The sequence below is a fragment of the Scomber japonicus genome, chromosome 18, assembly GCF_027409825.1.
Source record: "Scomber japonicus isolate fScoJap1 chromosome 18, fScoJap1.pri, whole genome shotgun sequence".
NCBI classification, from domain to species: Eukaryota; Metazoa; Chordata; class Actinopteri; order Scombriformes; family Scombridae; genus Scomber; species Scomber japonicus.
In genome coordinates, this window is record NC_070595.1 from 26,039,131 (window position 1) to 26,108,488 (window position 69,358).

At 40.1% G+C, this 69,358-nt stretch overlaps 7 protein-coding genes and 3 non-coding genes across 11 annotated transcripts in view; 6 read left to right on the top strand and 4 right to left on the bottom strand.

The window, feature by feature from the left end:
- Positions 1 to 176, bottom strand: part of LOC128379328 (myosin phosphatase Rho-interacting protein-like) — a 34,381-nt gene extending 34,205 nt beyond the window's left edge. Inside the window, exon 1 of the mRNA XM_053338944.1 lies at positions 40 to 176. Coding sequence (XP_053194919.1) covers positions 40 to 168 — 129 coding nt within the window. The 5' untranslated portion in view covers positions 169 to 176. The remainder of the gene's footprint in view (positions 1 to 39) is intronic.
- A 5,735-nt stretch (positions 177 to 5,911) lies between these two features.
- On the bottom strand, positions 5,912 to 34,000 carry LOC128378695 (splicing factor U2AF 65 kDa subunit-like). Of its 2 annotated transcripts, XM_053338272.1 has the most exons (12): positions 33,952 to 34,000; positions 29,531 to 29,569; positions 29,386 to 29,479; positions 26,940 to 27,043; positions 22,346 to 22,497; positions 22,138 to 22,254; positions 16,870 to 17,008; positions 16,709 to 16,788; positions 13,154 to 13,276; positions 12,978 to 13,064; positions 11,416 to 11,658; positions 5,912 to 6,239 (listed from the first exon to the last, which is right to left on the bottom strand). In XM_053338272.1, exons 1-12 carry the CDS (start codon positions 33,998 to 34,000, stop codon positions 6,108 to 6,110), a joined length of 1,359 nt encoding a protein of 452 aa, XP_053194247.1. In that variant the 3' UTR covers positions 5,912 to 6,107. The 2 variants fall into 2 exon arrangements, with proteins under 2 accessions (XP_053194247.1, XP_053194246.1); XM_053338271.1 differs by having other exon boundaries at positions 29,386 to 29,569.
- On the top strand, positions 9,145 to 9,217 carry trnat-ugu (transfer RNA threonine (anticodon UGU)). The gene has a single exon. It is a non-coding gene; the product is annotated as a tRNA-Thr (tRNA).
- trnat-ugu (transfer RNA threonine (anticodon UGU)) lies at positions 10,160 to 10,232 on the top strand. Its single transcript has one exon. It is a non-coding gene; the product is annotated as a tRNA-Thr (tRNA).
- Positions 11,046 to 11,118, top strand: trnat-ugu (transfer RNA threonine (anticodon UGU)). The gene has a single exon. It is a non-coding gene; the product is annotated as a tRNA-Thr (tRNA).
- Positions 34,001 to 39,474: 5,474 nt separating the features above from the next.
- Positions 39,475 to 41,917, top strand: LOC128378700 (dehydrogenase/reductase SDR family member 7C-B-like). Its single transcript, XM_053338277.1, has 6 exons — positions 39,475 to 39,637; positions 39,758 to 39,870; positions 39,954 to 40,164; positions 40,296 to 40,388; positions 41,216 to 41,362; positions 41,511 to 41,917. Exons 1-6 carry the CDS (start codon positions 39,475 to 39,477, stop codon positions 41,714 to 41,716), a joined length of 933 nt encoding a protein of 310 aa, XP_053194252.1. The 3' UTR covers positions 41,717 to 41,917.
- A 1,093-nt stretch (positions 41,918 to 43,010) lies between these two features.
- On the top strand, positions 43,011 to 45,113 carry LOC128378712 (protein NATD1-like). Its single transcript, XM_053338292.1, has 3 exons — positions 43,011 to 43,209; positions 44,190 to 44,309; positions 44,394 to 45,113. Exons 1-3 carry the CDS (start codon positions 43,056 to 43,058, stop codon positions 44,507 to 44,509), a joined length of 390 nt encoding a protein of 129 aa, XP_053194267.1. The 5' UTR covers positions 43,011 to 43,055; the 3' UTR covers positions 44,510 to 45,113.
- Positions 45,114 to 48,656: 3,543 nt separating this feature from the next.
- On the bottom strand, positions 48,657 to 55,655 carry LOC128379329 (germ cell-specific gene 1-like protein). The gene is made up of 5 exons (XM_053338945.1): positions 55,352 to 55,655; positions 53,545 to 53,592; positions 52,846 to 52,998; positions 49,779 to 49,890; positions 48,657 to 48,963 (listed from the first exon to the last, which is right to left on the bottom strand). Exons 1-5 carry the CDS (start codon positions 55,653 to 55,655, stop codon positions 48,657 to 48,659), a joined length of 924 nt encoding a protein of 307 aa, XP_053194920.1.
- A 5,690-nt stretch (positions 55,656 to 61,345) lies between these two features.
- rcvrna (recoverin a) lies at positions 61,346 to 62,900 on the top strand. Its single transcript, XM_053338288.1, has 3 exons — positions 61,346 to 61,726; positions 62,543 to 62,654; positions 62,782 to 62,900. The coding sequence occupies exons 1-3, from the start codon at positions 61,346 to 61,348 to the stop codon at positions 62,898 to 62,900; spliced, it is 612 nt and encodes a 203-aa protein (XP_053194263.1).
- Positions 62,901 to 66,808: 3,908 nt separating this feature from the next.
- Positions 66,809 to 69,358, bottom strand: part of gas7a (growth arrest-specific 7a) — a 34,908-nt gene continuing 32,358 nt past the window's right edge. Inside the window, exons 8-10 of the mRNA XM_053338274.1 lie at positions 69,121 to 69,200; positions 68,937 to 69,035; positions 66,809 to 66,922 (exon numbers count right to left, since the gene is read on the bottom strand). Of these exons, the coding sequence (XP_053194249.1) occupies positions 66,809 to 66,922; positions 68,937 to 69,035; positions 69,121 to 69,200 (293 nt within the window). The remainder of the gene's footprint in view (positions 66,923 to 68,936; positions 69,036 to 69,120; positions 69,201 to 69,358) is intronic.

Below are 69,358 nucleotides of genomic sequence, written 5' to 3' on the forward strand. Positions count from 1 at the left end.
TAACAGCTAAAAATGAAGAAATAAATGTTCAAACTTTACCTGCTCCATGTCATGGTCGTTCAACAGATGCAGCTCCCTCGACTTGAAGCAGTTTTGACATTTACTTTTATTAAAAATGTTGGCTTGAAATTTGTTACAGGGGCTCGTCGTCGTCTTTTCCGCTGACATGTTTTTTTTTTTTTTTTTTTATTCCTCCACACAGTCGCGGTGAGTAATCCCGACACTGACCGCTTCTCCTCCTCCTTTCCTCGGCTTTGAATGGAGCGGTGTATCCGGAGCGAACATCTGTCAAACACACATCTGCAGCTGTGTGTGTTGACTGACTGACTGACTGACTGGCTGCTGTCGTCACGGACATGGACATATAAGGTCATGCTGACGTCATGGCGCAGGATCACGATACAAAACATCCGGTCCGGAGCCTACAAAATTAAAGCACCTTTGACATTTTTTTTTTTTTTTTTTTTTGTCGTTTCAAATTAAAGGAACTGTTCTCTCTTTGTTTCTTCTTCTTCTTTTTTTTTTTTTTTAAAGAAGTAATAATTAGATTTACTTAAAAAACATTTTTAACCCTTAGATGCACCTGTGACTGGACCATACACTCTTCCATAAGTGGGTCAAAAATTACCCGTGAAAGAATAAATGTGTTTTTATGCCACTTTAGTCATTTGTATCATATTTTGGTCCACACAAAAATGATTTCATGTTTGAAATATTTTTATTTTTCACTTTTTTAACATGTATATATAATCTGTGTGGTCCATAAAATACATATTTCTGACAGTCACAGCTGATAAGAACCAAAGTTTGGGGTAGTAATTCAAAAACTAGAGTTTAGTAAAATGTATAAAAGGTAAGTTAAACATTTTAATGTCATGATATCAATTACATGTTTTTTGAGGAATAGCTGAAAAGAAGAAATAAGTACATAAAACATTGAAGAAGAATAAAATAATGTTATCAATACATATAAATTAAAGACGAAATAATGAAATATAAAAGTCTAAATAAATAAAACAAAAAGGTTCAGTAGTTCAGATATTTATCTTATAAAGTTTACATTCATTAATAATCTTTAAGGTTTCGTGTTGGTAGAGTGCTGAATGGTTTAAATCAACTGTTGTATTTAATTTCTGGAGATTTCAAATAAAGGTTTTCTGTTATAAAACGTATTGTTGCGAATGTGAAATATTAACATACCACTGTTTTTGTTCTTAACTGTAGAACCAAAGAACCAAACTGCAAATCTTTATATGTACGTATGATTGCTTCAATAAGCCTGCTATGCTAGGACCAAGATAGAAAATGTGGTTCACAGCATTTAAACTGTTCGCAGATGCAGAGCTGCCAGCACTCATGCATTGCCCATGAGACTGAGGCAATTGATATTTTTCGCAGGCTCTCACACCACACATCCATTTTCTCATGCAGTGAAAAAACAAATTCATAATTGATAACATTGCAGTGTGATGGAGGATGAACCCTGTTGTAGTTGCCCCAAAAGCAGCAAAGGGTGACATCAATATATGTCTCAATATTGTTGTTGATGTATTACTGCTGGCGGTAAATCAAACTGCCCCCCGGGGGATAATAAATATATCTTGAACCTTGAACACTGAACCTTGAAGAGAGCAAATGCAGCCGTCATGAAAGGGAGATATCCAATTCCCACAGTGGATGAGCTCTTACAAGAGATGAATGGATCAGACACAGCAGGAGTAGCACCAACCAACTAGAGCTCACACCAGAATCAAAAGTGGAACACATTGATATCTTCTGGTATAAGAGACTCTTATATATGGAGTTTCATTGGCTAGTGAACAATATCAACATGAGACTATGACGGCATTGGCTGGCATCGAGGAGGTAAAGAATATTTCCAGTGACAAAATCGTTCATGCTTCCAACCATGAGCTCACACAACCAACAACTCCATGCACTTCTTAAAGAGATTGGGCTGACCCTAAATGCAGAGAAGTATCAATTCAATATGGATAAGTAAACACTCATAGGAAAGCTACTCTCACCACTGAAGGAGTGAGAGCTGTAGCTGAGGTGTGAGAGCCTGAGAATGCATCAAAGTTTAGCTGGCAGTGGCTACAGTAGCTGATTCATAGCCCAGTTTGCCAGTATAACAGAGCCTCTGCGGAGGCTGACTATGAAAGACACACCATTCGACTTCTGGCCAGAGCAGAAACAAGTGTTTCAAGTGCTTAAGGAAAAACTAGCTGAGGCTGGCGCTCAACCAAGGTCATGGCAGATGCAGGATCGGTTGGCATAGGAGCCATCCAAGTAGAAGAACAACAGTGAGAAATGGCACTAATATGCTATGTAAACAAAACCATAACAGACTGGGAATGCAGATTATAACAAACTGAACATGAGGCCCTTGAGATAGTTTGGGCCTACAAGAGGGCAGAACCCATATTTATATATTTAGACACAAGGCCCCGAAGGCCATCGTCAAAACCATGCACCCATGTTGAACGATGGGTGTAAAAGCTGTAACCATAACTTTAAGGTGGTTCATATCCTAAGAAGAGACAGTTTTGCAGATCATGAGTGGTGGGAAAGAGGACGACAGAGGAGACTTGTGAGCATGGAGCGGAGGAACACGTGAGGCTCATTTCTACAAATGCAACTCCAAGACCACAATGTGAGTAGTGAGGGCAAATGTGTGGAGAGAGATGAGCATTTAATAAAGTTGGTCGTTGAAGTTTCCATTATAGACTGGAGGATTTAACTGATATCAAACAAGTTATGCTAAGAGTAAATTGTTAATATTAAGATTAATGATGATTTTACTGGCATGAACTGTTTTAACAAATTTAATTAATTGTTGCAGTTCCTCAGTATGACCACCGGAGGGTAGTGAAGACGCAATACTTTAAATCATAGGCTGTATAGTCTGTTCGGTTTTGGTTTTGTTTCAGCTTTTTTTGTTAGCTTATTTTTTTCCTGAAGTTAAGGAGACATTTGTTGTATAAATCTGTAGTTTCATGACATCTCCTGTTACATCTTTTTCAGTTTACTTCATATAAATTCAATAAACAGAAGAAGCCAAAATTAAATTAATATTTTTTGTAAGCAGCAGTTCTCCTCGGTACACTTGAACAGTTTTTCATGTGCTTGGCAAGGAAGTCATTAGTTCCTGCATCTTTAGAGAAGTCGCCACACTTCCTTTAATGTGGATTTCAAGGCTCAGCTGCTTCTGTCTCTTCATGTAATCCCAGACTTATTCCATGATGTTGAGGTCAGGGCTCAGCGTGGGGTCATATCATCTGTTGCAGGACTCCTTGTTCCTCTTGTTGCTGAATATAGTCCTTACTGACACTGGCTGGATATTTGGGGTCATCGCCATCGGCTGCAGGATAGATTTAGGTGCCATCAGACGCCCACCTGATAGGATTGCACTATTGAGAAGAATCTAAAGCGCCTAAATCGTTGGCACAGTGTTGAATATATAAAATATATGCAGCAGTATTTATTACAGGAGTTCATATTGTTTTAATACAGATACTACTGAAGTTACTTCTACATTGACAGTTAAATATTATTAACAATAAATATCTGTATTATTAGATATGGAAGCGTACTGCATTCACTTTAATAAAAAACAAAAATCAGGTTTTTCTGAGTAATTTTTTTCTTTTCTGTTTTTGGGGCTAATTTTTTTTCTGAGTTTAGAGGGCATTCAAAAACATTGGACACATTCACTCATGACCTGCTTGTTTAGTTTAATCAAGTTTTACTTTGGTCTGGGTTTAAGACACTGAGAGATTGTCCTGTCTTTAAGTCATATAGATGGTATTACTATTATTATATATCTTTCTCTCTCTTTGCCTTTTCTCTCTCTAATTGCATACTGTATATTGGTCAAAAGACAAAGTCCCACCAAAAAGCTCAGAAACATACGGGCAAATGTGCAAGGCAGGAGTCACCATAGATGGGAGTCACATGCAGGTTGGCTGTTCTCGTGAGATTTCGAAGTATCTCGATAATTCAGAGAAAAAAAATTACTCAGAAAAACAGGGAAAAAAATTACTCAGAAAAACAGACCAAAAAATAAATTACTCAGAAAAGTGAATGCAACACGCTTCCGTAATTAGATATAAATGATCTAAAGTCTTTATTTCACACATAATGCAGAAATAAGGAATCTCACACACACACACTGACAGTGGATGAAAGCATTTATTCAAGGCGATGGCAGTGGCAGGGATTGTACAAACAAAAAATGTCCAAAATTTTTAGCAATCCAAAAAACTAAACAAACAAAACAAAACAAAAAGTATAAAATACAGTAGATGTTAATTATCATTTGATATGTTCCATTTTCTTACTTTAAAATACAATTTGCTTACTGGTTTGTCCTATAAGCAAACTAGATCAAGTCCAAATGCTTTTGGATTTTCTTGCATCCTAATTTCTGACTGTGTTTCTGTTGGATACTGTATTTGTGCTGCGCTTCTCAAGCAGTTCAAACATATTACATAATAAATAAAATGCTTTAATTTAACATATTTTTCTTTAACAGATGCAAAACAGCACATTAAAGAATGAAACTTCAACTACAAAAACGTAAAAGGTGCTTTTTTTTTCTTCTTCTTAAAATGTGCATATCTGCTTTATCTTTTAAAAATCAGACCATGAAGACAGATTTGATTTTTATATTATTCTGATTTTTACAACAAAGTGCAGAATATTGTTGGTTAGACACAACTTCTAGTGTCAGATTAAAAGTTTTTCAACCAAGACAATAATTATTATATTATTATTTTTAAATGTAAATATCTTCAAGTGTGCATTTCTGTCTTTAGACATTAATATATTTTTTAATTTATTTACAAAATGACAGACGCCATGAAGGACCTTTGAGGCCGTAATAAGAAATGTTTGACTTTTTGACAAAACAAGTTGATTTGGTCGATGTAAGCAGTACAAGGTGATCTCATCGTATACGGTTTAAGGAACATTAATATGTGACGTATGGAGAGAGAAAAATATTACTTTGGAAAAATAAATAAATAAAAACTAATATTTCTTTCATCATAGCCACACGATTAACATCATGACGTTTTTCTCAAATCTAAATCTAAATGTTTTTGTGCTCAGGAGGGAAATCTAAACATTTGACTGTTGTAGTTTTTTTTTTTCTCATATAGTGCATACTCGATAGACAGCTACTCTGGCGTTGTCAGGCAGTATTAGTTTAGGTTTAGGTAAGGATACATGTCACATTCATTCTACGGCAAATGTAATGTATACTGTACTACAATATTCTTTTAACCCTCCTGTTGTCCTCAAGTCAAGGAAGGAAGGGAGGAAGAAGGAAGGAAGGAAAGAAGGGAGGTAGAAGGAAGGGAAGAAGGAAGGATGAGAGGGAAGAAGGAAGGGAGGAAGGAAGGAAGGAACGGAGGTAGAAGGAAGGATGAGAGGGAAGAAGAAAGGATGAGAGGGAAGAAGGAAGGGAGGAAGGAAGGATGAGAGGAAGGAAGAAAGGATGAGAGGGAAGAAGGAAGGGAAGAAGGAAGGAAGGAACGGAGGTAGAAGGAAGGGAAGAAGGAAGGATGAGGGGGAAGAAGAAAGGATGAGAGGGAAGAAGGAAGGGAGGAAGGAAGGATGGAACGGAGGTAGAAGGAAGGGAGGGAAGAAGGAAGGGAGGAAGGAAGAATGGAATGGAGGAAGAAGGAAGGAAAGGAGGGCGGGAGGAAGGGAGGGAGGAAAGGAAAGAAGGAAGGAAGGAAAGGAGGAAAGGAAGAAAGGACAGATGGAAGGAAGGAAGGAAGGAAGGAAGGAACAGTCAAAACAGACGGGGTCAACTTGACCCGGGAGGACGACAGGAAGGTTAAAGTCAGAATGAGATCAGTTCACTGTGTGAGTAACAGGCTAAAGCTTGGAGTTAGATATTCAGAAATAGAAACACGTTGCAGTCCAGTTTGTTAAGTAGAAGAAGAAGTGGAGTGTGTAATAAAACAAAGTCTTTTTTTGTTCCTGGTCTAGTCTCTAAAGACACGTTCACAACATTCAGAGGAGGAAAAGAAAAAACCCAAGCTTACAAACAGAAAAGGAAGAAGGAAACGTCCCGTCAGACTCGTCTTGTGCTTTCAAAACTCGTGTCTGTGATACATGTCGGGATCGTAGTATTTGGTGACGACCACTCTGTTGGCGAACTTGCGGCCGGTGAGGGCTTGCATGGCTTTCTGACAGTCTGCAGCAGAAACGTACTCCACAAAGATCTGCAGAGAGAAACAGGAAGTGAGTCCTCAAAGGTATAATTATCAGACTACAAATACATGCAGAGAGAACTTTAAGACCTGTTTGGACTGTTTTTATTTCTCTAGAGGAGATTATCTGAATATAACCTCGAGTTAAGGAAGGAAGGGAGGAAGAAGGAAGGAAAGGAGGAAGGATGAAGGACAGGAAAGGAGGAAGAAGGAAGGAAAGGAGGAAGAATGAAGGACAGGAGTGAGGGAGGAAGGGAGGAAAGAAGGAAGGAAGGAAGGAAGAAGAAGGGAAGGAAGAAGGGAAGGAAGGAGGAAGGACAGGAGGGAGGGAGGAAGGAAGGAAGAAGGGAAGGAAGGAGGGAATGGAGGAAAGGAAAGAAGGGAGGGAGGGAGGGAGGGAGGGAGGAAGGAAGGAAGGAAGGAAGGAAGGAAGGAAGGAAAGGAGGAAGAAGGAAGAAAAGGAGGGAGGGAGGAAAGAATGAAGAAAGGAAAGGAGGAAGAAGGGAAGGAAGGAGAGAAGGGAGGGAGGAAAGGAAGGGAGGAAGGAAAGGAAGGAAGGACGGAGGAAATAAGGAAGGAAGGTAGGAGGGAGGGAGAAAGGAAGGAAGAAGGAAGGAAGGAAGGAAGGAAGGAAGGAAAGGAGGAAGAAGGAAGAAAAGGAGGGAGGGAGGAAGGAAGGATGGAAGGAAAGGAGGAAGAAGGGAAGGAAGGAGAGAAGGGAGGGAGGAAAGGAAGGGAGGAAGGAAAGGAAGGAAGGACGAAGGAAATAAGGAAGGAAGGTAGGCAGTAGGGAGGGAGGGAGGGAGGGAGGGAGAAAGGAAGGAAGAAGGAAGGAAGGGAAGGAAGGGAAGGAAGGAGGGAAGGGAGGAAGAAGGAAGAAAGGGAGGGAGGGAGGAAGAAGGAAGGAAAGGAGGAAGAAGGGAAGGAAGAAAGGAGGGAAGGGAGGAAGAAGGAAGGAAGAAGGGAAGGGAGAAAAGGAAGGATGGACGGAGGAAATAAGGAAGGAAGGTAGGACGGAGGGAGGAAAGAAGGAAGGAGGGAGGGAGGGAGAAAGGAAAAAAGGAAGGGAGGAAGGAAGGAAAGAAGGACAGAGGAAAGAAGGAGGGAGGGAGTAAGGAAGTAATGATTCCTCCTGTTCATACTGACCAGATCTCTTAGTAAAGATTATAATGTAGAATCCACAGTCCTCCTTCAAAGTCTATGTGAAGCTAATACGAAGCTTCAGCCGTCCAAATGAATCAAATCAAGTAGAAATCGTTCATCATTGTAATCTTTTTACAGATATCTTCTTGACTTGACAAATGTGGACAGCTGAAGCTTCATATTAGCTTCACATAGACTTTCCACAGAAGGAGGACTGTGGATACTTACATCATAAGAGCATTATGAAAGGATCGTCTCACGGTCGGTATGAACAGGAGGAATCATTACAGCAAGAGAAACGTGCCAATATTCATTTGGGTATTTCACTGTTGATTAAAGGGAGGCTTGAAAGGAAGGAAGGAAGGAAGAAGAAGGGAAGGAAGACGGGAAGGAAGGAAGGATGGAGGGAGGAAAGGAAAGAAGGAAGGGAGGAAGGAAAGGAGGAAGAAGGAAGAAAGGGAGGGAGGGAGGACGGAGGAAGGAAAGGAAGAAGGGAAGGAAGGAAGGAAGAAGGAAGGACGAAGGGAAGGAAGGAGGGAAGAAGAAGGGAAGGAAGAAGGGAAGGAAGGAAAGAGGGAAGGGAGGAAAGGAAAGAAGGAAGGGGGGAAGAAAAAGAGGAAGAAGGAAGAAAAGGAGGGAGGAAGAAGGAAGGAAAGGAGGAAGAAGGAAAGGAAGGAGGAAAGGGAGGGAGGAAAGGAAAGGAAGGGAGGAAGGAAAGGAAGGAAGGACAGAGGAAAGAAGGAAGGAGGGGGGGGAGAAAGGAAAAGAGCAAGGGAGGAAGGAAGGAAAGAAGGACGGAGGAAAGAAGGAAGTAATGAAGGGAAGGAAGGAGGGAAGGGAGGAAAGGAAAGAAGGAAGAAGGAAGGAAAGGAGGAAGAAGGGAGGAAAGGAAAGAAGAAAGTAATGAAGGGAAGGAAGGGAGGAAGGAAAGAAGGAAGAAGGAAGGATAGGAGGTAGGGAGGAAGGAAGGAAGGAAGAAGGAAGGATAGGAGGTAGGGAGGAAGGAAGGAAGGAAGGAAGGAAGGACAGAGGAAAGAAGGAAGGAAGGAGGGAGGGAGGGAGAAAGGAAAAGAGGAAGGGAGGAAGGGAGGAAGGAAAGAAGAACAGAGGAAAGAAGGAAGTAATGAAGGGATGGAAGGAGGGAAGGGAGGAATGGAAAGACGGAAGAAGGAAGGAAAGGAGGAAGAAGGGAAGGAAGAAAGGAGGGAAGAAGGGGGTGAACTCATCCTTTAAGCCTTATTTGAACTGGATTTGAACATAACCTGCATTCATCAGGAGTTTGTATGTTGGGGTCAAAAGTTGCCTACTTGTTTTTTTTTACTTTTGCTTTTATCAGCTCGGTGTTAAAATTAGAGTTTCATGTTAAAAAATGAAGTCAGAACAGCTTTTTCTAATCTAACCTTTACAAAAAGAAACCACCACCACCATCAGGAGAGCAAGACCCCTTAAAAAGCTCATTAAATGGGCTCTTGTGATGTCAGCTGAGGGGTAAGTGGCGTGCTGGTATTTCCTTTTTGAGCCCATGTTTGTTTACACTATACATTAAAAGTATGTTGATTTAGCGATTAGTACTTCCTGTTTGGATGTAAAGACACTTCACTGGGTTACTTTGACCATGAAGAAAACTTTAAAATGTGACGATTCTCAGGCTTTTAAATGTCTTGTTTCTCTGATGTCTAAGTGGATTTATGGAGGTTTATTAGTAAGGAACATTAAACATAATTATAATTGTAATTCCACCAAACAACTGTCTGCTGGAATTACACACAAGAAAGGCTCCATAGCTCAGTGGTTAGAGCACTGGTCTTGTAAACCAGGGGTCGCGAGTTCAATTCTCGCTGGGGCCTAACTATTGCTGTTTTTTAATTCCAAAAGTTCACATTTTAGTTGTTTTTAAAAAGTATTTTAAAAGGAACTACTTTTTACTGATTAAAGACACTCAGAGTTATTTCAGAAGAGGTAGTTAATATGATTGATACCATTTTGTGAGTTTGATTGATCATAATTAGGGCTGTTAACGTGTTAATCATGATTAGATTAATGCAATCCATAACGCATTTTTTTTTTAAATCGCATTTTAATTTTGCAAGCCTTTTTGTCCCTTCTACTCCCCCGTAGACGGCTCCTCTAGCTGTAGCGCTATGCTTTGAAGTGGCCTCCTGCAGTAAACCTACCGCGCTGATGGAAAGTAAGAGAGCTACTGGACTTTTGAACGGCTTGTTTAACTTTAAAACACTTCCAGACGCTTCAGTTGACAAGTCAAAAGTAAAATGCAACCTGTGTCAAACAGAGTTTAACTACCACCGGAGTACGTCAAGTTTGAGTTAGCACCTCCACGCTAAACACCCAGGTGCAGCCAAGCGAGCCTCAGCTCCACCAAGGTACCATTTTGGAGTGTGGGAGTCGCAGCAGAGCCGTGTTCGATTCCCAGTTAAGACACCCTGGTAAGAAATGCTTTACATTATGGGCTTAAAACTGCCTTGAAATGTACAATAACAGGATTTTAAACATGCAATTCAAAATGTGATTAATCACGATTAACTATGGAAATTCTGCGATTAATCGCGATTTAAAAAATTAATCGTTTGACAGCCCTAATCTATATTTCACAAACAGTTCATGAGAACATTTAAAGAGTGTCATAAGTCGAACCGGTTAGTGCTACATTACAAAGCTCAGGACACTCCTGTACAACTGATATAGTCAACACCCCTGATTGTCGAAGGTGTAGTCATTAAACAACTGTCTGCTGTCATTAAACAACTGTCTGCTGAAATTACTCACATCAAGGCTCCATAGCTCAGTGGTTAGAGCACTGGTCTTGTAAACCAGGGGTCGCGAGTTCAATTCTCGCTGGGGCCTAGCTATTGCTGTTTGATTGATCATAATTAGGGCTGTCAGCGTTAATCGCGATTATATTAATACAATCCATAAAGCGTTTTTTTTTTTTTTAAATCGCATTTTAATTTTGCAAGCCTTTTTGTCCCTTCTACCCCCCCGTAGACGGCTCCTCTAGCTGTAGCGCTATGCTTTGAAGTGGCCTCCTGCAGTAAACCTACCGCGCTGATGGAAAGTAAGAGAGCTACTGGACTTTTGAACGGCTTGTTTAACTTCAAAAAACTTCCAGACGGTTCAGTTGACAAGTCAAAAGTAAAATGCAACCTGTGTCAAACGGAGTTTAACTACCACCGGAGTATGTGGAGTTTGAGTTAGCACCTCCACGCTAAACACCCAGGTGCAGCCAAGCGAGCCTCAGCTCCACCAAAGGACCATTTTGGAGTGTGGGAGTCGCAGCAGAGCCGTGTTCGATTCCCAGTTAAGACACTCTGGTAAGAAATGCTTTACATTATGGGCTTAAAATTGCCTTGAAATGTAAAATAACAGGATTTTAAACATGCAATTCAAAACGCGATTAATCACGATTAACTATGGAAATTCTGCGATTAATCGCGATTAAAAAAATCAATCGTTTGACAGCCCTAATCTATATTTCACAAACAGTTCACGAGAACATTTAAAGAGTGTCTTAAGTCGAACCGGTTAGTGCTACATTACAAAGCTCAGGACACTCCTGTAGAACTGATATAGTCAACACCAGTGATTGTCTAAGGTGTAGTCGTTAAACAACTGTCTGCTGGAATTAAACAATTGTCTGCTGCGATCACACACAACGAAGGCTCCATAGCTCAGTGGTTAGAGCACTGGTCTTGTAAACCAGGGGTCGCGAGTTCAATTCTCGCTGGGGCCTAGCTATTGCTGTTTTTTAATTCTAAAAGTTCACATTTCAGTTGTTTTTAAAAGGTATTTTTAAGGAACTACTTTTTACTGATTAAAGACACTCAGAGTTATTTCACAAGAGGTAGTTAATATGATTGATACCATTTTGTTTCAAGAGTTTAAACATGCAATTCAACACGATTAATCGCGATTAACTGTTGAAATTCTGCGATTAATCGCGATTTAAAAAATTAATCGTTTGACAGCCCTACTTAAAATCCATACACAGTTTCCTCATGTTTATGTCACGTTCCTGTTAAACGTTCACCTTTCCGCAGCCGGGGACCTCCACTCCGTCGACGGGCCTGGGGATCTCGATGGAGCGGACGCTGCCGTACTTGCAGCACTCCTCTCGGATGTCCTCCAGGATCTCCTCGTAGTCCTCGTCATCCACCAGCTCCTCGGGCATCACCATGTTGAGAAGGCACAGCACCTCTGTGGGCATGCCCGAGTTCTGCAGCCTCTGGAGCCCCGGGACCTGCAGCATTACCGGGGTCTCTATGATGGAGGTCTGCAGGTAGAAGGGAAGGTATGCAGAGGTAATTACTGTGACTCATCTTCTACCTGAGCTGATGAGTAATGCCCCCCCCCCCTCCCCCCTCCCCCCTCCCCCTCCTTCCTCCCTCCTTCTGCCCTGTACGGTATCTTTGGCATTACTGGACTGGATAAACGTGTTGGAAGTCATTTTTCCGTCTGACCTTTCACTCCCACCATCTGCTATTGTGAGAAAACTGAGCTCCTTTTGTGCCGGAGGAACAGAGATGTCACATCGTAAGACACACAGTATTTTAGGAAGATATTTCAATATGTCACAGGAGGAAAAACACAAGATATAAAGCATAAAATGAATGCATGAGAGCTGTAATCCATTTATCTGCTTTAGTTTCAGGGTCATGCTGTTGTGAATTAATGTATTTGAGTATTTTTCCTCGATTTTACAATGATTGTTTCATCCTTTTTTATCAGGAAATGCATCATTTCTCAACATGAATGAAATCTAATTTGAACATATGGGGGAGTTTTTCCTTGCTGCTTATGGGGAAATGTTGGGTCTCAACTATGTGAAAAGTGCTTTTAGATTAGATAACTTTTGTTGTAATTTGGTGTTATATAGTATAAAAAAACCTGAATTGAATTGAATATGTTCTGGTCCTCTGAAATGAAGCCAACGCGGAAGTAACTTAGAACTGCATTCTATCAAAAGGCCACCAGGGGGCGACCGTTTTGGTGTCAAAAGGACTTCCGTCTCCATACAAGTCAATGAAGAGTTCACCAACTTCTCACTTGATTTCTAACCTCAGTAAACGTTTTCAAAATGTGTTTATGGTCTCAATCGCTAGTTTAAAGCCTTCTTCAATGCAGTATGATGTTCATTTGTGAAATTTTGGCCTCCCTGATTTTATATTTGACGATAAAGCAGGGTATGCATTAGGGCGTGGCTACGTCCTGATTGACAGGTTGATTGACCAATGTCCTTGAGATCCAGCCCTCGCAACCATAGCAACCTCCCCATTCTGCCCATGGCTCCGCCTCATGCCCATATAAGTAGAATCTGTGTTTTTATTTTTCCCAGCATGCACCTGAAATTTTCAAGTTGGCGCTGCCTAGATCCGAAACTGTGTCTATTTTGTCTGATTAACAGTCAAAACCTTGAGGAAGCTGAAATTTCTTTCTTAAATATTACTTAAAAAGCTTAATAAATTATCAAGAAAGTTGCTAATTAATTTTCTAGCAATGAACTTCTCCATTATTCAGCTAATCGTTGCAGCTCTAAATGACTCGCTATTGATCAGATTTAAGGCTGCTACAGGTTTTAGGCCTCGTACTCACAGGGTTGGTGTTTTTCGCTCCCACGCTGGCCCTCTGGACGATGAGCTTCTTGTCGCCCAGCTGCATGCCATTGAGCCCCGCCACCGCCTGATGAAGAACACACACACACAAAAAAAACCTCATCAGAGAACCCAACTAATAATCTGATTACACTCAAAACTTTAAATGGCTGTTACCTGATCGGTGGCGCTGATGTCTACGTATTCGCAAAAGGCGTAACCTTTAGACAGTGACGTGGCACTGTCCTTCACCAGATTGAAAGCTTTGAGCGGCCCGAATGAAGTCAAGAGCTCCTTAACCTGCAAAAAACAAGTCAGACAACAAGATATGAGACTGATCACTCACAGTCAACTTCAGTCATATCTACTAGTTTCATCCTAAATGTCCTAAATTTGATACTCAACATCAGATGACAAAAAAAGTCTATTTAACAACAAAATATATGCAATTAAAAAGAGTTTGCATGTAGATTTGTTTCATTTTATTCATTTCACAATCTCATAATGAGTTTCTACAGTTTGCAGTTGCAATGCTGATAATTTAAAAAAAAGAAAAGAGGAGAGACAGCAGAGCGTGAAAACTGTTGAGTAGAGTCGTGAAGTGTTAAAGCTGATGGTGTGTGAACTGGAAGAATATGTCTGGGTAACAACATCAGAGAAAACCACAGAGATCATCTGAAGTGTTGAGACACAGAAGGGGTAATAATAATGATAATAATGATAATAATAATAATAATAATTATAATAATAATAATCTTAAATTTAAACTTTTATTTTGACAAAAAGTGGTAAAAATGGTGCAAGATAATAAAAATTAAAGACGTTTAAAAGATTAGTTTAAATTGAATATTGCCATCTACAGGCAAACTGCACCAGAATACTTAAACATATATTCTTACCTTTACTTTTACACCTGAACAACCCCCCACCCACCCACCCACCTCCAACAATAACCCCAAGTACTAAAAAACCCACCCCCCCCCCCAAAATCCCCGGGTCCTAAACGCGCTCCAAAAGCATGATGGGAGAAAGAAAGCAGCCAGAAAGGGAGCCTGCTGGCTTAAGGAGTGTATCCGTGTGAGGACCAGAATGTCTTACTTGCCTTGTGTTACATGTTGGCATGGCAGCAGTAGATCAGTACTACTGAACAAATTATGAGCGCAGACTTAACGATCTTACAGGCCCCTAGCTGGGGACAAAGTGGGGGAACAAAAATGAAAGAGCTGTGAGTATCAACGCAGTGGCAAGTGACTGCAAGTATTAAAAGAAATATAAGTCAGTGAATAATATACATCAGGCTACATGTGCTCTGTTAGTCGTAACGAGACAGAATGGACAGAATCTAATTCACTGTGGAGCAGGTGTCTGCCCGCCTCAGAGAAAAGATGGAGCTCTACAGCTGTTCACACAGGTATGAAGGACTATTTATCAGCAAATATTCACCCTGACTTTTCATATTGTCAAAGATAAAGTCCACCTTCAGATCTTCTCATTCTTTTAATACTGATTTTAATGATTAATGCATTTAATTAAGATGTTAAGTGACTTTTTTTTGCTTTACCTCAATCAGAATAACCCACATCCACAAATGAGGCCTGAACTTAAAGCTCTCAGTTATATATTAGTGCAAAAAAAGGTTTAACCCTCCTGTTGTCCTCGAGTCAAGGAAGGAAGGGAGGAAGAAGGAAGGGAGTGAGGAAGGAAGGATGGAAAGGAGGAAGAAGGAAGTAAGGAAGGAAAGGAGGGAGGGAGGAAGGAAAGGAGGAAGGAAGGGAGGAAGGAAGGGAGGAAGAAGGAGGGAAAGGAGGGAGGTAAGGAGGAAGGGAGGAAGAATGAAGGTAAGGAGGAAGGAAGGGAGGAAGGAAGGAAGAAGGAAGGAAGGAAAGGAGGGAGGGAGGAAGGAAAGGAGAAAGGAAGAAAGGAAGGAAGGGAGGAAGGAAGGGTTAGGGTTATAAAATATTATAATTTTCTTGATAAATCACCTATACAGAATATTAACTCTATTGATTAATTACTCCATATATCAACAAATTATTGAATCAGTTGATCGTATCGCTGTCTAAAGAGATTCATCCATGCAAGAATCTGCTCTCTGTTATTATTGCCTGTTCTTATTGTTGTGGCTAGTGTTTTATGTGTGTGGCTTAAGTTATAACCTTGTCCTCTGTATACCATGTCGTCACATTGTACCTCCCTTGTATTCCTAGTGTGTCGCCACTTTTTGTTGTATGTGTCTGTACAGCTGTACTTGGGTATTGTTTTCCCATCTAATCAACCTTTCCTTTCACAGCCCCCCCATCCCCCTCCCCCTCAAGAAGCTGGTGCTTCCTGTCAGGCCATCATTGAAAATAAGAACCTGTTCTTAGCCTGGTTAAATAAAGGTTTAAAAAATAGTCCAATTTCAGACACTGATGTGATTAGTTTAAATGTATATTTGGGCAAATGCATTTAAAATACATTAATGTGACTCAGTGCATTTGCATGATTGTATAGCTGCTTAAAGGTGAGCTGTGGAGTTTGTGATCGCTGGTATCTTCATGGAGAAAAGTTTCTAAAATTGAATCCTGGTTCTGTAAATATTCTCAAGTATGCAGGTGACACCTAGAGAAGTAGTCGGGTGCCAACAAAGGCGATAAAGAAGAAGGATTCAGGCTACGGTTGAGAATAAAGTAGGACTTAAAATATTAAATTAAAGAATAAAAAAAACAATATTTACAAATGTTGTTTGGGGAAGGAAATGCATTATTCAAGCTGCATGGTTGTTTAGCGGTTAGCACGGCCATGTATGTTAGGGCGTGTGTGTGTGTGTGTGTGTGTGTGTGTGTGTGTGTGTGTGTGTGTGTGTGTGTGTGTGGAAAGATAAAGTTCTTTTTCTTCTTCTTCAATATTTTAATTAGAGTGTTTGTTTACTAGAAACCTCCACAGGGCATCTTTAATAAGTAAACAGCTGGTTACTAGTGTGTTTGGAAATGGGGTCATTGCAGCTGCACCATTATTATAACAAAAAAGCATTAGTGTCTATTTTACCCTTTTTTTTTTTTTTACATTTTTTGGGGGGAAAACTGTGAGAATAAGAAAATAATGAGAAATGCTTTTGCTCTGATATCCTGAGGCTCTGACAGCTGAATTATATCCTGCATAAGAAAAAGACATATTTAGAAATACAGAGAGAAGGTTTCTGAAGGCGGACTTTTCTCTTTGACAATACTGACTCAAATGAAAAAAGGGAGCAACATGTCAAGTTTAACGGGCCTCTTATGTAAATACTGGACTGTGCTTACCTTTCTTAAAATCAGTTTGCTTAACATGAGAAAGGTATAAGCAGTTTACTTAGAAAGCCGAGTCACAAAAAAGCCTTGCATCTTTTTCTTTTTCTTCATATGATTAATAACAGAGACCATGCTGTATGTTTAATATAAAAATACAATGTGAATACTTTAAATTTCACCTAATTAAATATCAATATTACCTTTATATCTCTTATCTTTTTTTTGCAGCTCTGTTCTCATATCTTTATCTCCTTATCTACCATCAGAAAATGTGTTGTTTCTTGTCTTCTTGGGGTCACGTTCTACTTCTGGCTAAGATAAACATTAGCTAACATTTTTTTAACAGGAAGATATTTTACTTACTGTTTTTTTTTTTTTTTAATCCTATTTTAAAGCATGTTTAATTGTGCTAACAACGTCAGCAAAGTGAGTGCTGCTGTTCAGTCTGCTGTCAGTTAAATACCTGGTCATCGTTCAGGTAGTTAGGCAGGCCTCCTATGAACAGTTTATGAGGGGAATCGGGAACGACTGTGGAGACGACACCTGTGAAGAAAAAAAAAAAAGGTCAAATCCAAATCTTAAGTTTCTGTATGGCTTTGTTATTAATCTGTCAGTAAAACGAACCTGGGACGTGGAAAGCAGGCTGCTCTGAGATACCCGGTAACGGCCGATAGTCGTGAGGTCTTCTAATCTTCAAAGACTGACCCTGGAAAATGATTCCATCGAAGGCCATGGCCTGTGTCGTCTCATCGACGGACCGAAACTAGAAAAGGAGAATGGTGGTGAGGTGTCAAACTCATTTTCATTCAAGGGCCACATACAGACCAATTAGATCTCATGTGGGCCGGACTATTAAAAATAAGGAAGGAAGGAAGGAAGGAAGGAAGGAAGGAAGGAAGGAAGGAAGGAAGGAAGGAAGGAAGGAAAGACAGACAAAAGGAAGGAGGGAAGAAAGGTAGGAAGGACGGAAAGAAGGAAGAAAAGAAGGAAGAAAGGGAGGAAGGACAAGTGGAAGGAAGAAAGGAAGGAAGGAAGGAAGGAAGGACGGAAAGAAGGAAGGAAAGAAGGAAGGACAGAAGGAAGAAAGGGAGGAAGGACAAGTGGAAGGAAGGAAGGAAGGAAGGGAGGGAGGAAGGAACAAAGAAAGGAAAAAAGGAAGGTAGGAAGGACATATATGAAATTAGGCTTCAAAGTTGTGTAAAAGTCAGCCTCTTTCTCTGCTACCAAACGCTGTGGGTGTGGCCGCCGAGTTTGCTGAAGCCCCGCCCCCTACCAAGTGTCACCTGTCAATCAAAGTCACCACCTCTACCAGAAACATGGACACTACGTCTGAGAGCTTTCTGCTGCTAACTTGGCGGCTAGCTCGGCGGCTAACTCGGTGGCTAACTTGGCGGCTAGCTCGGCGGCTAACTCGGCTAACTGTAGACTGTAGTAGTAGTGTGTGCTGAATGTATTAATACCTCTACAGCAGCAGGGGCGGGTTTATGCTAATCACTAAATCCTGAACACAGAAATCTTAACAATTCAAATCTAAATGGTTGAAATGCTTTTTACACCTTTATTAGAAATACATTTATGACCTATTTAATGTGTTTAGAAGAAAATGTCTGAATTCACTTTACACGGTCTTTAAGTGCTTTTACACTACTGTACATGTCACATCCACTCACACTTTCAGACGCTGATGGCAGGCGTTACCACACAGGCTGCCAACCTGCTCATCAGGAGGAAGCTCACACTCACTCAGACATTCACACACCGTTGGCACAGCCATCAGGGGGCAATTTAGGGTTAAGTATCTTGCCCAAGGACACATCCGACACGTGGACCGGAGGAGACGGACCGCCAATCACCCGATTAGTGGACGACCCGCTCCGCTTCCTGAGCCACAGCTGCACAAATGTGGAGTTAAATTCACAATTTCTCGCTTTTAGTGGTTTCTCTTATAGAAATTTGTGATAAAATGGTAATAAATAATCTGAAGGAGTCATTTCAGAAGCCACAACTTAATCTGAGCAGTAGAGAGAAAATGATGGTGAGAGTTTCTGTGTCTTAGCTGTAGGCCTGCAACTAACAATTATTTTCATCATTGATTATTTGATTAGTCTATGAAATGTCATGAAATATTTAAAAATGTTTGTCTTGCTTTCACTCGAGTCTAAGATGACGTCCTTAAATATCTCATTTTGTTCATCCAACAGTCCAAAACCTACAAATATTCAGTTTACAACAATATAAACCAAACTAGAAAAGCAGGAAGTTCTCACAGTGGACGAGCTGGAGCCATAAAAGGATCGGCATTTACTTGAAACATAATAGATGACTTACTCACTAATTAACTAAACAATTGCAACAACAACAACAACCACCAATGGCTGCAGCTCTACTAAGCAGAAATATGTTCAGCTTGTTACGGTTTCTAACAAGTATGCAAACATCTCTGCTCGTATAAACCATTAGAAAATGTGATGCTAGAAAAAAGAAAAAAGTCCCAGAGTGTGATTAGGCTCTTATCCAGAGGTGTCAAACTCATTTTCATTCAAGGGCCACATACAGACCAGTTAGATCTCATGTGGGCCGGATTATTAGAAAGAAGGAAGGAAGAGAAGGAAGGAAGGAAGGAAGGAAGGAAGGAAGGAAGGAAGGAAGGAAGGAAGGAAGGAAGGAAGGAAGGAATGACAGACAAAAAGAAGGAGGGAAGAAAGGTAGGAAGGACAGGTGGAAGGAAGGAAGGAAGGAAGGAAGGAAGGGAGGAAGGACGGAAAGAAGGAAGGACAGAAGGAAGAAAGGGAGGAAGGTCAGGTGGAAGGAAGGAAGGAAGGAAGGAAGGAAGGGAGGAAGGACGGAAAGAAGGAAGGACAGAAGGAAGAAAGGGAGGAAGGACAGGTGGAAGGAAGGAAGGAAGGAAGGGAGGAAGGACGGAAAGAAGGAAGGACAGAAGGAAGAAAGGGAGGAAGGGAGGAAGGGAGGAAGGACAGGTGGAGGGAAGGAAGGAAGGAAGGAAGGAAGGAAGGAAGGACAGAAGGAAGAAAGGGAGGAAGGGAGGAAGGACAGGTGGAAGGAAGGGAGGAAGGAAGGAAGGAAGGAAGGAAGGACAGAAGGAAGAAAGGGAGGAAGGACAGACAGACGGAAGGAAGGAAAAGAACACAGGAAGGAAACTGGGCCGGATTTCACCCCTCAGCGGGCCAGTTCTGGCCCACGGGCCGCATGTTTGCCACCCCTGCTCTAATCGTTAGTTATATCCAACATAAATTAAAAAATGTTGGACCTGGCAGAGCTCTGCTGCTTCCTTTAACACTCTCAAAAAAAAAAAAGTCAAAAACTCAGAGCCTGATTTATTGTGCCAATAAAAGTCTCAGCATGTGCTTTAAGCTGCTGTCTTATAACCTCACAGCTCATAACAGCTCCAGGCAGACAGAGATCATCCTCATATCACTGCTCTTATAATTACTATCTTTTTTATTTATTTAACTAAACTTCATTTTAATTGGCTTTGCTGCCACCTGGGTCATCTGTGTGTGTGTGTGTGTGTGTGTGTGTGTGTGTGTGTGTGTGTGTGTGTGTGTGTGTGTGTTTGGCTGTGTAAAGAAATCTAGACTGATGGAGGGAAAAGATGGCTTGACTTCAGGTATATTTGGGTTTATATTGTACATGTTCTACTTTATTTTTCTCTACATCTATTTTTATGTATTTCCATGTATAGTCTATAGTCCATATGAGCAACTGTTATACAATGTTCAAATGCGATTGATTTTATGAGTCTTGGTTCTGCAGGAAGTTGTGTGAAAATTACAGCTCAGTTTCTAGCAGGACTATTGATTTTGCTCCCGTCTGTTTTGACTGTTCCTTCCTCCCTCCCTCCCTCCCTCCTTCTTTCCTTCCTTCCTTCCTTCCCTCCTTCCTTCATTCCTCCCTCCTTCTCTCTTTCTTTCCTCCCCCCTACCTTCCTCCCTTCCTTCTTTCCTTTCCTCCCTTCCTTCCTTCCTGTCTTCCCTCCCTCCTTTCCTTCCTTCTTCCTCCCTCCTTTCCTCCCTTCTTCCTCCCTTCCATCTCAGTTTCTAGCAGGACTATTGATTTTGCTCCCGTCTGTTTTGACTGTTCCTTCCTCCCCCCTACCATCCTTCCTTCCTTCTTTCATCTGTCCTTCTTTCCTTCCTTCCTCCTTTCCTCTTTTCCTTTCTCCCTCCCTCCCTTCTTCCTTGTTTCCTCCCTCCCTACCTTCCTTCCTTATTTCCTCCGTCCTTCCTTTCCTTCCTTCTTTCCTTTCCTCCCTTCCTTCCTCCCTTCCTTCCTCCCTCCTTTCCTTCCTTCTTCCTCCCTTCCATCCTTCCTTCTTCCTCCCTTCCCTCCCTTCCTTCCTTGACTCGAGGATAACAGGAGGGTCAAAGACTTCAAAGCATAATACATAAAACCAACAAACACTTTTTTTTACAGCTCTTAGAAAGGAATGGCGGGAACTGTTTTACCTTTCGTCGTGTGATTGCGAGGTAAACAGATAAATACAGTGTTCATGCTACGAAGGAATCTACCAGGAATGTGTGCTCGCATGTCTGTGATCGGCCAACGCAGCAATGCAGCAACTTTTTTATCAAACAACCCTGAGCCCTCTGTGGTGGCGTCCCTGCTGAGTCAACGTTTTTTTTTTTCACACAGGGCCAATATCACTCTAATGAACAAGGTCTCCTTTGTTTAATTTATACAGAAACCAAAGTGTAAAAAGATAGTTTGCTGTTTTAAAGTAGGTTACAAGCTGAACTACTTCTTGACTTAACCCTCCTGTTGTCCTCGAGTCAAGGAAGGAAGGAAGGAAGGGAGGAAAGAAAAGAAGGAAGGGAGAGAGGGAAGGAAGGAAAGGAGGAAGAAGGAAGGAAAGGAGGGAGGGAGGAAGGAAGGACAGAAGGAAGGAAGAAAGGGGGATGGAGGAAGGAAAGAAGGAAGGAGGGAGGAAGGGAGGACAGACGGAAGGAAGGAAGGACTTAACCATCCTGTTGTCCTCGAGTCAAGGAAGGAAGGGAGGAAAGAAAAGAAGGAAGGGAGGGAGGGAAGAAAGGAAAGGAGGAAGGAAGGAAGGAAGGAAGGGAGGAAGAAGGAAGGAAAGGAGGGAGGGAGGGAGGGAGGGAAGGAGTGAGGGAGGAAAGAAAAGAAGGAAGGGAGGAAGGAAAGGAAGGAAAGGAGGGAGCAATGAAGGAAGGAAGGGAGGAAGAAAGAAGAAGGAAGCTGGATCTTTTTACCCAAGCTACCAATTCTTAGCTACCTAGCGTAGCTTAGCATAATGACTGGAAACAATCCAGTCATTATGCTAAGCTACGCTAACAGGCTGCCAGCTAAAGTTTCAGATGTGAGCTTCAGAGTCAAGACTCAGATGTGAGAGTGGTATCAAACCAACTAAACTAACTTTCATACCTCTAGGAAAGCAAAGTTTGTATCCTGATTGAGTGGGGAGGTTGCTATGGTTGCGAGGGCTGGTTCTCGAGGATATTGGTCAATCAACCTGTCAATCAGGACGTAGCCACGCCCTAATGCATACCCTGCTTTATCATCAAATATAAAATCAGGGAGGCCAAAATGTCCCAAATGAACATCATACTGCATTGAAGAAGGCTTTAAACTAGCGATTGAGACCATAAACACATTTTGAAAACGTTTACTGAGGTTAGAAATCAAGTGAGAAGTTGGTGAATTCTCCATTGACTTGTATAGAGACGGTCGCCCCCTGGTGGCCTTTTGATAGAATGCAGTTCTAAGTTACTTCCGCGTTGGCCTCATTTCAGAGGACCAGAACTCCCCGCCTGGTCATTACGCTAACCTACGCTAACAGACTGCCAGCTAAAGCTTCAGATTAAAGACTCAGATGTGAGATCGGTATCAAACTAACCAAACTAACTTTCATACCTCTAGGAAAGCAAAGTTTTTATCCTGATTGATCTGCACGGCGAGTACAGGGTTGCTCGGGGCTTGTGAGAGGCCTGCGAGACGCATCTGGGCGTTGAAGAACTCTGCCATGGACTCCTGAAGAGAGACAAAAACACTTCCACATATGAGTATTTGGTAATAATATCAGAGGGAATAACAATAAAGATGAAGAAAAGAGCAACTTTACCTCAGTTACTCCAAAGGGAATATTTCCAACATAGAGGCGTCTGGCTTGTCTCGTCATCTGGCTGCCAACGACGGGCACTTGTGTCGGTGCAGCAGCCACTCCGGTTGTGGTGGACGTTGCCAGCAGAGCTATTGTTGGTATCTGGCCGGCCGCTGAAGGGGAATAACAGAAAGAGCATGCGAGGAACGTCACCTTCGGCTACAGAAGCAGCTACCATCTGAAACCTCTGCTGCTTTATCTGTAATTGCAAATGACTCATTTTTGCAGGGAGCATTAATGCGTCAGCTATTTAAATCTGTCTGTTTTTCCGCCTCGAGTCCATCTCCAAGAAATGTTTTAAGACTTTGTTGTGTGTCTTTATTTTTCTGCTTCTGTATTAAATGCAATAAATGTGTATTTTTACTCTATGATGGATTATTGGTTTAAGTCAGAGGTGTCAAACTAATTTTCATTCAAGAGCAATTAGATCTCATGTGGGCCGGATTATTAAAAAGATGGAAGGATGGAAGGAAGGACGGAAGGAAGGAAAGACAGACAAAAGGAAGGAGGAAAGAAAGGTAGGAAGGACAGACAAAAGGAAGGAAAGAAGGAAGGACAGAAAGAGGAAAGGGAGGAGGGACAAGTGGAAGGAAGGAACGAAGTAAGGAAAAAAGGAAGGCAGGAAGGATAGAAGGAAGAAAGGGAGGAAGGACAGGTGGAAGGAAGGAAGGGAGGGAGGAAGAAGGAAGGAAAGGAGGGAGGAAGGAAGGGAGGAAAGAAAAGAAGGAAGGAATGGAGGGAGGAAGGGAGGAAGGAAGGATGGAAGGAAGGAAGGAAGGAAGGAAGAAAGGGAGGAAGGACGAGAAGAAGGAAGGACAGAAGGAAGAAAAGGAGGAAGGGATGGAAAGAAGGAAGGCTAGAAGGAAGAAAGGGAGGAAGGACAGACAGACAGAAAGAAGGAACAAAGAAAGGAAAAAAGGAAGGTAGGAAGGACAGATGGAAGGAAGGAAAAGAACACAGGAAGGAAACTGCACCCCTCAGCGGGCCGGTTCTGGCCCACGGACCGTATGTTTGACACCCCTGTTTTAAATAAACAAACTATTTAAAGGGACCAACAGAAACCTAATCATCCATAACTAATTAAATTAAGTGGAGAGCAGTATTAATTAAATCCTTTGGTATATTTATTATTATTTAAATTTTACTGTTAAATTAACCTAAATAAATAAATGCTCGAAGATAAAGCAAAAAAAAAAAAAAAGGAGTCCAGCTGACAAATCACAGTCCTTTCAGAAATCATACGCTGCAGTATTACAGCAGACCCGAGATCAGTGATGTACAACGCTCTCCATTACCGCCTTGTCTCCGGTCTGCTGCAGAGCTTTCCAACCTGTGAGTCACACAGGAGAGCTGAAGGGCAGGCGTGAAGGAAGGAAGAGAAGAGACCAGAGCCAGAAAGATACTGACAGAGGTTGAAAGAGATGCGGAGAGGTGCATGCCCATATTCTAAAAACAACATTACTTATTGTAGTTGTTTGGCTGCTTGTCAATAAGCGTCTCACACAGTTCATGGAGGAAGTATAAGGTACTTTAAAACGCTTAGTGCATGAATAGAGAAAGGAAGGGAGGAAGAAGGAAGGAAAGGAGGGAGGAAGGGAGAAAGGAGGATGGAAAGGAGGAAGGAACCGTCTCACACAGTTCATGGAGGCAGTTTAAGTTACTTTAAAACACTTAGTGCCTGAATAGAGAAAGGAAGGGAGGAAGAAGGAAGGAAAGGAGGAAGGAAGGGAGGAAGAAGGATGGAAAGGAGGAAGGAAGGGAAAAAGGAGGAAAGGAAGGAAGGAAGAAAAGCAGGACATAAGGAAGGAAGGAAGGAGGGAAGGAAAGAAGGAGGGAGAAAAAGTAGGAAAGAAGGACATAAGGAATGAAGGAAGGAAAGGAGGACAGAAGGAAGGAAGGAAGGATGGAAGGAAGGAAGGGAGGGAGGAAGGAAGGAAAGAAGGAAGGAGGGAGGAAGGGATTGCGGAAGGAAGGAAGGGATTGAGGAAGGAAGGAAAGAAGGAAGGAAGGAGGGAAGGAAAGAAGGACAGAAGGAAGGATGGAAGGAAGGGAGGGAGGAAGGAAGGAAAGAAGGAAGGAGGGAGGAAGGGATTGCGGGAGGAAGGAAGGGATGGAGGAAGGAAGGAAGGAAGGAACGAAGGAAGGAAGGAAGGAAGGAAGGAAGGAAGGAAGGAAGGAAGAGTCAGAGGGGTTCAATGTTTTTACTGTATTGTAGTTTGGCTGCTTGTCAATAAGCGTCTCACACAGTTCATGGAGACAGTTTAGGGTACTTTAAAACACTTAGGGCCTGAATAGCTGCAATTTGCATAAAATTCATACTCTTTTTTTTTTTTTTTTAGGTTCATAACTTCATCAAATCTGAACACACAGACATGATGCACATATTTTTAGATTCACAGTGACTTACACTCTGCTTTGTGTCGTTTTGACTGTTCCTTCTTTCCTCCCTTCCTTCCTCCCTTTCCTTCCTCCCTTCCTTCTTTACTTCCTCCCTCCTTCTTTCTTTCGTTCATTCCTCTCTCTTTCCTCCATCCTTCCTTCCTTCCTTCTCCCCTTCCTTTCTCCCTCTCGCCTTCCTTGTTTCCTTTCTTCCTTCTTTCCTCCGTCCTTTCTTCCATCCCTCCCTGCCTCCCTCCCTTCCTTCCTTCCTCCTTTCCTCCCTTCCTCCCTCCCTCATTACTCCTTTCCTTCCTCTTCCTTCCTTCTCTCCTTACTTCCTTCCTCTTTTCCTCCTTACTCCTTTCCTTCCTTCATTTCTCCCTCTCGCCTTCCTTGTTTCCTCCCTCCTTCCTACCTTCCTTTCTTCCCCTCCCTCCCTCCCTCCCTCCCTCCCTCTCTCCTTCCTTCCTTCTTCCTCCCTCCCTTTGTTCCTTCCTCCTTCTCTTCCTTCTTCCTCCCTTCCCTCCTTCACTCGAGGACACCAGGAGGGTTAAAGGTGCCATTGTAAACAAATAAAAAAGAGACATTAAAAGTATAGATATAATTTACAGTACTGCAATACAAAAACTCCACAATTGTTATCTTTGTATCTGGTTTTAATGTTATTGTTGTATATGTATATTAGGGCTGGGCGATATGGCCTTTTACTAATATCCCGATATTTGTAAGCCATGTCACGATACACGATATATATCTCGATATTTTGCCTTAGCCTTGAATTAACACTTTGATGCATACAATTATGCCAGTGTGATGATTCTACATTAAAACATTGTTCATACTGCATTAATATATGCTGATTTTAAACGTCCATGCCAAAAGTGTGAAATCACAACTAAACAAATTCATCAAAACTGTATTTATTAACAGTTATTAAGCAGTGGCACAAACATGTCATTTCAAAACAAATAAATTGTCTTTTATGCATGATGTAACTAATATGACACATCAAAATAACACTAAATTAAAGTGCACATTTTGTGCATAATGCCACTAGGATATAAAGGTAGAGCTGTCTCTGCTAGGTAGATTACATCTTGGATCAAGTGTGTCGATGATCTTTCTGAATCCGGGCTTTTAACCACACTCACTGGGGCCATGTCTTTCTCTGTGTGGTGTGTTACTGCGGACGTTATCTCCTTCTGTTTTTGACTGTTTTAGTCGTATTGCTGTTCTGGAAAAAGAAGACGCCAGACTCAGTTGCGTCAGTGCTGGTTGCTTCGGCACTTTCTTCAATATGTCACTGGCCGGAGATGTGTTCTTGCAGAGTTTCAAGCACAAATGGTGATATAACTTTGTTGTAGCTTTTGTGGTGACGCTTTTATGGCGTACTTTACATATTACGGTTTGTTGTTCAACGTCCTCCCTCTTGTACCCAAACCACCGCCAGATGATGGATCCTGAATTGTTTTTTTGGGAATTAAATCTCCCTCCTCCACTTGTCCATATCACCTGCTGCTCCCGCGACCTGAGATCGCTGCTACTGCTGCTACATGCTGCCGGGCATATGACGTTGCACGCACAACAGAATATGATGTACGTACCTAGGTGCGCTTGTTTTATCTCTCTGTGCGGAGAGATGAGAGAGTGAGAAAAACCTGTAGTTCAATGGGCCGCGACTAAAAACAAACTGCGTGTAAATTGAATGTATACTCGAATATTCACGATATAGTAATTTTCTACATCCCACAGAGAACAAGCCGCGATACATCGAGTATACTCGATATATCGCCCAGCCCTAATGTATATGTATATATATATATATATATATACATATGTTATAATTGCATTTCAGGGTTTAGTTTTTTAATTGTATTGTTGTATACACTTGGTTTTTTTTCTATATCATTATTTTTTGAGCTGCTGTAGCAATTGAATTTTCCCCACTGTGGGATCAATAAATGTATCTTTATCTTTAGTTAATTGCAATTATTTCCTTTAACCGTGGAATAAAGCTTAACCTGGTCTTAGTCTCAACCTGGTTTGAACCCTCCTCTGCTAAATCAGGCTTGGCTGCAGCTTCGCTCAGGTCTGGATACCAGCTCAGAGGAATTAATGCATGCAGACTTCTCCAAGAACTCGTAGGTGTAGTCTGACTCAGACACTGAAGACATACCTTGCATAGCTTTATATTGCATTGGTGTGATGTGTTCAAAGCCAGGAGGAGGCACATCCCAGTACTTGCAGGTCCTTTTCTTCCTCGTTCGCCTCGGAGAATGGCTGCCAACGGAAAATAAAGAGAAGAGGAAGAAAATATATAAACTCAAGTAGAGGAGAAAAACCTGTGCTCACAAACAGTCTACATCAGGGGTGTCAAACATGAGGCCTGTGGGCCAGAACCGGTCCGTTGAGGGGTGCAATCTGGCCCAGTTTCCTTCCTGTGTTCTTTTCCTTCCTTCCATTTGTCCTTCCTACTTTCCTTTTTTCCTTTCTTTGTTCCTTCCTTCCGTCTGTCTGTCCTTCCTCCCTTTCTTCCTTCTATCCTTCCTTCTTTCCATCCTTCCTCCCTTTCTTCCTTCTGTCCTTCCTTCTTTCTTTCTTTCCTTCCTTCCTTCCTTCCTTCTCTCCTTACTTCTTTCCTCTTTTCCTATTTTCCTCCCTCCTCATTCCTTTCCTTCCTTCCTCATTCCGTCCTTCCCCCCTTTCTTCCTTCTATCCTTCCTACCTTTCTTCCTTCCTTCCTTCCTTCCTTCCTTCCTCCTCTCCTTACTTCTTTCCTCTTTTCCTCCCTCCTTACTCCTTTCCTTCCTTCCTCCTGTCCTTTCTTCCTTCCTCCCTCCTTACTCCTTTCCTCCCTCCTTACTCCTGTCCTTCCTTCCTTCCTTCCCTCTCTCCTTACTCTTTTCCTCCCTCCTTACTCCTGTCCTTCCTTCCTTCCTTCCTTCCTTCCTCCCTTTCCTTCCTTCTCTCCTTACTTCTTTCCTCTTTTCCTCCCTCCTTACTCCTTTCCTTCCTTCCTCATTCCTTCCTTCCTTCCTTGACCTGAGGACAACAGGAGGGTTAATGTTGCTACATGGCTCATCTCCTCACAAACAATCTACATGAACATATAAACTCATTACATTATTTAAATTGGACCGGTTTCCATTGAGTATACGACATTAAAAACAGCTAATCTGCACATGAATTAAGTTACAGTTGTTAACAATGACTGTAAGATGTTGGCGTTGGAAACAAAACCTGAACATTGGCATTGAAACACTTCGCCCAAATTAATGCCCTCCCTTTTGTAAATCTGTAATCTCGCAGCAGCAGCAGCTCGAGTCCCGCGTCGAGGAGAACATGATCCGATAAACCGATCCATGCAGATCTTTACTGCTGGCTCTTACGTCCCTGCAGCATTTTGATATGTGATATAATTCCCTTTTTGGAAGATAAATATCGGCTCTCACAGATGAAATCAAACAATTGTTGCTGCCACGTTTGTTTGTCTGCATGTAAATGAAAATATGTGAAATGAAACTTTTTTTAGAGGGGCGTCATATGTACAGATGTTTTAAAGATTTAAATAAATATGAATGCATAATATGAACAGATCAGTCTATATAACATTTCACAACTTCTATACATATTAAATAATGTAAGATGTGATTGGTGTGATGTGAGGCTTCAGTGCAAGGCTTATATGAATCAAAGAAAAAAGAGAAAAGTAAGATTAGGAAGAAAGAAAAGGAAGATCAAAAGAAAGATTAAGATTTCACAAGATAACGCGAGATATTCTGTGACCCTTTATTTGTCTTTACCCTCCTGTTGTCCTCGAGTCAAGAAGGAAGGGAGGAAGAAGGAAGGAAAGGAAGGAAGGAAGGAAGGAGGAAGGGAGGAAGAAGGGAGGAAGAAGGAAGGAAAGGTGGAAGGAAGGGAGAAAGGAGGAACGATGGAAGGAAGAAAGGAAGGGAGGAAGGGAGGAGAAAAGGAAGGAGGGAAGGAAAGAAGGAGGGATGGAAGAAAGGAAGAAAGGAAGGAAGGAAGGAAGGAAAGGAGGAAGGAGGGGAGAAAGAAGGAAGGAAAGGAGAAAGGAAGGGAGGAAGAAGGAAGGAAGGAAGGAGGAAGGGAGGAAGAAGGAAGGAAAGGAGGAAGGATGGAAGAAAGGAAGAAAGGAAGGGAGGAAGGAAGGGAGAAAGAAGGAAGGAAAGGAGAAAGGAGGAAGGACAGACGGAAGGAAGGAAGGAAGGAAGGAAGGAAGGAAGGAAAGGAGGAAGGAAGGGAGAAAGGAGGAAGGAAAGGAGGAACAATGGAAGGAAGGAAGGGGGGAGGAAGGAAGGAGGGAGGAAAGGAAGGCGGGAAGGAAAGCAGGACATAAGGAAGGAAGGAAGGAGGGAGGAAAGGAAGGAGGGAAGGAAAGAATGACATAAGGACAGAAGGAAGGAAGGAAGGAAGGAGTGAGGAAAGGAAGTAGGGAAGGAAGGAAGGGATTGAGGAAGGGAGGAAGGAAGGAAGGAAGGAAGGAAGGAAGCAGTCATTTTTTTCTTTTCTTCAGCTGTGTGCAGTGACTTCATGAATCCACATTAATGCTGTGATCTCAGGCTCGTCAGACCGGGTCCCTCTCTCTCTCTCTCACTGACCTGTGCTTCTTATGATCCCGAGAGGAACTCCTACGATCCCGGCTCTTCCTGTCTCTGCTGCGGCTTCTCTTCTCGCGGCTGCGGCTCCCTCGGTCTTTGCTCCAGCTGCGGTGCTTGTCGCCTCGGCCTCCGCCCCCCGCTGAGCCGCTGCGACTCCTCTTTTTGTGCCTTTCTCTTTCTCTCTCTGTGTGGAAATAATTAACATCGTCATACAGTAAATACACACGAGTGAGTCACCTGGTTTTTAATCCTTCTCCTCGAGTCAAGGAAGGAAGTTAGGAAGGGAGGAAGAAGGAAGGGAGGAAGAAGGAAGGAAAGGAGAAAGGAAGGGAGAAAAGAAGGAAGGAAGGAAAGAGGGAGGAGAGGAAGGAGGGAGGGAGGGAGGAAGGAAGGAAGGAAGGAGGAAGGAAGGAAGGAAGGATGGAAGGAAGGAAGGGAGGAAGGAAGGAAGGAGGGAGGAAAGGAAGGAGGGAAGAAAAGCAGGACATAAGGAAGGAGGGAAGGAAGGAAGGAAGGAGGGAAGGAAAGAAGAACAGAAGGAAGGAAGGAGGGAGGGAGGGAGGAAAGGAAGGAGGGAAGGAAAGAAGGACAGGAAGGAAAGAAGGAAGGAAGGAAGGAAGGAAGGAAGGAAAGAAGGAATTGATTAATCTCTTCACTGTGTTCTTTCTAATTTAACGTGACTCCTTCTATAATTACTGTAGGAAGGAAGGAAAGAAGGACATAAGGAAGGAAGGAAGGAGGGAAGCAGTGTGCAGTGTGTTCTTTCTAATGTAACGTGCCTCCTTCTATAATTACTGTACCTGACATAATAACTGACATTAACTGATACTAACTGACATTAACTGATATTAACTGACATTAACTGATATTAACTGACATTAACTGATATTAACTGATATTAACTGATATTAACTGCTGGTAATTACACAGACTGGACGAGCTAATAGCTAACAGTGGTGAATCACTGCATGCTAACGGCTCCTCTCTGTATTAATTACCCCCAGCCTGCTCTGATACCCTCATGTCTCCTCGGTGATGTGGTCATGACACCACGTCATACTTCCTGGAGGAGTCTGACAGGTTAATGCGGCCGTGCTTCTTAGTAAAGGAGGAATGTCTGAAGTCACATGACTGAAGAGCTCTTAGCTAATCAATAAGAGCTAATCTTCATTTCATCTGATCCAATGGAGGCTTCACCTTCATTACATGTCAACTGTTAGACTTTGTGTCGTCCTCCCGGGTCAAATTGACCCCGTCCGTTTTGACTGTTCCTTCTTTCCTCCGTTCCTCCCTCCTTCTCTCTTTCTTTCCTCCCCTCTTTCTTTCCTCCCTCCTTTCCTTCTTTCCTCCCTCCCTCCCTCCTTCCTTTCCTTCCTTCTTTCCTTCCTCCCTCCCTCCTTCCTTCTCTCCTTCCTCCCTCCTTTCCTTCCTTACCTCCTTCCTTCTTTCCTCCCTCCTTTCCTTCCTTACCTCCTTATCTCTTCCTTTCCTTCCTCCCTTCCTTCTTTCCTCCCTTCTTCCTTCTCTTCTTCCTCCATCCTTTCCTTCCTTCCTTCTTCCTTTCCTTCCTTACCTACTTCTCTCTTTCTTTCCTCCCTCCTTCCTTCTTTCCTTCCTCCTTTTCTTCCTTACCTCCTTCTCTCTTCCTTTCCTTCCTCCCTTCCTTCTTTCCTCCCTCCCTCCTTCCTCCATCCTTTCCTTACCTCCTTCCTTCTTTCCTCCCTCCTTTCCTTCCTTCCTTCTTCCTTTCCTTCCTTACCTCCTTCTCTCTTTTTTTCCTCCATCCTTTCCTTCCTTACCTCCTTCCTTCTTTCCTCCCTCCTTTCCTTCCTTCCTTCCTTCCTTTCCTTCCTTACCTCCCTCCTTTCCTTCCTTCTTTCCTCCCTCCTTTCCTTCCTTCCTTCTTCCTTTCCTTCCTTACCTCCTTCCTTCTTTCTTTCCTCCTCTCGTCTAGGAAGCTTTCATGTGCTGTAGGTTACTCCAGTGTACTACCTCACTATGCTATGATTTATTGTTTTTAACATGTTTAAATTACCTTTAAAATTAGGGAAACAAATTATGAAAAAGCATCTTTAAATTAGGGCTGGGACAAAAAATCTATTTTTTTATTAATCGCGATTTTTATTTATATATTTTCTTATTTATTCAGTTTATTATCACATGAGACGAGCAGCAGATTCTTCTATTACAAAGGGAGAGTCTGATTAAAAAGGTATATTTTGTTAAAGTTTGTTTAATTCTGCTTTTTTTTTTTTAGGTGTCTTTCACAAATCAAAAAGTTATGATGGGATGAGTTTTTCTTTATTGTTATCATTATTATTGATATAAGGGGAATAGCTCAAACTAGTGGTGATTTTTATTTTATTTTATATTTATTTTATTAATGATCAAACTGTATTTATTCAGCACCTTTCAAACAGGTTAGTGTCACTGACAAGCCAATAAAAAGAGAGAATAAAGGTAGACAGTTAGCAGTAAAACTATTTGAGACTAAAGCAGACAAGAAATAATATGAAAATAGAATAAAATATGATTTTAAAGCTATAATAATAATAATAATAATAATAACAATAATGGTTATAAAATAAAGTTACATAAAACTGTATTAAAAAGATTAGAGTATATTAATACAATAATAAAATACAACCGATAAGGGGTTGGTATACAAATATGTAATAATAATAATGGAAAAACATTTTACGACATGAATTTAATAAAATAAGTGGATATAATAAAGTAAAGTAATGTCTATAGATTATTCTGAATGTCGTTAAAAGTTAAAATCCTGCATTTAAATCTCTCCTTAAGTTAAAGTATATAAGTGCTAGCAGCTTTACTTACAGTAGAAGTCTATTTATAGCCTCGAGTGTTTTCAGAAACATATTATAGTGTATAACTGTATAACTGTAATATGAGAAACTTTGTGACCCAGCCGCCATGTTGAAGACGAGCATGGGAAGGACAGGGAGGGAATCACATGCACGCTCGCTCACATGCACGCTCACATGCACACTCACATGCACGCTCAGTCAACAAAGAACAGAGAAGCTCATATAACGGGTAAAACACAGAGAGGATGTGTGACTTCATTCTCTGTTCAGGACGTCATTACTTCACTACATGTCTGCATTTAAAGGGGCTGAATGTCAAATACTGCACCTTTAATTTAAAAGTATCAATACTACAATTTAGCCTAAAAGTATTAAATTATAAGTAATCTGCAATGCATTAAAATCCAAAAACAAAGTATTTTCGCTTTGTGTTGATTTCCCAGAATGAAAACTGCATTTCCCATGAGCACCGTCACCTCCTCGTCATGTTGTAAAACTCTTGGGTAGAAAGGTAACTTATTTTTAATAATGTTTTTCTTTCTTTTTTAAACACAGCTTTTTGCAGGATGCATAGTGATGAGGTAATGTATCTATAGTATTATTTTACAAGCCATCCCATATTTTATTTTATTTCCCAGTGAAACTTTCAGAAAATGACTAGTTACCCTATTTAAAATGTAATAACTACTTCAATGACTTCATCAAAGTAATGTAACTTATTACATTTGATAACTTTATTCTGTAACTAATGTTTTCAGCTGTTAGGGTAAATGTTCCCATTAAGCACCAAAATCTAAGTCCAGCTGTGTTGTCATGGATACTGACATGATTTATAAAGGAGATCATTTCTTATAAAGCAACATTTATCTCTCATTTTAAATGTATTCATTAGTTCATGTAGAGTTTGGAATATAAAATAAAGATATTTGATGAAAAAAAGCCAAAAGTATGACATGAGCTTAACTGATACTGTGACTCTATTTAAGCCCACATCATGATTTATATATAAAATAAGTAAAAATATGTATTTTAAAGAATTAAAAACAGCAATATATGTATTCAGTAACATGTTAAATATTAAAAAATGAGGGGAAAAATCCTCCTGAGCAAAATCTTAAAGGTCTGACTTCAGATGTAACCTCCTTTCCATTTTCATAAATGAAATTTAATGACACATTTCCCCCCAATAACATAACACAGATTACAGTTACTTTTATGTTGTAATTAAACTAGATAACACCATTACATGTATCCTAACTAGTTCCTCTCCAACACTGGTGCTCATAACCAATAAAAAAAAAAAAAAAAAGTTCCTTGCAGTAACTTTAAGTAAAAAGCATCTGAGCACTTCTTCCAACACTGCGGGTCTCCCAATCTGATGGGTCACCAAATACTGTGTAACACCGGTGCACAGACAGGCTGCCTTCAGTGCGGTGCAGCAGTGTGTGTGTGTGTGTGTGTGTGTGTGTGTGTGTGTAGTGGCTGTAAGAGAGGTGAGGAAGAGGTGACTGCCTGCATGATGCATCACAAAGCTACATATTGACACGAACAAACAGCAGCCCGCGTGAGTCACAGCAGCGTTAACCGCGCGCTAAAGTTGCTGTCAGGTCAGGTTAATAACTCATTCATAAAATAAACAGGGGGGGGGGCTGACGTTACGCACTGTGTGGAGAGAGGTGCATTGCTAGCTTGCAGACTGAATTGGGGGCACAGACACAGACCGTCAAACACTTACCTTGTCGATTTTCGCTCAGCTGTTTCTCAAATTCCTCGAAATCCGACATAATGCTTTGTTATGTCTCTGCGTAAAGATGAGCAGGTCTGGCTCGTCTGTCTGAGGGGGGGGAAAGACGGCAGCCTGTCCGCTGTATCAGTGCAGCAATAAAAAACCACTGAAATCTCCCTCTGGTGTCAAGACAGACACTGTAAACACACAACTTCCGGTTATACTTTCAAAATGCAACCACACAAGCGACACTGAGGGGTGATGGTGATTTAAAAAAAAAAACTCCTTCTGCTCAAAAATAAAGGTTTCTTCTTGTTCCTGTCTTGTGCATAATGATGTATGTGCAGAGTCTGACACTAGAAGGCAGTTTTCACATGCATCAGGTGAAAGTGGAAGGTTTCTCTGTGCTCGTTAAAGTTGAGATGAAATGAATAACGGGCACAGTTGGTGCAGCGCTGTCACCTCACAACAGGAAGGTTTAACTGGAGTCCAATTATATGTGGGGTTTGCATGTTCTCCCTGTGCCTGCATGGCTTCTCTTCAGGTTCTCTGACTTCCTCCCACAGATGGAAAACATGCAGGTTTGGTTAATTGGTGACTGCAAATTGGATGTAAGTGTGAATCTGGAGGAGAGGATAAGAAAAAAATGCTTTTTACACCCTTTTAGATTGTATTATATTGTGCACCTGTTTAACAATAAGCCAAAAAAAATCAATTTCTTTTTATTCTTATATTATAATAAATCAAAATATGAGAGGTTTACATAAGTTTTAACCCTCCTGTTGTCCTCCAGTCAAGGAAGGAAGGGAGGAAGAAGGAAGGAAAGGAGGGGGTGAGGATGGAAGGGAGGAAGGAAGAAGGAAGGAAGGAAAGGAGGGAGGAAGAAAGGGGGGGAAAGGAAAAGAGGAAGGGAGCAAAGAAGGAAAGAGGGAAGGGAGGAAGGACAGACGGAAGGAAGGAAGGGAGGAAAGAAGGAAAGGAGGAAGGATGGGAGGAATAAGGAAGGAAAGGAGGGAGGGAAGGAAGGATGAAGGAAGGAAAGGAGGGAGGAAGAAAGGATGGAGGAAAGGAGGAAGGTGGGAGACAGGAAAAGCGTAAGGGAGCAAGGAAGGAAAGGACAGAGGAAAGAAGGAAGGGAGGAAGGAAAGGAGGGGAGGAAAGAAGTTACAGTCAAAACAGACGGGGTCAATTTGACCCGGGAGGACGACACATTATGTCCCACCTGCGTGTCCTGTTTCACTTGAGAATATGTCAAAATAAAATAGTGGAAATTTATGAATTAACTTTACACAGTCAGAGCAAAATACTCAAATTGGATTATATAAATGTATAAATCAAGTCAGTAAAGACATCTGGATACCAACTGAAATGAAATTAGTTAAAATAATTGACACCTAGAAAGACACATGTTAAAAGATTTGTGACAAAGTATAAATAAAAAGTAATTACGCACTTCATTAAGGTTATATTATGCTTTTAAGAAGAATTGGTAAATTAATAATGTAATGGAAGTTTATATTAAGATATTCAGATTTAAAACTTGTGGCTCTGTTAAAGATACCAAATGTGCAAGGCATCAAAATAAAGAAATAAATTAAATGTTTTCACAATTTTTTCATCATAATTGTTGCAAAAACCAACATAGAAAAGTAGAAATCTTCATATTCTTACACTAATCACTCATTCATTCAATAATAAGAACTCACTCATGCTTTTATTGTGATGTGGTGTCAACATCCGGCCAGTGTGTGTAACTTTTATAACTTGATTGACAAAATTTTCCAGCTTTAATTTCTTCACACACACACACACACACACACACACACACACACACACACACACACACACACACACACACACACACACAGGGCTGTTTACACTGACTCACATTCATTTCCCTCGAAACCTAATTGTAATTTAGTCTTAAACCAAGTCATCACCTGAATATTTAATGATATGAGTATGAGGACTTTTTTCATTTGTCTCCAAGAGGACAGTCCCCACAATGTGACTAAATCAAGTAATACCTGTACACACATACAGAGTTTAATCAGCTGTATGATACTTTTACCTAGTTGGGTTAAGAAAAAAGGACAATTACTGATGTTAGGATTAACCAAGAAAAGGTAAAATATACCATTTATGTATAATAGGCAATTACAAAACACTGAAAACAGTAGTGGAGCTGTAATAAAATATTCATTGTAATTAAAATGTGCCAGTGGTGTGCATAGATTCTGTGAATGGTCGAGGGGCAAAGAAGAAAAATGGAGCATAAATAAAGTGTTAGCATATAAAGTAGATACATACAAAGATGTGTTTTTAATTATTTCTCATTTTTAACGGCACTTAAGACACCTCACCATTAAGACCTCAACATAATGAAAAGCATTACTCTTATAAGCTTGCTTCTAATCTGAAACCTGCTCTATTCCCTATATGTGTACGACTGTGTGTGTGTGTGTCTCTGTGTGTGTGTGTGTGTATTATTATTGTCTATGAGGTAAGGCACATTAGACATTACGCCTATAGGAAGCTAATGAAAACACCTCTTTCCCAGCGGCCCCTCTCCTCTCCTCTCCTCTCCTCTCCTCTCCTCTCCCCCCGCCTGTCATTCTAAACATAACATGTTGACAACATACATGGAAAATAACTGACTCAGCTGTGCTGCTATTAAAAGAGCTCAAATCCCAAAGTATTGCTGTAGCGGGCTGGCCGGCTGTCATGTCGTAGGAGCTCTCTGAATGAGCTGAGGCGTGCAGCTACAGCTCCTCAGGAGAGGAATTAATCAGGAGTCCAGAATACCTGCGGAGGCCTGACTGAGAAGCCCAAGCAGTAAGTGCTGCCTGTTCATTCACGTCTTACAATATATTGAGGTCAGGCAGTTAGAAGTGAACTGCTGTCTTTAGTGGTCAGTCACTTGTGGAAAAAGGTCCAGTTCAGTGTGCAACCAGGATTTTTGAGTGACAACTTGTTTTTAATATTTCATTTCATGCAGGACAGCTGCAGCATAAAATGACACGTGCACCACTTCTTCGTTCCACTTCAGTTTTTGGTTATGTTAATGAATCTCTTGACGTTGTTGTGGAATAATGTGTGTGAGTAGTCTGTGACATTCAGCCTTTGTGAGAGATACAGTATCTATTTCTAGGGCAGTTTATTTTTAGAAACCCCCTTCTTGGACAAACACCCAGTGCTTGGCATCGTAATCCTAAACCAAAAGGTTATCTTCAAATGCCTAGTTGGACAAAACTACGACATTAGAGTGCCAGTATTTGCAATCTAATTATAATAATACAAAAACCCTGGCATTGTAAAGTGGTTTCAAACAGAGAATTTATGGGAAACATAGTTTATTCCAAGCTGGTTATAAAAAACAATCTGTCAATATAATCACATTCACAGTCCATAAAACAAAATCTAAGATCTGGTAAGTTGAAAATATGTTTAGAAAGCTTAAAATATGGTTTGAAGTTAAAAAGTTGGATTTGAGAGCATATAATAATTGCTTCATACTCATAATGTTTGCAAAAGCGGTTTCTTGAACATGACTTCATTGCATGTTTGGATTTATGAAGCTTTAATATGGAAATAAACTGAAACTATAAAGAAAATTAGGAGCTCAAAACAACAAAAAACAGCAGCACGAGTACAAAGCGATAAACAAATCATGCTCGCTCTGACCTTACATATTCAATCAGCTGCCAGATTTCCAAATGAAAGTTCAGTTTCATGAATGGGGAATGTGATTTTGCCTCATAAGACTGTTTGTATATCATATATGTATATAAAAGTTGTAATCTCATAGGCAGAAATCCCATATAGAGACTTGAATGATGTTGTATTTATCATTTACTTTTTTAATTGCTTATGAAAGAACATGGTTAAAAAATCCTTTCCTCTGTTTTTGTTTCAGAAATTGTATTGAATATATTTACTGTATGTTTAAAAAATGGTTGTAGAGGGTGAGATGGATGCCAATGTAACGGAGCCGGAGAGCTTGTGGGTATGAAACGCTCCCTTTTTCACTAGATCTTAAAACGGTCTTTTGACATCCCATCCCATCTCATACTGTATGCATCATCAGAAAAAAAAAATCATTGTCCATGTGAAAAGTATGTTTACATCTTTAAACATATTTTCACAACAAAAACCTGTCAGTCGTTAACCAGCCTTCATGATGACATCAACATCGGTTTGTAAGGGATCCTTTTTTTAAAGGAATAGTTTGATATTTTGGGAAATTGTTCTTTTTGTAAAGACTTGGATGAGAAGAATGATGCCACTCTTATGTGTAAACTCAAGCTACCATCAGCAGTCCTTTAGCTTAGCACAACTGCTAGCCTGGCTCTGTCTGAAGGCAGCTAAATCTGCATTTGAGTGACTTAATTAACATGTTTCCTTCATTTAATCTGCACAAAATTCAAAGTGTAATGAACAGCCCCTCTGTAAAATAGCACATTGCTGCTTTACAGACAGTTTTGTGCAGATAAAACAGCTTTAAAGTTGTTGATAGATGGATTTAATACTGTCAACGGATGGTTAGCCTAGCTTAGCACAAAAACCGGAAATGGGGCAACTGCTAGCTTGGCTCGGTCTGAAGGCAGCTAAATCTGCCTGTAATCTGCAAAAAATTCAAAGTGTAATGAACAACCCCCCTGTAAAATAGCACATTGTTGCTTTACAGACAGTTTTGTATGGCTAAAACAGTAATATAGTGAGCTTTAAAGTTGTTTATAGATGGATTTACTTTCCTAACTTTGGACAGAACCAGGCTAGCTATTTCCCCTTGTTGTTGTTTTTATGCTAAGCTAACGGTAACTGGCTGCTGGCTGTTTAGTAGACAAATATGAGTGGTTTCAACTTTTACATCTAACTCTTGCTTAGAAAGTCAATACCATACCGTAGTTCCTCAAATAAAAGACAGTAGTCAGTCAAAAGCTGGCTCTCTGATAATGGTCAATGGCCCCAAAAATAGTCCAGGGGAAATACCAGTGGTGGATAACCTCCTGGTGCCTGTTATATAATGTGCATGCCAGTTAGGTATAAATAGTAGTTACCTACTCCAGTTCTATGAGTACATATGTTGAGTGTAGCCGATCATCACAGAAATAACAATGATGGCCATGACACTATATGAATATATGGGTAACCAGAATAATTTGGATATGGTAGAAAGTAGCCTATACATCCATAGCATGCTACCCATATGCCAAAATGTTCTGAGTAAGTGGATGACCAATAATGTAGTACCAAAAATTTTACTCGAAATGGAAGCAGATCAGAAAACAAGGAAGCTTTGTACTCAAAAAAATAGCAAATATACTTATCAAACAGAGGGAACTAGAAATAAAGGCCTCTCTCTAATATAAGCCTGTTCTTAATAAAGGCCTCGGCCTCTAATTGAGGAAATACCTTAAGAACATTTCCCAAATGTCAAACAGTATTTTGTGAGAGCTTTACAAAGACATACCCTACATTTTGCATATTTAATATTAAATTAAAACCAATTTTCAGGACATCCTCCATGAGATGGACCCACTGTGGACCACCACCATTCTCCTGGTGCCCTGCGTAGTCGTACTGACAGCTGGATTTTTCTACCTCTATGGCTTCATTGTCGGTCTGTTGTCCAAAACATCAGTACGCAATAAGGTGGTGGTTTTAACTGATGCTTTATCCGGGCTTGGAAGAGGTAACGTACTTTGTAGTTAAAGACATAAAAACAAAACAAAACTGAAAAGGCATCTTCAGATTGGATTTTACATTGTTATCTGTCTTGTTTTTCTAATTTGCTTTGGATTCATCACTGAAGAATGTGCAAGTGTGTTTCACAAAGGAGGAGCGAGGTTGATCCTCTGTGGGAAAAGCTGGGAGAAACTAGAAGAACTTGCCGATCATTTGGCCAATGCTTCAGACCCCACTGTAGTGAGTACACCAACACTAAAACACAATAAAAGAGAAGGATGACCAATGACTATACCTCTATAATCACTGTTTCTCCTCCTCAGACGTTTCCTCCTAAGCTGGTGCTGCTGGATTTTGGAGATATGGAGAGCATGCCTGAGGCAATCGATGAGATCCTGGAGTGCTACGGCTGCCTGGATATTCTCATCTTTAACAGCAGTATGAAGGTTAAAGCACCTGCACAGAGTATTTCTTTGGAGATGGACAAGCTACTAATGGACAACAACTACTTCGGACCAGTCACGTTGGCTAAAGGTAGATTATTCAATTACATTTCAGTCTGCAATGATGGAAATAATTCATCATAATAGCTTTGAGGTTTTGTAATTTTTGTTTTGTTGCCTGCTTGTTCTGGCTCTGCAGAGTAGTGTACATTTCTGTTTCAGGTGTGCTGCCCTCCATGATCTCTAGGCGGACTGGTCACCTGCTTCTGGTCAACAGCATTCAAGGAAAACTTGCTGTGCCCTTCCGCGCTACATGTGAGTTCAAGTTTCCAAGTTCTTATTCAAAGTGCGACTGTATGTTAAGTACGTAATTAATGCTAGTGTAGCTATGTGGCTCTGTGGAAATTCACCTCATTGGTCCAGATTGAATTGATTTCAGCTAAAATTTGTGAACATGATCAATATAAAGTCCAACTTGAGTAAAAGTTTTGTCTACTACAGGATCTCCTTTGTTTTTTCTGATATGATGTCACGTTAATGTCCCCTAATTTTACATTTTTTCAATTAATTACTGTTCAATCATCTGCTTATGTAGCATGTCGTCACATTGTACCTCCTTTGTATTCCTAGTGTGTCACCACTTTTTTGTTGTATGTGTCTGTACAGCTGTACTTGGGTACTGTTTGCCCCTCTAACCAACCCTTCCTTTCACAGCCCCCCCATCCCTCTCCCCCTCAAGAAGCTAGTGCTTCTTGTCAGGCCATCATTGAAAATAAGAACCTGTTCTTAATTGATTCGCCTGGTTAAATAAAGGTTTAAGAAGAAAAAAGTCCTTATTTTAAAACAGCAAATCATATCTTGAATAACGTGATGACGTGCAATTCAACAAGGACTAGAATTATCCAATTAAAATATTAAACAATTATCCTTAACTCCATGATAGCTAACAAAATACCTCACAAAACCAATCTGTTAGGATAAGCAGAGTCCAGTAGAGGTTAATAATGTTCCAAGTTATGATCTTGTGTATTAATGGTAATTATTCTGGTGCTTCAAACTGAGTTAAAGGTAATGATGAGGTGTAGATAGCTGTAATATCTAGAAGTGATGACATTTAGGTGTTACTCTGTGTTTTTTTTCAGATGCAGCCTCTAAACATGCAGTTCAGGCTTTCTTTGACAGTCTGAGGGCTGAAGTGGAAGAGTACGGCATCTCCGTCAGCACCATAAACCACACCTTCATCAGCAAAAGTGCGGCAGGGGCAGCTCCGTCCAAATCCATCTGGTCATGTGAGTGAAAGCAAGCAGAAGTATACCAAACTTTATTCTGAAATACACATACAGTACTCTTCACTGTTTGTTCTCTTAAATTATGTCACAGAACATTTTTTTTGTTTATGGCCCTCAAGTGACTTATTCCTTGGCTCTCTCTTTGCAGTGTTGTACATTAAGAAGCCGCTTGGCATTTCTCCTGATGAGGCAGCCACTGAGATTGTGAAGACTTTAAACAACAAGAGGAAAGAGGTGGTAATTGCTCCCTCGCTCCCTAAGGTGGCCATCTATGCCAGGTCCTTCTTCCCTAATGTGTTCTTCGCTGTGATGGCTGCGGGAGTGAACAACGCTGCTGTCGCTGACAAGATGTAGCACTGTTGCTGCTGCCGCTGCCATACGCTGCCTCTCACTGTAATGACTGTGGATATTTATGACACAATATTTTCTGGTGAAGGTGAAACAAAAGTGTGAAAGATGAAAAATTAAGAATAAAGGATGGGTGGAAATGACAGCAAGGTCTGTGAAGAACATTTTATTCACAATCCTCCATCTGTCCATGCTGACAATCTAGAAATAATATTAATAATATACTGCCCTGTTTTTAATTAAATCTTTCAAAATAGATTTAAGATTTAATCCCCCAGATTCTCTTTTAAAGCATTTAAATATAGGTCCTGCATGTAATGACAATAATATGGTCTTAAATTTAGATTTATGAGTAAAATTAACATTTTTGGCTTGTACTGAACACATAAAAGCATACAGGTTTGTGTTAATTGCAAAAGAATGGGCCATAATGAGTTGTAATGACAACCAAAGGACACCTCATTAGAGCTGTAATGAGCGGCCTATTAATCATTTGATTGACAGGAAATTATGCAGCAACTATTTTGAAAATAGATTTATGGTTTTGACTAAGAAAGAAATGCTTTCAAGTTTCCCCAATGTGAGAATTTGCTGTTTTTCTCTGTTTTATGTCTTTGTAATTTGAATATATTTTGAATTTGGACTGATAGTCAGACATAATAAAGACATTTAAATAAGTTACCTTGAACTGGAATGGATATTTTTCATTAATTTCTGGTGTTTTAATCGAGAAAACTATGAAAATAACAACTAGTTGAAGCTCTACTACACCTCATATGAGTATCTTGTTAGAAGATGAGCAGGTATGCATAGTTTCTCCATCATAAAGTCTTGTTTTCTGCATATTATACAGTCTGACAAATGGACCTGCCATAAGACTGCAGAGAAACAGTCAATAATTAAGAAAATGTCATATGTCTTCATGTGTTTGTGGACTTGAATACATTTAAAATATTAATAAAGTATCTATGTGTCAGCCCCAGTTATATAAATGTTCTTTTCTTTTTAAATGTACTTTTTATTTGGATTTCTCTAAGGAAGTGTGTAAGAGCACACATCCTGTACTGGAAGAAAAAAAGATCAGACAGACATACTGCAGTGCAGCCATATATCAAAAAAACCTATAAAAGAAATGAAAAATACTTTTTTTCATCATTAAATCATGGCTGTGGTTGTGCTGTGGCTTGTGGTTGAGCAGTAAAAGCCACATTTTTCAAGTGTAGAAGTCAAGGAGAGGTCATGAAAAGTATAGTGACTGTGTTGTGAGCAGCTGGCGCCCTCCAGTGGTCATTCTGTATAATCACTACTACACGCTATCTAGTATTACGTGTCTTTTCATGTGTAAATGGCGTTTAACATATTTTCCAGACTCACTGCGTTGACTTGGAGAGTGAAATCCTATCCGACTGCTTTTACTGCTCTGAGCTCCAGCTGCAGGTTGACGGTGGATCATGACCGACACAACCAGCGGTTCAGTGTCTCTCCGGACAGCGGGGCTGGTAAGCACAGAGGCCGGGTTTCAAGCTCCGGCGCCGGGTTAAATCCTGTGAGGGAGCCCGGTGCATACTCGGGGCCTGCTGCAGCACATTTCAACTCAGTGGATTAATTTCCAGTGAGAGTCACACAACAGCTGCTCCATTGTAGATATGTATTTGGATTTTACGCACATATTGACAGCTTGGCTCTTTCTTAGTAAGGAGAAAAGGATCAGTGAAACTCCATTTAAAAATATGAGAGTTTAAGGTAGCTCCGCTCAAGAGCAAGTTTGCACAAATTATGTGAATGACTCGTAGATTGCACGATTTGTTTATTATTATCTAACAGTTCGGCGCACATATTATTCGCCAATGCAGCAGATTATTATTAAATTATTTGGATAATTGGCCACATAGCACAGACGTCGCAGGTAAGGGAGAGCCACCTAAAAACAGATATTTCCGGAAGGAGGTTTGGTATCTGTTGATCTTGACAGTTTTCTCTCAGTACATTGTTAATCCAATCATGAACTCTACTTTGTGGGCCCTAAACGGAAGTTAATTTCCACCCTGTGTGCCCCACTGCATTAAATTTTTGCTATAACTATTCTGTATTAAATTGTCTAAAAACGACTATTAGGCTACGTTGAGTTGTGTGCATACATTAGGCTATCCCAAATGTGTTAAACAATTTTCAAACCCAGAGAAATTTAATTTGATTTAAATCAGGTAACTCACTTGGTCACCCATCAATGGCATCATCACCCCCCCCTGTCAAAGAGTAGAGGCATACAAGGCATTGGTGTGGTGATCCTTCACTCCATTAAACCTAAATAAAACCGGGTGGAAATGAGAGATAATATAAATAAGAGCTAAGGTGTTAATTTACCCCAATAGCCCTGTAAGCAGCTGTGTCATACCTCCAGTTCACTTTCCACATCTGTAAACTGGGATTCCTATAATTTTAACTGTGGTGTGAAATCTTCCATGTCCTCTGTGCTCAGGTGCCGATGAATGTGCGGTGCTGCGGTACAAATTCACAGGGGAGAAGGAGGTGGACTTAATGTCAACATATGTGCCAGAGTCATTCAGGGGCCAGGGTATTGCTGCACTGCTGTCACAGGTAAGATTTAAACCTTGCTTTGGAAAATGTGAGTGTCGAGCATACGGTATACTGGCCCAAACAAATCCACATTTTGTGTATTTTTCCGCTCTGAACTTCCTGGTTGAAGAAAACCTCAAGGCTCATGTCTCTTGTTGGTACATCAAGAAATACATTGATGAAAATCCACATAAAGGTTTTAAAGATCTCATCATCACTTGACTGTAGCCTGTTTGTCCAGCATGCTACCTCAAGTCACTGTACATTTCTCCAGAGGTTAAATGGATGATTAAAAGCACAATGCACTTGATTTGCAGAATGTGCACCATCCAAAAAGTTATGAATGATGATTGTTGAAAGGATTTGTTTGTAATTCATAGACTGAAATGCTGATTTGTTGAATGGGTTTGTTTGTAATTCATAGACTGAAGTGCTGAATCACAACAATTGAGAATAAGTGCAGTAAAATTAGTATTATTTTTAAAGATTCACAATTGAATGCTGAATAAATGTGAGTAAAGATAGATACTCATCAGTGTTTGAAGATGAAGTGGCTGCATGATTTTCATTCAGATTTCTTTTATCAACCTGAACCTGAAGTAAATTGGTGCTTATTTTTTATACCAGATTGCATTTTTTAAAATCCTGATCTGTCTGGTATCAGTTATGTTGTAATTTGTATTATTGTATGTTGGGACATTGAAATATTTATGATGCCATAATGTTTGGAAATTGATATTGTAATATTATACCAGTATAATCTGTATATTTTTCTTGCTAAAAATGTATTTTTTGATAATTAAAACAATCTTTTCTTCTGCGTATATTGGTGTCAAGTGAGAATATTACTCATTATAGCATTAAGCCAAGTTATTTATACTGCACATGCAGATATAACAAATAGGTCTATATATATATATATATATATATGGGGGACATTAAAGGATATGTCCACAATATTTCAAGTTTATCCTATTGTTATAAATTCCCTGAGTGATTAGGCAAATATACAATATTAATATGTTAATTTGTTGAATATAATGTTGAGTTAAACAGGTGAATAATTTTAATCAGGCACCTTTCAGGTGAGTCTGATTTGAGTCAGGCAGTCTACAGGGCAGCTATGTTTACATTTCTGGGGTCCTTAAAAAAAGAATCCGTGTGTTGAACAATGTGTGTACTGACCGGCTGCTGACAAGTTTATATATAGAAGTTGAAAACGTAAAAACGGTGTCCTTATTCCCTAACCGGAGTACGTTCATGGGTGAAGTATTCCCAGCACAACATTTTCCCCCCATAGTTCTTTAACACCTATATCAACAGTCAAGAGCCCAAATTAACAGTGAAACATGTTTTTCTGTCTGCAATCATTCCTCATATTCATACTGGCAATTAGAAGATCCCTACATAAAGTGTACTTGAAGCTAATGTGAAGCTTCAGTCGTCCAAATTAGTAAAACATCAAGTCTATGTCTTTCAATGTTACTGTCTCTGTTTTTGTTGCTCTACTTGCACTGCAGCTGAACAGGAAAACACTGTCCACTGAGACACAAAAAAGACCTTTGGGAGATATTAACTTCATCTGACTGACTAACGAGGACTGTGGATTTTGTCCCCCATCACTTACATTAGAAGGGATCCTCTAAGTATGAACTGGAGGAATCATTACAGTGAACAAAACCAGTTTCAATGATCGCCGTTGTTTTAAGATCAGAAATGTTATGAACCTTACCTTTACCACACCTTTTTTGGGATTCTTTGAAGACCTGAGCCGCCTCGTGAGTATTCGGCTCTTCTACAGCCTTACTAGGTCATTGCACCAGGCCCCGTTGCCTCCTTTAATGTATACCTTAAAAGACAAATCCTCTGGGATTCTCTGGATGTGACTGAGTTGGATCTAAAGAACTGGAAAAAAAGAAGATTACAACTGTCTAACATACTGTTCTAGCAAGTGAACAAACTGTCACTTTGTAATTACCGATGCTGTTGGATGTCGTCCACCTGCAAGCTCGTCTCTCAGCAGGAGCTTCTCATTAGTGTTGAAAGGTATGAGGACTTCAAAGAGTGTGACTCTCTCCATGTTTCCTGGCCTTTGCAGCACCTTGTGGCTCAGGTGAATGATGGCTGCGTCCATGTCTGTGTGAGCCTGGATATTGAAAACTGGAGATGTGTGCTGACTCCTTTGCTGAGGGTCTGATGTTCTGCCTTTACTGACAAGCAGCCTCTCAAAGGGTTTCATTATATAGTAGAAGTAGACACCTGTAGTCACACCTGTAGTGTTTCAGGGCAGTGGGGTGTTGCAGGATGTTTCTCAGATTTAAGGTTAAGTTGGAAATATGACCTTTTTTGGAGAACATCTGCTAACTGGCAGATACATGAGCCCAAAGGTGCTGATATCAAGACAAACTGTTGCTATTTATAAAGTGCGGCATCCTATCTTGAATATTGTAGGGTGCACTGTGTTGGATAATGATTGTACAACTTTCAAAAAAGTGGTTTTTAAATGTGAAAGTGGAAGAGGCTCCTTTTTTAGTAATAGCTCTGTTGGAAGTAACGCCTCATCTAAACCCTCAACTTTCATTTAACTGATCATTTCAATGTGTTTAGAGTATAATATCTTTTAAATACTATTCATCTTTTTATAGTGGATACTGTTGTTATGATAATTTTGACTGTTACTGCATTACCTTTGGCTAACTATTTCAACAGTTTATTCATTACTTTTACAGCGTGCAGGGTTTAAATTCCCTTTAGCTACGACTTAACCATGAGCCTAGAAGATAAGAAGAAATGAGCATGTAAGGCGAGCACTGTATATCTTGGATTCTTGCCACCTAATGAGATTATTTCTGCCACCACGGCAGCTTCGCCGGTGGCTCTACTGAGACACAGTGTCAGATTGTCACGCTCAAAAGTCACTGGGTTGCCACAGCTGTGTAGTAAAGAACAAGTGGAACAATAATCACAGTGTTAGCCTCTTGGATCAGGATATACTGTACTATGTCATGAGAGGTGTGAACCACATTTTATTTTTGCATTTTGATTACATATTCGGTGATATAGTGGTAAACTGCATGATCAGTTGCTGCAGAACATGTATTTCTATGTTGTGTTTGAAATTAAAAAAGGCAAATCAGTCACAATCAGTGGATCATATACTTTCGTTCCAATAGATGTCAGTCTCACTTCATTGAAGATTTCCCTTCACACCCAGTTTGGTCTGTCAATGTTTGATTTATATCTCTCAGATTGGAAAATGTTCAACATCCATCACACTGATAAGATCCCATTAGAAAAACATTTATAAATCATACAGTAAGAGATGTGACCATCACAGATGACAGGTTCAAGGGAAGCGAGCTGACACATAAAGCAACATTTCTGATTTAAAATTGGATACAAAGTTAATGTTTTTAAAACAATCTGACAGAATTAAACCATGGAGAAAAAAAAAAGATTAAATGAATCCAAATGCTGCATGAGAGAAACAGTCACAGAGACAATACTGCTGGTGGATTTAAAATAGGATGCAATATATGCAACCATCTTGTTAACGTATATCATCTATGTATCATCATTTCATAAGCATATTTGCAGACGTGCTTGCATATGCATGAATTGTATATATGCCTGCCAAGTAGTGATCATCAATATACCAACAAGCGCTGGCTGATCTTTTCAGGGCTGAAAAGATCAGTATGATGAACCGAGCACAGACACAGCTTGGGGAAGAAAGCTCAACCCATCTGCTCCTGAATAACAGCCGTGATTAGAATATTCAGCGTTGCCTCGAGACACATAAAAGATGTTTTTGTTGACAAGCACAATCCCTCTTCTCTTGTGTTAAGGTATAGCACAGTAATGTTTTCAGTGAGATCATTTTCTGGTCCAATCCCAAACATGGTCTCTATTATTAAGCAGGTCACCAAGCCTCGTCCCCGATATGATGAGTAAAACTTTGATACAACTTGACTTTAAAAGGCTAATTCAACAAAATATCTTCTACACTGAAACAGATATTAAAGTGTCTCTGCTGCAGCTGCAGCCTGCACATCCTGCAGCTCGCCACAGCTTAGTTTGAAGACGTTGAAATTGCAGCCCTCGTCCCATCCTCCCACAAATAATATCCGATGGAAAGATTTGATGAAATGCATGTTGTGTCAAAGCCGACCATGCCACATTATTTCCGGAGGAAGATTGTAGGCTCCGGCTTTGCAGACACACATTTGATATGGGGCAAGGAACAAAACAAACAAATATTCTCCTGTATTAGAATTTTATATCCAGGAACAAGGGCCAATCTAGGTCAAAGAAATCAGCCCAAAATATGTTCCAGTGGGGCACAGGGACAGGGATGGTGACTCCATTTTTAGCAGTATGCCTCTCCTTGTTGTTCTGGTGCACTGTCCGTTTCGACCTCATATGTAGTTGTGCCTGTGGATGGTTTATTGCCATTGACGGGCAACTCTGGCGGTGCCTCAGTGTAAGCAGGCGCAGCAGTTAGGTACATGTCCCACATCTGCTCGGGGATATTCAGCTCTATCATCTTCTGCTTGACCAACAGGTTCTTCTCGATGTTCCGCCGTTTGTATTTAAACTCTATGATGGTCTTTGTGTACCTGTTCAACGCTGTCACTGCAGAGCCCATGCAGGTACCGAAGGAGCCCCAAGCTAAGCTGAGAAGAGGTTTGAAAACAGTATCAGGCTCAGACCCAGTAAGTAGCTCTCAAGTCTCATGTGGAAAGCCAAACCAACAATGAATGAACTACTTAGAAGCATTTAAAGTAGTTAAATGACTTATTGTATGTATCCAAAGTCTGATATATCTTATTCTTCTGTGCCATAGAATTACGTTGTTGTTGAAAATGAGTGAAAAACACGTCTGTGAGCCACAACAATGCAGAGGGCAGCATGTTCTTTGGCTTGGAGAAGTTTGGACATGTTAGTTTATAATGGCTCCAAAAAGACTAATAACAGCAATCATGTTCTCACCCTCCGTGTTGTGTAAGCCAGGCACTTAACTAGCTTGTTGTGCTACATATCACAATCTCTTGACTTCATGCCAAAGTTATTTACAATGTTCAATGTAGGATAGGGTCAAGAAGCTGTGATATGTAGCACAATAAGCTAATGAAGTACTGTAAATATGCTCAGTGGTGTCGGACTTACAAAGAACTACTCTCCGGACAATGAAAATGCAATCGCTGTTATTAGTCGTTAGAGTCGTTTTGGAGCAAACTAACATGACCAAATTCTACATAATGAAGAAGCAGAGGTCTACGGCACAGAATAATAAGATATATCAGACTTTGGATACATTAATCAGCAGACAGAATAACAAACTGGGATTATAAAAAGATTAAACTTCGTAAGAACTCTTGCAAAATAGCCCTAATGAATAGAGATTGGTATTTTCTGCACCATTTGTTGTTTGTGTTAAACTAATGAGATGGAATAACACATTTTTACAATGGATGTAAGAATCTCTTACGCATAAGACCAGCTGTAGTCCCAGGTCTTAGGCCTCCAGTCTTCTGGCCCCATAGCTACAGCCAGCTGGAATATGGTGGTGAACATCATGTGGGCCACCATCCCACAAAGGCCTGAAAACAAGAGAATATCAGTCTGTGTGCAGTCATATAATATATAATATACTCCAGGGACTGTTTTCTATTAGCAAGGGGAGTAATATGGTAATTGGGGATTGATGGGTCTAGGTTCTCAAATGTGAGAATTTGCTCCTTGTATTGTCTTACATTATAGCAAATAGAATATTTTGGGGTTTGGTAGTGTTGGTCAGAAAAAAATATGACTTTTAGGATACTGTGATGGGCATTTTTCTGTGTTCTTATATGTTACAGACCAAACAATTAATCAGTTAATTAAAAACATAATCTGAATTAATTGAAAATGAGAATAATTGTTTAGCAAACACTCAAGAAGCCATTCATTGAGCTCCTACTTGATTTAATAATCTGTTTAGTGCATCCAAACCCAGGCTAGTTTCTGCTTAACATTTTGAAATGCTGAGGTAGCTTTGTGCTCTGTCACCACCTGTTGTACGATGTAGACCACAACTGTCCACATCTATCTGTAATGATGAATATTAAGAAAAGTATAACAGTCTTGAACCCTTAAACCCACAGAGGACAGCAGTGAAGTTTCTCTTAATTTAAAACTGACACTATTTACATTTTGTTTAAATATTCTAACTGTGCAGAACTCATAAATACTATGCATGTGGTAATAAATAGAAAATGACATTCACCATTTGTAGTTTTGTTCCACATAAGCAGATTTGTAAGGAACAAATATTTACAGAGAGAAAAAACTGAGCTTCAATTTGAAAACAGGACACAATGTTGGAGTCAGATGAAACATGGTCTGACTGGGATAAACTGGGATGTGTGTGACATTCAGACAGATTGTGGGACTGGTCAGTGCCTTTGTGCCGTGCCCCCCCCCCCCCCCCCCCCCCTTTGCGCCCCCCCCCCAGTCGGATGCTGGCCTTCTCTCATCCAGCAGTCTGTCTCGCCACAGCTGCTTTTCTCGGGATTAACTCGTCACAACAGGGGGAGATGAGGGTCAGGGGATGGGGGAGTAGAGTGGGTGGGAGGGAGCTCCTCTGGGCAGGTCTTGGCACGGCCCAAAACCACTGCCCCGGCTCCAATCCGATTAGTACACAAACCAGCAAATCCTCCGAGGCAGCGAGTGGACACAGTACAGTTCGCTGCTCGGGATGCTCGCTGGTCCTGCTGACTGTCGACTGCATGAGCCAGTCTGACCCGCTGCCCTGATCCTTTTCTTTACTGCAAAGTTGCCTTTCACAAAGATGCATCCCCATGTTTACTATAGAGGGATTTTAAAGGGATTTTTGTATGAAATCAAAGCATACATCTGCTTGGCATTAAATTAATCAGCAACCATTCTGAAATTATCCAACCAAGAGGATTTGATGCTTTTCCCTACTGTATATATAATAGTAAACTCTCCGTATGGTCTGTTGTTTGAATAGTAGAAATGTATTTTGAATTTACCCCCTTTAGCTTGTGGACTTTATAAATTGCCCTTTTCACTATTTTCTGACATAATTAAGAGAATAATTACCAAATGATTCAATCTGAAGCTAATGATACAGCCCCATTACTCTTTCTCAACTCGGCTGTGATGAGAGCTATTTAGAAATGGCAGCGACTCGCATGAATGTACTGAATTCATTACCCACAAAGCACGGATGAATAGAAGCTTTTAGAATTCATTATTCCAAAAACATGGAAGCTCATTAAGTAATCCACATTTAAGGGCAGAAACATATGAAATGGTGCTTTTACATGTACTATTTTGTGCATGTGCCATTTGGTACAGTATTATCTTCTCAGCATCATTCAGTATAAAACTCTCAGGCTTTTTCTGAGTTGTAGCTAAAAACAAGTAATGTCTTCAAATTATGACCAAACTATTGATTAATAAAACAATCTTTCACTATTCTTTTACATGTTACGTTTGCACTCATACCATAGTGTTGCACAAACACTTTACATGGATGGAAATGGCATCTAGTTAACAACTACAGTAGCTGGTAGCTGGTTAATATATCAATATTATATCATGATGAGACTAGATATTGTCTTAGATTTTGGATATCAAAATATTGTGATATAGCATTTGTGTTGTCTTTTCCTGCTTTTAAAGGCTGCATTACAGTAAAATGATGTAATTTTCTGAATATACTGTTGATTATTTATGAATAATCTCATTCTGTAAATATTACTATGATATTTGATTTTGCCGATTGTGCACAGCCCTACTAGCTGGTGAACATAGTGGAGCATTTAGCAGCTAGAGAGCCAGATATCTCCCTCAGGAGTTGGTAGAGAGCAGAAACAGAGCTAACAGAGAGTGAATATTTGACTTACATTCACCAGATGGACAGAAACATGACTCCAAATTAATGATAATGTTGCTCCGTAACTACTGGATGTGGAAATAAATTCAACATATCAATTTAAAGGTTGTCAATATTGTGTTTAAGTCTTGTTTCAGCTATCCCCAAGTGGACACCAAATGTTTTCTTAATGTATCAATTAAGTAAACTAAATTAATATCATGAAGGAAATTATTTTTAAACAAGTATCATCAGCTTTATATCAGCAGAATATTTTACTTTATTCACATACTGTACTGTACCTACTGTAAAGATCAGTCTGCAGTCTTTTGCACTGTGATTCATTCCAACTTAGCCAGAGAACCTACAGGTCTCTGAGCCCGCCCACTGAGATTTACCTCCACCAATGAGAACATTTCTTCCTCCAGAACAGCTCTGCCTCCAAGCAATGTTTGTATAACTGTAACTCCAATCAGACTCACCACGGGATTTCTATGTGTACCAGCTTTATCACAGCAGTGGGAGGTCCGCATGAGCCGCTGTCATTCAAAACCCACGCAAACACCACACACCACATATGCCTGCTGCAGACTCGTTTCAATAACACAATGATGGATGGAAAAATAAAAAAAAGAGGAGAAGAAAAACACCTGAGCTTCTTTTGCAGTATTACCTGACAGGGCTGTGCACATGGCAGCGAAGGCACTGAGCTTCAGTTTGTTCATGACACTAAAGCAGGGACATTGCTCAAGGGTCATCAGAATCCCGCCTGCGAAGAGCAAGGTGAGGTACAAACTCTCCGCCACTATACACAACCACAGGACTCCTGGGGGAAAAACAGAAGACGAGAGATGGAGAGAGAGAGGGAGGAAAGGAAAGGAAGGAGAGACAGAATTGAGTTGTGTTGTCTTAATAATACCGTGTCCCTGCTGAATAATCCCACTTGTCTGAAGGCAGGCATGAATCTGACTGCATGGTCGAAGGTCTAGATGTTCAGAACATGCAAGGCTTGCAAAAATACAATTTCACTGTATTGGTATGAGGACTCGCTCCTGGTAGACTGAAGATACATTAAAAAAGGAACTGTGGGTTATTGGCTGTATTGGAGTATTTTGTCCTATATCACTTTTAGTCACAAATTGTGCAAAACATCACTCTAATTTGGGGTCCTTATAAATATGTGATTGATCGTTTGATGGCTCAAAATGATTTTATAACAGGCATCAAAGTATTGTTGAAATGACTGATTCTGTCAGCTGTGTCACCTCTTTATTATACTATCTGTATTCAGGATTGCGTAACTAAATTAAACTCTGACATCCATACATTTTACTCATGATTTAACATTTTATATTTCCATAATTTTACCAACCTCTTTCATGTTCAGGTGCAATCTCTGAGAAGTCTCGACAGTCAAACCCTGCGATCAGACAAAAGACACAATCAACAGTGAAACCAGTTCTCTTTTTGGAATGAGTGACACTTTCTTTCATATTTTTTAGCTTCACAATTATAGGAATAATACAAGTTATTACACTTGTTTAATAAGAAATGTCAGATATGATTGATTTGGTTATTATAATACAAAAGAATGAAGGCAAATAAATGATAACAATCAGCAGCGACAACAATCTAGTGAACAGGATTGGAATAAAACAGCAGGTATAATTCAACATAATGCAACATCAAGACAGTGAAGAGAAAAGGAGATTTACAGCATTTACAGGACGTACAGTATACTGTACAGATGAGCAGTTAAGATTTGCCCAAAATCCTCTCAGCACATCACGTATATTTAATCTGCAGGAAATAAAATAAGCAGAATGTGCAGAATATGTAAAGTTAAATGATCATATCACCAGTTCTGCTGTTATATAGATTAGCACAGATAACGTCTTGTGCAGAAATGTACTATGTAAGGTTTAATTAACCTTATAAACATTAAATACTCAATCATACACCTGCACTTAAATAGATAAATCCAGTCTAGAAAGGAAATTACATTATTGCATTATTAGAGTCATTTCAGACAGTGAAATTAATTAGTCCAAACACAGACAGCTTTGGATATGAATTGATTATCATCAGGTGATAATCTCTGAATTGACTCTGAGCCCAAATCCCAGTAAAAAGCCCCAGCAGTTATTCAATTATTCACTGGAGATTATCCAGGGTTTGTCTGTAGATGTGGAGAGACTTAATATGAGCTGTATAATGTTACATTTAAAAAGTTAGGGCTGATCTTGCCTTTGAGATATATTTTTTTATAGCTTGGTGTTTTCTTTTTCTAAGAAACCAGCTTGCATACAGTATATACGGCTCATATTGGTCAGCACTGTACATTAAAGAGTTTGTCTTAAGGTTGCATGCAAATCCTTATATTTTATCCTTTTATTTTACTCTCATTTCCTCTATTTTAGTCTTATTACCCGAGATTATGAAACCGAATGGGATGGCTTGCATGCAACGCTAAGAGATATTATTTTTAATCCAGTTCTGACTGAGAGTAGCTTCGCAAGCAACGTTAATAAATGAATCTTACAAATGATTAATGCATTTGCTTTTTCTGCATTTTGACCCATATAACAGATACATTATGGACTTCTTGTACTTTCCTGTGGCATTAATTAATTTCACCAGTCTATGTGCAAATTGCCAATTAAATCATCACTTTAAACCCCAGAAGGTCCTTGTCCTGATGGAAAAGTTATTAAACAGACTTTCTGATCACATATATTTCAAACTATATAAACAGAGCATCCACCATGTGCTAGAAGACTGTGTTTTATTTCACTGCAGTTTTCTTTGCAGGATAGTCTACTATTGTCAGAGTTAAGTGTCTAATACTTCAGCACTGTGGGACAATCACTGGACCCGTCCCACTTTGTGACAATTTTATTAGCGGGAGTTATTGACTCAAACTGCAGGTAAACTTGCTCTAGTGCATCCTCACCTGCTGTTGTTATTTGCTGGTGAAATGCAGAGAAAATAGAAATATGTGAATTTGCTTTTTAAATATTTCTGTTTAGCTTTATCCTTTAAACTATAGCTGCTGCAACATCTCATAACAAGCTGTTATATGTTGATGGGGTGAATATTTCTAAACTGTGCTTTTCAAAAAGTGTTTCCTCCATCATCACTTCCTGTCTTTGAACACCTAGCTGAAGCTGCTGTCTTACCGTTCATGTCAGCGGCCTGCTCACAGGAGAAAAATATACCCGTGTGGAACTTCTTCAGTAGAAACTTCTCCTCGCCAGTCTCAAAGATGTACTGCACCAATCGGCTGTCGTTGATGTTTGAGCTGTTGAAGCGGATGCAGAAGAACTGCTTCACCTTCAGTGGCGGTCCTGTGCAGAAGGGCTTGACCACCTTCCTGGTCCCCTCGCACCAGTAGCTGGTGGTGACCGCTGACAAGGCAAAAGCGAATGCCACAAAGTTAAGGGTGATTGCCAGAGAAGCCCGCCGTCCGCGCTCTAGCCTCATGGTCGAGGCCAGGCCAGATGAAATGAAATGAAAAGGCAACTAATCCTGGCTTTCAATATGTAGCCACCGTGTTTCGCCTCCCAGCAGATATATCAAATCTTCATAATCTCGGTGCATTTGGGTCTCCTTGGGTGAGAAGGAGAATTCTGTGCATCCTTCTGCCGACTTTGATGATACGCTACCACCTTGATTAAAGGATTCATTCTCTTTACTTCCAGGGAAACAATAGAAACCCATTGCACTGCAACGACTCTTTGTTTCTCTCCGCTTCATTTGAACTATTTCACTCTTCACTCTCTGCAGCTCATCTATCCCCATCGCTCCTCCCCTTCTACAAATCTTTGCCAGCAATATCATCCATTACAAATGGCAAATTATAGTCCAGACTTCCTCTGAGCATATTAATAAAAAAAGATTACTAAAATATTAGATTATTTTCCAGTGCAAGGCTCTTCCTGTTTACAATTCCCTGAGTTTTCTGCATTTCATGTCAAGCAAATCTCAGAGTAATTTCAGCCACAGACATAAGATCAAATGTTTTACAGTCAGTGAACCATGACATAATATGCATAGTCTTATATGAAAATCCATCCATAATGTGTGTGCATGCGGGGAAAATCTCTTCATGTCTAATAGTCCGCTGAAGTGGGATGCACCGGCCAAATGAAGACAAATTACTTACAGGAGCGTGTGAAGTAGATGACAGATGTTAAGAGGAAACATCTGCTGCCGTTGCTTTGGTTTGAGCTGTAATTTACTGCAGGTAAATTGTTGTCATTGAGAAATGCAGTTTCCTCAAGTCTTGCCAATGTCAGATCAATGTTGTCTGAGATTTTATGTAGGACAAATGGATAAAGAAATATTTTAAAATGATCTAAATGATTTCCTTCCTGGGGACAACAAAGGGACATCAACATAAATCTCACTGGTTATGATAACAAGATGGGAAATAAGGAAAAAACATAATCTGCTACATACATTTTCCAACTTCTGTCAAATTTTAGCCATTTTCTTGTTGAATATTGGATGAATTGGAGTTCTATGAATGTGAAAATATGACTAATACTTTAATTTATGATCAAATACCTGCTAAACTTCTGCCTCAACTGTACTTTGTGTTGGAAGCTAATTAGCAAATGTTCAACACACTATACTAAGATGGTGAACATTGTTAATATTATACCTGCTACAGTAATGTTTGTATTTTCACTGTGAGCATGTTATCACGCTATGAACATTAGAGACTCTAGTGTGGCTGTAGACTCGTATGGTTCGTTCATCCTACTGTAAAAATTGACTCGAATTGGAGCTCTGACCGGTAAACTTGGGCCAATTTCATCCACCCCAACTTCACTGTGAATTGACGCTCTGACGTCTCTCAAGAAGTGAACATGGAGCTCAACACCGTGAGTGTTAAGTAATCAACTTAAAGCAGGAGCGTGGGACTTTTGTCTCCCCCTTCTGGCAGTGAGAGTAACTACAAAAACATTGTAGACATGCTTACGCCATAGGCTCTGAAGTGGCGTATCCTGATGCGACTGTAAAGTGGTGGATAAATTGTTTTAACCATCACACAATCCCCAAGGAAGGGAGGAAGGAAGGAAGGAAGGAAGGAAGGAAGGGAGGAAGGGAGGAAGAAGAAAGGGAAGGAGGAAGGAAGCAAGGAAGAAGGAAGGAAGGAGGAAGGGAAGGAGGAAGGAAGGGAGGGAAGAAGAAGGAAGGAAAGGAGGGAGGAAGAAGGAAGGAAGGGAGGGATGAAGAAGGAAGGAAAAAGGAAGGAAGAAGGAAGGGAGGAAGAAGGAAGGAAAAAGGAAGGAAGAAGGAAGGAAAGGAGGGAGGAAGGGAGGAAGGAAAGGAGGAAGGAAGGGATGAAGGAAGGAGGAAAGGAAAGAAGGGAGGAAGGAAAGGAAAGGAAAGGAAAGAAGGAAGGACCGAGGAAAGGAAGGAAGGAAGGGAGGGAGGAAAGAAGGAACAGTCAAAACAGACGAGATCAACTTGACCCGGGAGGACGACACAAAGGTTAGCCTTTAGTCTAACTTTCTTTGCAAAGTAAGTATTTGTATCCCACATTTCGCTGCCTGGTAAATTTGTGACAGCAGTGCATTGAGTAACCAAGTCGTAGCAAACGTCTCACAAAGTAATTCCCCTGAATACAAAGAGATTATTCTGAACATTAGCCTCCATGTAATAAAAATGTAAACACAGGGTGAATAAGTCCAGGGTTACACTTGATGAAACATTAAGCTTGTTGTACCTTGAATATTTGGTAGACTCATCCTGTTTACATAATGAATACCTGCCGAGGGGGGCGGACTCATTTTCAGAGTAAAACCCTGTAATATCAGAGTATATGATGGCCAGATGTGAGGTTTGAAGGTCTGTCTATCCCCCTGTCCCCGTGGGATGCCTAACATACATTAAATGATGAAAAAAGAAACCTAAATGTTATGTGATTATGGTAAAGTACAATGATTTGGGGTTTTCTAATGTGATTGTGCAAAGGTAGATATGCAGATTACCACGTCAATACTTCTGGATCCAGTTGTTGCAGAGGTCAGAAACAATGGGAAAAACTACCTCTCTCAGGATGAAACACAGCAGTCACCTAACTCTTGGACAAACATCAACACCAGGTTAACTCTATATTTCAGTTTTCAGGAACAAAATACACTGTAATGAATGACTGACCAACATAGAAAATACAAGAACATGAATTCATTGGGATGAAAGCAGCTTTGGTTAAATCAGAAAATCTGTCCCAGTTAAGAAAAAAACAACTGGCTTCAATTGATCCTTTGCAAGCTAGTCACAATGTCTGATCCCAAATACATTAATATATTTAATATTGATAAGACAAGGCAGGATCTTGGGACTCTTAAACACAGGTAACACCTCCGTCGTGTAGTATTAATCTCAGTGTTTAGACACAAATCCAACACTCTTCCACTACACAGCACATAAACCCATCGTGGTGTTTTAATTGCCTTCACTTGCTGTGGTTTTGGCACCACTGCAGCAGATGGTCTTGTAATCTGGCCTGAGACTATTACACTAGAGACACAGATAATCTCATCCCATTGTGGTGGAACAATCCACACCACGCATGGCTTCACAGTGACTCCCAGCTGGATCTAGATCAAGACTCATGTTAAGGTAAAAATGATTTAAAAAAAAAAAAAAAAAAGGTAAACTGTGAGCAATTGATCTTTCACCTCATCCAATTTCGTACAAAAGCTAATTTTATGTAACTCAATTTTTTCTCACTATTTATTACTTTGAAAGATTGAAGTTGAGTCAAAGCACCTAAAATGTGGAAACTCTTTTATCAGATATACCAGACTTTTAACTGATGACGCATATTTGATCTATGTATCTAGAGATTACCAGCCTTTTTTTGACAGCTTAAAAACATTTTATATCAGCTTGATTCAAACTTGTATGAGATTTGCTTATCAAGATGATTTTGAACTGATGACATCTTTTAGAAGTCGCTCCAGAAAATTACTTTTTACTTCTGTTTGAGGTCCCTAGCGATGAAACGTAGTTCAAAAACAATGTACTTTCATTGTAATCCATAATGTGGTTGACTTTGTGACATGGTTTTTAAATCCTTACATGAACTCATAGTATACAACGATGAATCCGCAGAATGATAAACAAGGCAAAGGGCTTCTACCACTGATTATTTTCATTATTAAATACTCGGACCTTTATTTTATTGATTATCCTGCAGAAAAAAATGAAAGTAAGTAGATCAAACAAACAAAAGGATTAAGACATAAATTAACGTCACAAAAAATATCATGGGAAAATGACACAATGATGGATAAAAGGTAGGGAAAAAAAGAGAAGAGAGAGGGAAGCAGGATAGTGGCCAAAGTAAAGGCAAATAAAACTAAAATACAAAGCCTTGATAACATGCTTCTTCTATTACCAATAATGTTATATGTGTGACTTTGCCCTTAATCTTAAACCTGAAGACCCCAGAGGTATACTTTCCGTCATATATTTTACAAGTGTTCACATCTACACACCTTCTCGAACTCTCCGATCCTCCTCTGCCAACCAGCTCTTCGCCCCATCTGCCAACTTAACCACCATGGGGTCAAGAGCTTTCAGCCGATCTGCCCCCCGCCTATGGAACTCTCTCCTACCAGACATTCTATGGAACTCTCTCCTACCAGACATTCTATGGAACTCTCTCCTACCAGACATTCTATGGAACTCTCCATTCTATGGAACTCTCTCCCACCAGACATTCTATGGAACTCTCTCCCACCAGACATTCTATGGAACCCTCTACCACCAGACATTTTATGGAACTCTCTACCACCAGACATTCTATGGAACTCTCTCCCACCAGACATTCTATGGAACTCTCTACCACCAGACATTCTATGGAACTCCACCAGACATTCTATGGAACTCTCTCCTACCAGACATTCTATGGAACTCTCTACCACCAGACATTCTATGGAACTCCACCAGACATTCTATGGAACTCTCTACCACCAGACATTCTATGGAACTCTCTACCACCAGACATTCTATGGAACTCTCTCCTACCAGACATTCTATGGAACTCTCTCCTACCAGACATTCTATGGAACTCTCTCCCACCAGACATTCTATGGAACTCTCTACCACCAGACATTCGCACTTCAGACTCTGTCTCCACCTTTAAATCCCGCCTGAAAACACACCTATTCAGAGTGGCCTACTCTGACTCTCACTAACTATGCAATCTTCACTCTTGTTTATTTATTGTACTAATGCACTTTGTAGTCACATTCATATTTATTTTTTATCTTTGCACTAAATGTCACCTGGTTTATATTGTTAGATGTACTGTTGTTGTGTTATATGTGACCTTGAGTGCTTTGAAAGGCGCCTTTAAATAAAATGCATTATTATTCATTATTATTATTATTATTATTATTATTATTATTATTATTAAGTGTCTCATTGTATCGTTCATGAGCTTGTCAATCAGTTTCTTCCTAATGTCATGTTATTAAAAATGTATCAATCAATGTATCCTTTCCTGGGGAACCTCAGTCAAAAGCAAGTTTAAGCCTTCATTTGAAGTATTGGGGCGGGAGGGCACGCTATCAGTAATTTTAAAGACTTTGTGGAAAGATCATACTTGAAAAGCTGCAATTTGTATTCAAGAAAAGTATATATTTTTTTAAATATGCAAATTAGCTGCAACTTTCCAAAAATAATAATGATCAATTTTGACATGATGATGACATTAACTACATATTTAACCATGGTAGGATGAGGGTTATATAACTAAATATTACAGCGAGTTGTCGCCTAGAGATAGCAGACGGTAATGCTGTGTCAGCAATAAAATTGCTGAAAATGGCATAAAAAGTCTCCCAGATGTTGCCCATTAAAGTGTTAGCCAACTGCTCTGTTTAATCATCTGCTACAGTATTTGTCTTTAAAGAGGTGTCATAGTGGTGTGACGTGGTTATCCCCTTAATCTTCAAGACAGCTGTCTGGATTTAGGCAGTGATGACCATAATCCCATTTGGCACCTTGAGGGGCTGCCAGAGTGCACATGAGTCAGAAACCCGAGCGAGTGCCGCAGAGGTTTTACTGCCAAACCGGAGGAGCGCAGAGGACAAAAAGACAAGGAGAAGAAGAGGAAGAACAAAGGAGAGATTTCGTCAGTTTGCAGCATGGGGAATACAAAGAGCAGCGCTTTGTCGAAGGAGATTCTGGAAGACTTGAAGTCCAACACCAAATACTCCGAGGCTGAACTCTGCACCTGGTACCAGTCTTTCCTGAAGGAGTGTCCCAACGGGAAGATCAGCAAAGAGCAGTTTGAAGGCATCTATGCCAGCTTCTTCCCGAACGCAGACCCCACAGCCTACGCTCGGCATGTATTCAGGAGTTTTGACACCAATGCAGATGGCACTTTGGACTTTAAGGAGTACATTGTCGCTTTGCACCTAACGTCCGGTGGAAAGACTCGGCAGAAGCTGGAGTGGGCCTTTGCCTTGTATGATGTGGATGGGAATGGAACCATCAACAAAAATGAAATCCTAGAGATTGTTAGGGTACTTACACCTTCTTCTTTCATCATGGTGGAACAGAAAACATATCTATTTACTGCTCACAACCTTAAGTATAGTTGATATTGTATATATATATATATATATATATATATGTATTTGATAGAAATGTCCTGTTCCCTTGCAGTAATTACTCAAGAGACTTTTATTCAGTCTCTGTCCAAAAACCTTTCACATCTTTTACATGGATTGGAAACAAAATGGTCCATTGTTCCAATATTTGGTTTAATTAAGATACTTAATCACCTCTTGTATTGATATTTCAATCCGTTATCTCTCATAACTACATTTCTATAATGAATGCATTGCCTTTAATCAGTAGCCTTTCTGCTTTGTGGTGAATAAGATTTTAATGAATCTATTATATTGTTGGTTTCATATATACACACAGTTTATAGTAATTAATCAACATGATAGTATTCAGGCTAAATATCAAGACAAGGGCTGCTACCACTAATTTTATTTGAATCATTATTAAATAATCTACTTGTTATTTGCTTGATTAATGTAGTAGTCTTTAACAACTGTGTGAAGACTCTTTAAACTGCTCATTTGGTCAGTCAAACAGTATAGATCCAGAGGTATTCAACTTACAATCATACAAAGCAGAGAAAAGCACCAAATTATCACATCTGACAATTTGGACCCAGCAATCTAACAGCTGATTACACTAAATTGAGGTCATTGTAAAGTTCATGGATACTTTATACATTTCAGGGGTGTTATTTTGTGTCATTGTTTTGTATTTCATGATGACTTTCCACATACACTGTTGAGTACATCTTGTAAAATTACTTGCAGTCAATATTCTTTATGATTCCTGATGACGACCAGACGAACCTCCCCGAGGACGAAAACACACCAGAGAAGAGGGCTGAAAAGATCTGGGCATTCTTTGGGAAGAAGGAAGATGGTAATATAGATTTTTTTTTAAACTTTTCTACCAGCTGCTTTAAACCTTATCTGTACTATACCTTCACATGCAGCCAGATGTGTTGATGCTGCTCTACTTTACTTCCTGTTTTTTTGTCTTTTCACAGATAAAATCTCAGAGGGCGAATTCATTCAGGGTGTGATGGACAACAAGGACATCCTGCGGTTGATACAGTATGATGAGCCTCAGAAAATTAAAGACAAGCTAAAAGAGAAAAAGCAGTAGTACACAGGCAGGAAAAAAAGGCCCTTCTTGTGGTTTTAAGACTGTCTTATTCTTAATGTCTACACTCACTAACTTGACCTGGCTGCTTGTCCGCTTGGCCCATGCTGCTCTCTTCTTCATTTATGGTCTTAGCAACCAGCCAAACAGTTTTGCAGTTTTGCAGTTCTTGTCCAGCAATCAATGAAATCTTTACATTGGATACTAGAAAACAGCAACTGAGGAACTCTTGATTATGGCAATTTAAGCCACGAGTTTTGTGCGGTTACACTGTGAATCTGAATTAAACACTTAATGCAACAACATCTTTATAAGCCTCTATATCCTGACTTAATGTCCACTCCTATTTAACAGTGTTTGAATGGGAATCCCTCCCCTACTGTGCTAGCTAATTTACTCTCATGTCTGGCAGCCTAACAGCATGTTTTTCACACCTGGATTCATTCATTAGGTTGATAGCAAGAAAGTCGGGAGGGGAGCTCCTTATGAAAGGAATTAGGCTCTTGTTAACAATCTGCCTGTATCAGCCAATCCTATTAGGAGCTGAAGGTCAGTTGAGACAAACAACCTTACACCAGTGTCTAGTTAGGATAATATGGGTTTGGCACAGTGAAGAACACACACAGCTTGAATGTACTCCTCTGAATGGCTTGTATACCTCACATAGTCCAATTTTAACTTCAATTCCAATTTCACTGCCACTTTTTCTTTGTTTTGTAATTTTGTTCTAATTTAGTGTCCTATTCAAATTTAGTGTCCTGTAATGAAACATTTTAGCATGCTAAGCGATGAATGAATTAATTCGTATTTTTGTGTTATACCATTAAAGGATAAGGCTGGCGATTTTCTATATTTTTCTTATTGTTGACTAATTGCATGTGCATGTATCGTGTGTATAAAAGTCTGCTATATCTTATTCTTCTGTGCTGTAGACCTCAGTTTATGTCCTAAAACTATTAAAAACAAATCAATGAGCCACATCGCTGCACTGGGTGACATGCTCCTTCATTATCAAGAGTTTGGACTGATATGGTCGTGTTATTAGTCTTTGGAGAGCATTTCTGTGTAAGGCAGATGCCACTAAGCATGTGCAGGCACTCTCTTCTGTTTACAGCTAGCTAGCTTGTTGTGTATGTAGCTAGCTTATGAAATGCAGCTCGCTACACATCATAAGCTCTTTGACATTGTACTACATTGTACATTAGAAATACCTTTAATATTCGTCATGATACGTAGCACAACAAGCTAGCGAAGCTCTTTAAATGGTTCTGCATTTCCACTTATGCTTAGTGACCAAGCTCTTTGTGATATGAGGAACATGTCACTCAGTGCAATGCTTTGACTCAAATTTGAACATTTCATTTTTCTGTATTTATTTCTTCATATGTTCTGGTTTCTTTAATCTTCTATTATAGTAAACTGTTTGTGTTGTTTCTGATATTTTATAGAACGATGACTGATTACTGATTTATTGGGAAAATCATGAGCAGGATAACGCATTATGATTTCATTGTAAGGTGCAGGCAGACCTAATACTCAATATACAGTATATAGACTCTGAGCACATTCAATCGAATTATAGTTGCTCATATTCTGCTTTACTTTATGGATCGTCAGCGTTGCATCATCTTGTCATAAAGCCAGTTTTGGCTCGGGTTAATACTTACTCAGATTGTTGTATGAGTGTCCGTCCACCTGCATTATTCAACTCCATCCAATCTGTGCTGGACTGGATCCAGCGGTGTTTTGTTTTCCCCTGTAAGCCGACCAAAAGGTCAGAAGTTTCAGCTGATCAAACAGAAGGGTCAGATGCTGTGTGTGCCTTCCTCTGCATGAAACAATAGTTGAAATACCATGAAAACTTTAGTTGGCATGTCTGAAATCCTAACTTCCGAATACAGTTACATAATGGACTCACTGTGATATTTAATTTTCAAAGAAGAGCTTTATTTTGGACACTGCATTCCACAGTACACTTTCCGGACAGAGGTCACCTATGATTAAACATTCTTAAAACATTGGGAACATCGGATTTAATTCACGTCATGAAAATGTTCATCACAGAAGGGCAGTTAACTCAACCGTTACTTCATCATGAAACTGTTGATTCTTGTCAAGAACATTTAGTTGGAACATAATAACTTGTCACATTTAGTGCACAACATTGACACACACTGATAAAACTCTACAACAGATATGCTATTTAAACCTGCGCGTGGAGCAGTTTGAGATTAGCGTCAAAGCAAAGTCTGGTGTGATCATACTGAATCCAGTTTTACCTGATTCAAATAAAAATGACTTTGTTTTATTTAACCCTAAAAAAATAAGGTCACACAAAGTGAATGTAATGCACATTAACGCATTCTCAATGTGTTGGTGATAAGGCAGGTAAGCATTCATTTTTTTCATAGCAATTATTTTCTTGTGCCTGGAAACTAGATTGGATTAAGACTTGTGATTTGATTGGTCGGGTCCTTTTAAAGAACGACCACAGAAAGGTAATCCAAATAAATCCAGAACAGATAGACCACAACAAAATGTAAAGACAAAGACAGACACACACACTTACACACACACACACACACATACAGACACATACTGTAGATACATGCAATCTCTGATAAAATGTGTTTTATCTGTGGGATGAGTCAGCTGGCTTTTGCTCTGCTGGATTGATCGATCAATCCATAAGACTGATGAAATTTAAAAATTCACTATCTTTCATTATCTTCTCTTTTGTGATGTGTAATTTGGTGAATTTTGCTTTTCTGCTGCATGTCGCCCCCCCCCCCCCTCCCCTTTGACCAAACACCCACCATCATGAAGATATTCTCTGTACATTTACCAAAAATAAAACAAACAACATTGTACAGTACAAACACCTCAACGGCCCAAAGAACTGCGGCCTGTTAAACGTTTGACAGCAAAATACATCTAGCCTGTATGTACAAATGTACACTGATGCAGAATAGAATATATCAAGGACATTCCAGGTATATAACCGTTAGGCACTAAAAGGTGTTTCAGTGTAACTTGGACCACCTTTTTCCTCCAGACTGATCCATAATAGACCCTGGCCTAAATCCGATTGACCACATGTTGGGACTTGTGGCGAGCAAACTCTAATTCACATTCCTTAACACTGTGTGTGTGTGTGTTATTTTCCTAAACAACTGAGGTTACTGGATATCAACGCTGTACATGCGAAATCTCATTTTTTTGTGTGAGAAAAGCTTGTAAATTGGTTCTTAGTCACTTACAAGATAGAGAACACCTTGTTTAAATTCAGCTAATTAAACTCTTGCACTATACCAAAAACAACCATCATGGTTCCACAAATTGTGCAGCTTTCCATATAGATTAAAAGCAAGATATTCAAAACATGCATTTCCACCAAAATGAACCAGCAAAATATGAAAATATATCATATTCATTCTAAGATGTCAATATGCTTCAATATCTGTATCTAAAATAAAGGTTATATCAATATTCAGACTTTTTTTTTTTTGAGTGTGTTTGGTTTACTCAAACTGGAAAAGTGTTGATTGAAGCTAAACTAAACAATTCAAAATACATATAATTTTTTTTTTCTATATTCTCAACTTTACAACAAGTAAACAGCAGAATATGTTAAATGGCATTCAATAAGCTAATGTTGATTATGACAGGGTTAAAATTTAGAAGGAACATGCTGGTACTTTTACGGTTGATCCATTACTGTTTTTCTGGACTAAGACTGCGTTAAGTGTGAACCTTTGCTCCTGTTATTCCAGACAGGATGAGCAGACCTCTGTAGTCTGAACATGCACTGTCCCTGGATCAGTGTTATTAGAAGTAGTTCTGGGACTCTGTGGACTCTGCGTGTTATAATACTGAGGACACAATGGCTGATGCCAGGATGTCAGGATGGTCTATATGTCCATATCCACAGGCCGAACTTCACCGGTGTTGTTCTCCTTCACCCACAGCTCTCTGTCTTTGGCTGGATCCACGGTCTGCAGCAGCTGGTCCACTGGCTCCACCGTCTGGAAATGCATAAATATTTGTAAATTTGGTACATTTAGCACATCCGATCAGAGAATTAAAGCTCCATAGTTACTCACAATTACTGCAAAATTAACCCTGACCCACCTTGTTAATGTAAGGCCTGACCCAAACACATAGGCTTCTTAACAGGCTAAAAGATGTCTGATCATATTAAGTAAAGACACAACAGCCAATTTCCCCATTAACTGGGTTATGGCCTCTCTTTCCTACATTTTAATGGCTTTCTTGGAAAAGTATTTGCTAATTGACAAAGCATCTGTTCTCCTGCAGAGGTCAATGTTAGCAATCAGCAATGATAGTTTGCGGCTATCAAAAGCTAATCATTTTTACAATCAGCAAAACCACTGACAAATTATTCTAACAGTCTCACTGAATTTCTCCCACATGTCCGACTTGTTTTTGGACAGAGATTATAGCAAAAAAGTTAAAACATTAGAATATAGTAGCCTATTGGTGAATTTTATGGATATGGACAACAGTAAGTTTTGATTAAGTCATTGCTATATATATATATTTTTTAAAATCTCTAATTCTGATAGCAAGTGTGTATTGTAGCGCAGCCAATTTGCCTTAGAGCAGGGGACATTTTCATTCAAGGGCCACCAACAGCCTTATTTGATCTCATGTGGACCGGACCAGTAAAAAGATGGAGGGAAGGAAGGAAGGAAGTAAAAGGGAGGAAGGACAAATGGAAGGAAAGACGGAAGAAATGAAGGTAGAAAGGAAGGTTGGAAAAGAAGACAGGAAGGAAGGAAAAAAAGACAGGAAGGAAAGTGGGCCAGATTGGACCCGTTGGCGGGCCGGTTCTGGCCCACGGGCCGCATGTTTGACATCCCTGCCTTAGAGAGTGGAAAAGTTAGGAACCCATTTTAATCTTTATAAAGATGGTTGAAAGAAATGCTAAATGAGTTGCGTGAGTTACAGTAGCTAGTGGAGCAAAGGCTAGCCCGGACATGACATTGGGACTTTCAGCTCTCTTATTACTCCACATTAAAGTATTGTGCATGGAGTTGTAGTAAGAGCGATACGTGACATTTAAAGACTTTTGAGGATTCAAGGGTTAATTTTTAACCTATCTCAAATCAAAAACATGAGAGCAACTGCGTTAGCTAACACGAGCTAACAACTCTGGCTAACTAGCTTAATGACTACAGTAGTAATACTAACAGTACAGTTTTGTTGGGTTACTCTGTTTTTGGCATCAAAAAGCCAGTTAATATGACAGAATAGCATTTGTCTTGAAATGCACATTCTGCTAGTATATCATCATATAAGCTTTCTGGTGTGTTTCCCTGGATTTCGTCTAGTCATCGAGCACAAGCAGCAGCACACTTGTTATGGTGGATTCGCACAGCGCTGACAGAATATGTCCCGTTAGATTTACAGGGTTTACTCTACACAGCTCCTGAATAAGCAGAGCGTCTGGGTGGGCTTCTCTGAGGCACCGAACGATGACAGCCAGTGTGCTAGATGAAAGGCTGACAGACGAGCACTGAGGGCTCGTTCTGTCACAACATCTCCTCTCAGCTGAAGTGGCACGCAAATCATGTCAGAGCCAGTCGCAGTCACTGGTAGATCTAATAATGGGGTGCTCTGTTGTTCTGATCAATTCATTAGCTGTGAATAGAAGGTGCAAAATGCCTGTTTTTGGTAACGTACTCAATACTCACAATGCTAGTACCACTGTTACTACTTACTAGTGTTGAATGTATCTTAATAATATCTTGGTTTTGAGACTATGGATGAATGTTTTCTCTCTCTAAACAAGGCATATAATCTCTTATAACCTACATCAGTTTGACTTTTCTTTCCGTGACATAAAGACCATTATGAATTTAAGTTGTATTGATTTTATGCATTAGGAGCAAAGGAAGATGAATTGATATTTATAGGGTTTACCTTCCACTGCATTCCTGCTTTTATCAAAATGACCTAATTTTGGGACAGTACATAGATGTGCAAATGTAAAAAATTAAAGGAAAAGAGACTCACACTCTGATTGAACATGTCCGTTTCATGCCGCAGAGTGGTGTACTGGCGTAAATGTTGCTGAATCCACTCGATCCGTTCCACCTCCAGTTTTTCAAGCTCCTGAAGTGGCAAGAAGGCAAACAATTTAGAAACAGAATCAAACAGCTGCAAATTTTTACTTTGCAGTCGACAGCGAGGGTTTTACCATGCTGGTGGTGACCATTTCTTCAAACCACTTGCACTGGGTTTGGTTGTAGAGATCCACGCAGCGCATCAGGTCATCTCCTGGAAAATAGAGACAGGAAGTGAAGAAGAAGTCAGGGTCAACAAAGGTCTGTAGTCATGTGTGTTGATGTTGGTAGGAGTGCATAATCTGTGGTACACATGAAGCAAAACCCTTCCTGATCAGCAGAGGGTGCTGAGAAATCACTTAATCTCAGAGG

What these genes read in the sequence shown, in the direction of transcription:
- LOC128378695 (XM_053338271.1), bottom strand. Translation starts at nt 34,000, where the DNA reads ATGTCGGATTTCGAGGAATTTGAGAAACAGCTGAGCGAAAATCGACAA. An exon ending in ACATCAGCGCCACCGATCAG is followed by an intron (nt 13,065 to 13,153) that starts GTAACAGCCATT and finishes GTTCTTCATCAG; the next exon opens with GCGGTGGCGGGGCTCAATGG. An exon ending in GAGCGAAAAACACCAACCCT is followed by an intron (nt 11,659 to 12,977) that starts GTGAGTACGAGG and finishes TTCTACCTGCAG; the next exon opens with ACCTCCATCATAGAGACCCC.
- LOC128378700 (XM_053338277.1), top strand. Translation starts at nt 39,475, where the DNA reads ATGGACCCACTGTGGACCACCACCATTCTCCTGGTGCCCTGCGTAGTC. An exon ending in TGTGCCCTTCCGCGCTACAT is followed by an intron (nt 40,389 to 41,215) that starts GTGAGTTCAAGT and finishes GTTTTTTTTCAG; the next exon opens with ATGCAGCCTCTAAACATGCA. An exon ending in GTCCAAATCCATCTGGTCAT is followed by an intron (nt 41,363 to 41,510) that starts GTGAGTGAAAGC and finishes CTCTCTTTGCAG; the next exon opens with TGTTGTACATTAAGAAGCCG.
- LOC128378712 (XM_053338292.1), top strand. Translation starts at nt 43,056, where the DNA reads ATGGCGTTTAACATATTTTCCAGACTCACTGCGTTGACTTGGAGAGTG. An exon ending in CTCTCCGGACAGCGGGGCTG is followed by an intron (nt 43,210 to 44,189) that starts GTAAGCACAGAG and finishes CTCTGTGCTCAG; the next exon opens with GTGCCGATGAATGTGCGGTG. An exon ending in TGCTGCACTGCTGTCACAGG is followed by an intron (nt 44,310 to 44,393) that starts TAAGATTTAAAC and finishes TTGTGTATTTTT; the next exon opens with CCGCTCTGAACTTCCTGGTT.
- LOC128379329 (XM_053338945.1), bottom strand. Translation starts at nt 55,655, where the DNA reads ATGAGGCTAGAGCGCGGACGGCGGGCTTCTCTGGCAATCACCCTTAAC. An exon ending in GCAGGCCGCTGACATGAACG is followed by an intron (nt 53,593 to 55,351) that starts GTAAGACAGCAG and finishes GTCTGATCGCAG; the next exon opens with GGTTTGACTGTCGAGACTTC. An exon ending in TGCACCTGAACATGAAAGAG is followed by an intron (nt 52,999 to 53,544) that starts GTTGGTAAAATT and finishes TTTTTCCCCCAG; the next exon opens with GAGTCCTGTGGTTGTGTATA.
- rcvrna (XM_053338288.1), top strand. Translation starts at nt 61,346, where the DNA reads ATGGGGAATACAAAGAGCAGCGCTTTGTCGAAGGAGATTCTGGAAGAC. An exon ending in AAATCCTAGAGATTGTTAGG is followed by an intron (nt 61,727 to 62,542) that starts GTACTTACACCT and finishes AATTACTTGCAG; the next exon opens with TCAATATTCTTTATGATTCC. An exon ending in CTTTGGGAAGAAGGAAGATG is followed by an intron (nt 62,655 to 62,781) that starts GTAATATAGATT and finishes GTCTTTTCACAG; the next exon opens with ATAAAATCTCAGAGGGCGAA.